Source organism: Tursiops truncatus, chromosome 1, assembly GCF_011762595.2.
Source record: "Tursiops truncatus isolate mTurTru1 chromosome 1, mTurTru1.mat.Y, whole genome shotgun sequence".
Classification (NCBI taxonomy): Eukaryota; Metazoa; Chordata; class Mammalia; order Artiodactyla; family Delphinidae; genus Tursiops; species Tursiops truncatus.
Window position 1 is genome coordinate 77,059,490 of NC_047034.1, and position 72,089 is coordinate 77,131,578.

Sequence of the window (72,089 nt, forward strand, 5' to 3'; positions counted from 1 at the left end):
AAATTATAATTAAAGGAAGTCAGATCAGAGTAAATCTGGGCAAACTGTTCCACTAGAGCAGGGCAAAATCTAAACCAAAGGATTTCTCGTCATCAAAGAGGCAATTCTCTGTTTTATTTTCTTGTGAAAATCTATTGCAGGTGGAAAATAAGCTGCCAGAATTCAAGCCTCCACCCCCAGGGTGTCCACCAGACCCCCACTGGAGGATTATGGTTTTAAGTAATGATTGAAATAACACCTTATGTTTGGGTAGCCCTTATCTATTTATAAATGATACATTTTAGCAAATCTTGTTTCAGTCCTCATAACAACCTGTGAACTATGCCAGTGGCCCTCAGACTTGGATTTCAGAGACTAGTACAATAACAACCACAAAATATGGTAACCAACATAGGGCTACTGACTCCTTAGTTTGCCAAACAAGGACCTAAAACTTATTTAATTGCTAACTATGACTGCAGTCTATTTTCACCATCATTTCATAAAAGGGGAATTTTAATACCATAAACCTAGGCAGGACATAATTTCAGAATAAAAGACAGGCCTTTAAATCAAACACATTTAACTTGGTGAAAAATTTACTACACTGTTTACTACGTTATTGTCACAGGCTGCCGAAAAATTCATCTCGGACCGGAACTGACAGGTCTACAGATGGATGTTTGAGAACCAGGGAACTAGGCGTTATCAGCCCCGGTTACCAGAATGGGAGACGGAGTGGGAGGTTAAGTAAGTCTCCCAAGAGGGGGCTCAGCCGGTGAGGGCAGAGCCGGGATGTGAGCCCTGGTCTTCAGCTTCAAGCCCAGGGTGATTTCCAGGATAGCATTGCCTTCTCCTGCCTTTTAAGAGGCAGAACAACACATGCACATTCGTGTCAACAAGTTCCACAGAAAGGATTAGAGGCCCCTCACCACTCTGGTGGGTAAGGGAGTGTAAATGCGCCTCCGTGTTTCTAGAGCAGCCCCTTTAACCTCCAGCTCTTGTAGGGACCACGGAACCTGCTCCCAGGAAGAGTTTAATGGTCCTTAGCAAACCCATCCCTGTGTTCTAGTAAACGCTCCAACATCAAGAATGCTGAGCGTGAAGCCTCTCCCACACCCACAGCACTCAACAATTATTACTATTACTCCTATCGCAGCGTTTAGGTGAAAAATTACAGAAATCTTTCATAAACCTCAAATACTTGGTTTGGGTCCTCAGGATAACCGGGGACATGTTAATTCATTCTGAAGAATGAAAGGCCTTAAAAAGTCAAGTTGTAGTTAGAATTTGGACATCTCTGCCACCACCCCACCCCTGTGACCCCAATTCCGACATTTCTTTCCCTTCCAAACCTCTGCCAACTCTTAGGGCGATTCCAAGAAGGTTTTCGGAATTGGACTCTAAGTCCAGACATCCCAGTCCAAGACCGAACTTTAGTGGCAAACCTTTTTCCTTGTGGAGAATTCCAGATATAGCCCTTAGATTAGGCTGGGAAAGGAGGGGGGCGTGGGAAGTCTGCAAACTAATATCACCCATGGAAAACTTGCCAATAGGAGTAGGGTCCCCCGGAGAAATAGGTACTCTCTTCTTCTCTTGGCGCTCAGCAGTAAAATGGCGAGCTTGGCCTCGAAATTTCCTTTGGTGCCTAAAAGCCCACCTCCCACTTCTCTACCCCGCCCCTACTGTGCTGCACGACTAAGCAGATATGACTGGATTGGCCCTGATGGGTAGGTTTTACTGTCCAGCAATATTTTAAGCTCCCAGCCAGACAGCTTTTATGAAGGGAGGGATGTTGGAAAACAATAGGAGAGAGAGAATGGGAGAGCTGCGTTGGGCACTGATGGGAGGAGGGGTGGGGAAAAGCTGATGTGGGAAAGCGTAGCTGGGGCTTCTGCAGTCTCCAAAAGTTTCTTTTAGCAGCAGACTGGCCTTCTACAACAGGAAATCTTTGGCTTCTCTCCAGAGGGCATGAGCCCTGGGGGTGGTTTCCTAGTGCCTTTTTATCAGCTTAGAGAATCTTAGGGATGTAGGGACAGTCAGAGGTCACCGAGTCAGCCTGGGCCAAAGTCACCCCAGCAAGAGGTCAGTTGGTCCCTTTAAAGGATGACATTTCATCTTCCATTGGTGGTTTGTCCTTGTGTCTCGTAACTTTCAGCAGGGCAGTCTCCCTCTTTGAAAAGGAGTCTTAATACTCCAAAGAATTCTGGCACCATTTGTCAAGGCAATGACATTTCCCACTTCGTTTCACCCATAATTACAAATACTTTTGAGAAACTGAAGAATCAAGGGGATCATGCAACGTCAGTGACAGTTTTAGACTTTAGTGCCTCCATCTGTGAAATGGGGGTATGATGATTTTGCTTACCAAGGGGCTCTTGGATGAAACACCAGTATGGCTTAATGAGGAACGATGCTTGGGAAGCTAGTGTGGAGGGGGCATGAGTGCATGTTCTCTGCCTCTCTGGGCCTGCTCCCTTTCCACTCTCTGGGACTGTCTATTGCACTGGTATAGAAAATGGTTGTTTTGACCACATTTTCCAAAACAAAAATTGGGGCATTTTATCCCACAAGCTTACTTGTGGAAACAATGGAGCAAAAATGGTTGAAACTGGGATCGTTTTAGGAAATCTGCAACGTATGATACTAAATTGAAGGCAACTTTGAGAATAAGCCAGGGGAAAAAGGGTGCTTGCTTCAGCCACACCTCTTATTTCCTGTCCTTTCTGGTGTCGTGGGCATATTGCATTTTGACGGGGGCAGTTTGAACGAGGATGGTACCAATGTTGTGTGTCTTAACTTCCATTTTTATTAAAACGTTCCTTAGCCCACAGCCTTATTTACTTTAGAATTCTGATTTCTTTCCAACTTCTAGGTTTGAGGGCCTGCACTGATTGAGACAATGCCTTCTAGGTAATCCCTCAGTTAAAAACAGACGGTCAAGATCGTTCCCAATATCAATAAGGCAAGAAGTCAGAGATGAGAGGGAAAGAAACCCAGTCATCCTTTCTTTTGAGAACATTCAGTAAATATTGATTCCTGAAGCTTGTGCTTTCCCTGAGACATTCCACAACCTTCCAAATGAACTTTACTCATCCAGGGCATCCCAGACCAATTTGGCTACTGTGGTGGGGTGGCCCCATCTCTTGACATCATTGCGTGAGAGATGATAGTAGAGCACGTACTTGCAACTGGAAAAACAGGGAACGTCCACATGGCCCTGAACCAGTTAGTTTCACAGGTTTGGATGAATCCAGCTTTCTAATTGAGCCCTTCCTTTGCTTTTTTATTCTGTTGACACTGAAGACATTCTACTAATAGTGCCCAATTGATTGAATTATTTTTGTTGTCAGCTGCAAAGTCGTTGGAAATATAAACACTTAATTCCACACCTCTTGAGGAATGTTTTGAAAGAGATGGGGAGAGAGACTCATCTTAGCTGTTGCTGAGAGTTGGGTTGTCTATTCTTACCAGGAATCAGAGTCAGCTTCTCAGGTCTTTCAGTGGGATGTCTTCTCATGATGGCCCTATTATTTTATTGGATGTAAATAAATCGTTAAAACATGAGACATAACCACATTCAAATTCTAATTTTATATTCGGTAATTACTTAGAATAGATTATTAACATTTTGGATAATATAATGGTGGCATTCTTTTACCAGGGTGCATTTTCGAAATAGCGAAGCAGTTATGTGTTTGCAAAGATTATGGGATTTGCAGTCAGGAGACCCGACTCTGGGTGTGGCTCTTTTGCTTCCTATTTGTGGGCAATTTGCTCAGCTTCTCTGAGGCTCAGTTTTCTCATCTGTGCAATAGAGATGCTAATAACTGCCTTTCTGTTTTGTAAGAAGGACTTTTTATGATGATGGTGGTTACCAATATAACCCACGCAATGCTGTGAATCCTCGTTCACTTGTTGGTTATGTTTGCTGTGATCTCCTCTTGCTCTGAGTACGGCTGTGTCCTGCACCCCGGGGTCATGGGTTGGTCTGCTTCTAAGTGAACCTTGACCACAGGGAGTGTCAGAACTGGCAAAGACCAGAAGAGATCACTGGCTCCAACCCCTTCATTTTACAGATGAGGAAAACCAGGCTCAGGGTGGAAATGACGCTCTAATGTTGTGGTATGTCTCCGAGGCCCAGGCACTTTCCATGGCTCCGGTGCCTCCATGTCGGGGGCACAGACTTATATAAGCAGCAGGGTTCTTTAGGGAGAACCAGGTGAGCCCTGGCACGAGTAGAAGGGCAGGCAGATACATGGGGCCTGAGGGGACTGTCCTCAGTCAATCCCAGTGACTGGAATTAGGGGACTCAGAATCTTTCTCTCCTAGCTGCTGAGGTGTGGAAGGGGAATGGGGTTCTGAGAAACCCAGGACCAGGGGCTGTGGGTGAATCGGGTCCCTTCCCTGAGTGTCTCAGGCCTGGCTCTGACTTAGTGGGCGATGTTCAGAGATTCATTCAACAAGTATTTGTTAACACCTTTTGAGATGTTTGGGACACATTGGTGAATAAAACAAAGAGCCCTGCCACAGCAGATCTTATATTTTGTGGGGGAGGTAGATAATATTCATTAAATACAATAACCCAGTGAATCATATAGTAGGTGAGAAGGTGATAAGTGCTACCAAATATGAAAAAATATGACAGGATGTGTGGGGGGATTGGGAGAGCCAGTGGAGGGGAGGTGGTGCTGACACAGACCTCGCAGAGAAGGTAAGGTTTGAGCAGATGTTGAAGAAGGTGAGGGACGGAGGCATGAGGGTGTTTGGGGAAGGCGCTCAGCAGCAGAAACAGACCTGAGGGGCTGAAACAGAGTGGGCGAGGACAGAAATTCTTGGGAAATGTAATTTTTGTCTCTTGTTTGTCCACGTATGGTTTGTTCACCCACATGTCTTTAAGACTCCAACACCACCGAGAAACGAGATGCCACCCAGCGTCCAACGTGCAACTTTGCCCTTCCTTTCCACTACATACTTTAAAAACTTTTTTTGTAATTTCAATTTTTTTTAAATTGAAGTATAGCTGGTTTACAATGTTGTGTTAGTTTCAGGTGTACAGCAAAGGGATTCAGTTATACATACATATATATATATTTTTTCAGATTCTTTCCCCTTATAGGTTATTTTTTCTCTTTTTAAAAAAATTTTGTTTTATATTGGAGTCTAGTTGATTTACAATGTTGTGTTAGTTTCAGGTGTACAGCAAAGGGATTCAGTTATACATACATATATATATATTTTTTTCAGATTCTTTTCCCTTATAGGTTATGTTTTCTCTTTTAAAAATATTTATTTTATATTGGAGTCTAGCTGGTTTACAATGTTGTGTCAGTTTCAGGTGTACAGCAAAGGGGTTCAGTTATACATAGACATATATCCACTGCACCCTTTTTGCTCAGCTGTCACGGTACCTGGCACTGTGCTGGGAACACAAAGATGGGTAAGGCACGGGCCCTGACAGGATGCCTACCACATATACGTCTGCTCAAGGAGAGGGGGACTGTGGGGATCTGGTCTCCCAGCCCCCAAACCCCAGATCTGGCCTTAGGGTGAGGCCTCCATCTTGTAGGAAACTGAACAGCGATGCTGTGATGCCAGGCTTTGGAATGAGACAGTCTCAGCATCGCCACTAGCCCGCTGCCTGATCTCGCGCCGGTGACTTTCCATGTCTCCGCCCCAGTTGTTTCTTCTGAAAAATGGGAACCAGTGTCCACCGCAAAGAGTTGTAGTGATTAAATAAAGCAACGCGTGAAAAACTGAGTTCAATATTTGGCATTTGGAAAGCACTTGATAAATAGTAACTGCTATTCCCACTATTAGGAAGAAGGTTCGGATCAAGGTTTCCTTGCTTCACCAGCACAGGGATCGATACTTCCTTTTTCTTGTTTGCGCTGCCTGGGAAGGTGAGCCATGGCCCTCTCTGTCCATCCTCCCTGGCCAGCTTGGTTGTGAGACAGATTCTTCTTCATCACAGCCATTTGGCCGAGGTTCAAGGGCTCCCGTGCCCTGAGGGGCAAGGGGTGGGGTGGAGGGCGGATCGTGGGGCACTTTCACTGGGGAGAGGATTTCCCGCACAGACGAGTTGTCAGGACAAGGCCCGGCTCTCTATTGAATGGAGCAGCTCATGCATGAGAGCAGATTGTGCCAGTTCTATAGAGCACGACCCCTCGGCCCAGGCTTCTCCTGCTAACAAAGTTATCTTTCTCAATCTGCTTAGGCAGAAGGGGGACACACTTCCCGTCCTTGTGCTGAGCACACGGAACAGGCAGGACCCAGGCCAGGGCTGGGACTGGCTCTGGCTCTCAGCATGGCCCCTCCACTCCTCCCCTCTCCCGGCTCAGAGTCTTGGGTTCTCCTCAGCAGCCCCATCACCTTGGCGAGAGGAGCACAGGCCGCAGAAGGTGGCCATCGGCTGGCTAGGGGCGAGACAAGGGAGTGTCCTGGCATTCTAGGTGCCTGTGGAAGGGTGCAGAGACAGCATCCAAGAAGAGGGGTAGGGGAAGAGGCTGCTGCAGCCTAAAATTCACTGGGGTGGGAGCAGTTATCGATGCTCCAGGTCGGTGGGTTCTCCAAACCAGCAGCATCAGTATTGCCTGGGAACTTGTTAGGAAAGCGAACTCTCAAGCCCTACCCTGGACTTCCTGAATCAGAAACTCTGGGGTTGGACACCAACAAACTGTTTTAACAAGTCCCGCAGGTGATTCCGATACTGCTCGAGGTAACCCCAGCTACTAGAATCGATCATCCTGGCCCTGGTGCCCAGAACTTTGGTACGACAGCCCTCTCCCACACCCACCGCAGCTCCTGACACGTTGCCGCCAAGACAAGGCCCTAGAAATATTTCTTTGGGTCTATCCAGAAAGCAAACAACTCTTGTTGAGTTCCCTGCTGTCTCTCAGCTGCCCTGTTAGCCCATCCGACATCTGTAATATCATAAATCAGAAGGGGAGAAAAAAAAATATTGTACTTTTATCTCCATTTTATCAAGCTCTAGTGAGGCTAAGTAATTTGCTCACGGTCACAGAAAGAAAGGGGCAGGGGCAGGACTGGAACCAGATCTGCTTGACTCCAGAGCCTGTGTTTGCTCTGGCTGCTCATCTTGTCTCCTTTAATTAGGAGATTCAAGTCTACAGTGCTGACCCTTCAGAGCATTTGGGATCTCCGGTCTTTGTGCTAACCAGTTAACATCTGGGTATTTAAAAATGTCTTTTCGTTTGTTTGTTTGTTCTGAGATACCAGCATCATTGCAAAGATTTTCTAAATAGATGGATTCACTAGGCGCATATCCATATTAAAACAAATTACAAAGGTATGGCTTGTGTACTTGCATGTCGGAAAAAAAGAAATCAAACAAGATAGGAGCCTATAGGATAAAAAGTAAAGATCTCTTTTTACCCCCTTCTTCCTATCCCAAGATCACTGTGTAACCATGCTTAACAGTTTGGTGTGTGTTCTTCCAGACCCTTTTTGCTTTTTTCACTTGATATATCTTGATATCTTTGAAGTACACATAGAGATCAAAGGCATCCTTTTAATGTCTGCAAGAGTATTCCGTAATAAGGACATCCTATAAATTTGTTCAGTCTGTTCTCTATTGAAGGACATTTAGGTTGCTTCTTTTTTTTTTTTTTTGGCTATTACAAATTTTAAAAATAAACATCCATATGTACATATTTTTGAGCACGTGTAGGAATATGTTTGCAGGATGTCTTCCTAGAGGTAGCATTTTTGGTCCAAAAGGTAGGTAAAATGGAAAAGTTGGCGGGTACTCCCAATTACTCTCCATACAGACTGCACCAGACTATGCTCTCAATATAGCTTGTGATAGGGCACTTCATGATATATTCTTACCATCCCTCGCTATTGTCTATCTTTACATTTACTTGGCGATCGGTTGGGCAGAAAATATTTTTTTATTTTAATTTGCATTTTTCTGATTACTGGACAGAAGGAGTGACACATTACATGTTTACTAGCCATTTGCATTTCTTTTCCTCTGAACTGCCTACTCATATCCTTTGTCCATTTTTGATGGGTTATTTGCCTTTTCCCTGTTGATTCATAAGCTCTTTTTATAGACTATGGTTATTATTTCTCTGTCATGTATGTTGTAACATTTTTTCAAAGTATCCCTTGTAACTTCGTTTTTAGTGTGTTTTGCTGTAACAGAGGAGATATATATATATTTTTCTTTTTTTTTTTTTTTTTGCGGTATGCGGGCCTCTCACTGTTGTGGCCTCCCCCGTTGTGGAGCACAGGCTCCAGACGCGCAGGCTCAGCGGCCATGGCTCACAGGCCCAGCTGCTCTGCAGCATGTGGGATCTTCGCGGACCGGGACACGAACCCGCGTCCCCTGCATCGGCAGGCGGACTCCCAACTACTGCGCCACCAGGGAAGCCCCTATAGACTATGGTTATTATTTCTCTGTCATGTATGTTGTAACATTTTTTCAAACTATCCCTTGTAACTTCGTTTTTAGTGTGTTTTGCTATAACAGAGGATTTATATTTTTATCTAATCAAATCTGTCATGAAAAAATTTATGGTTTCCTGACTTTGTGCCTGGCTTGGAAAGGCCTCTACCTGTCATTCAAATTCAGGAAACCAGTTAAAAAAAAAAATCTGCCAGAGTAGATTCTGTTTCAGTTCAGCGTTTAAGCCCGTATCCTTGAAAAAACTGAATTGTCAGAGCAATGTGAGTACTGCTGATTCTCCTCCTAGTTTTTAACCTCTTTTTTTTTCCTCCTGGCCCTTTTTCTTTATAATAAAGGAATTATACAATTTTTATTCATCAACTTTGTGTAATTGGCCACAGATTTCATCATCATCCCCATTTTCAGGGGCCTGTTCTGATTTGCAAATCAGAAAACCAAATCTGGGAATCATCTGTGTCCTTTTGCTTCCTGTAGGTGTTTTTGCTTCACCTCTTTATGATTCTGGATGCCTGAGTTTTACTTATATTCAGATATCATGTGTGGGTGGAGAGAGAGAGAGAGCAAGAGTGTTATTATTTTCTGTTTTACAGGCATATTTTCTACTCCTTTATGAGGAGGAAATTTTCTGTTTTACAGGCATATTTTCTACTCTTTTATGAGGAGGAACTTTTCTCTTTTTCTTTTTCCCTTTGCCCTTTTTTTTTTTTTTTTTTTGGTGGCAAATAAAATAGCTATAGTCTGGGCCAGTTACCCTGAATTCCTAAAACGCCTGACTCTTACCACTTGATTTCTTTTTTGACTTAAGTGATGGGTTTGTATCTGACCGGATTCATCAGGAAGAATATGGTTCTGGCAGCAGAAAAACTTCATTGTCTAGGGCTTAGCCTAGTTGCTCTCTCAATCACTAAGGACTTCAGTTTCTCCATCTTTGGAGTAGGGATAATGCCAATCTCATGTAAATCATCTAACATGGCTCCTAGTCCAAAGAAGACTCAAAACAAGTGGTATTTCCCAACAAGCCCTCAGTTTCCTGACCTGTAACATGGATGAACATTGAGACACACCCTGCTGAGTTGTTTTGAGTGTTAAACAGGAGAATACAGAATTTAACAAATAAATGGGACACAAAGGTTCTTCCGAAGCAATCTTGGTTCCTTTTAGAGTCATGCTGCACTTGTACCACTAGATGGCGTCATCAACACGGCCAGCTGGCTAAGATGGTTCTGCCTGAAGTCCGAGCGAAAGGGGATCCCTACTTCATTTTCTTCCCTCTGAATGCAATCAGTGTGGCAACGATTATCACGGTTTAGCTTTCATGTTTGCTGTAAATCATTTATTACTGTCAGACCTTTTCTTAGGCAATAGACTTGCCCTGAGGAATGGTTGGAAGTGGGACCCAGAAGCCAGAGAGGTCTTTCTGAAACACAAACTTGACCTGCCTATACTAAGAACCCTTCTGTAGCTTGCTATTACACACAGAGGTATTGTTCAACATTTTTACTTCAAATTAAACCTTACTCTGGAAAAGAGTATGTAAAATAAGTCACTCAGGTGGAGGGAGACGGGCCCCAGATCCTGCCTCTCAGGAGCTCCAGGAAACAAGGCTCATTAACCACTGCAGGATGAAGCTTGTGCCTTTTAACAAGGCATATAGGGCCCTCTGCCGTGTGGAGCCTGCCTATTACTCCAGCCCATCTCTTGCCACTCATAGCTTTGCACTTGACCCTCAGCATCCACGATCTACTGAGTTCCCTGTACATGTCACCTGCTTTTTCCCTCCATTCCTCTGCCCACGCAGTCCCCTCTACTTCAACCTCCCTTCCCCAACTGACTCATCTGTTAAGGCTCAGTTTGGGCTTTACCTTCTCGAGGAATTCTTCTCTGACCTTATCTAGTTTGTTTTCCAATAGTTCATTTATGTTTCTGTCTCCCCCACTAGTCTATGAGGTTTCTGAGTGCAGGAGATGTGTCTTCCCTGTGTCTACTGTAGGGATGTGTCTTCCCTGTGTCTATTGTAGGGAGGCTGGGCAAATGAAAGAACTCAATTTGTTTTCAGTAAACAAATAAATGAATGATTGTTGAGTAGAGGGAGAGCAGTTCAGGTGGATGAGATGGCAGGAGATGAAGACGTAGAAGTGGGAAAGGAAAAGGGTGCTTCAGGGAGTGGATGGCTTGAATCTGGGAGTAAGGGGAGCACTTCCCAGGCTCCAGGCTGAGCCTCCCCCGGGAGACCAGGGTGAGCTCTCTCCTCTCAAAGCCCCAGTGGTAGCCCTCATGAGGAGTCACCGAGGGTGGGGGATTGTAACTCCTTCAGCCATACGGAAGCTGTAAGAGAAGCTGCAGCAGTGGCCTCTTCTAAGAATCATCTTAAGGAGCCTTGGATTGAGGGTCTAGAGCCATATAGGTTGCACCTAAAAGCAAGGACCCTGCCAGGGATGACCCCTGCCAGAATTCTCTTTTCCCTTCCTCTTCTGTGATAGAAAGATACCTGAGGACGTCCACTGAGGGTACCTGAGAAGGATAGGAAAAAGTCCCTCCAGGTTAGTGAAGGTGACCTTTCTGTGATGGGCTGATATAGGGGAAGCAGCCAGTATAGTTCCGGGGGAAAATCCTGCAGGGAAAAAGGGGCAGAGAAGCAGGCAGGTGATTCTGGTTACTTGTGGTTTCAGGTATGGGCATCAGTCCTGAGCTAGCGCTGTGGGTGGGACCCAAAAGAGCTGACCACAAAGCTGTCACCCTTCGGTCTCTAGCCTTATAGGGCATGAAGCTTTCAAAGCACTGGGAGATTTGTTTCCCCCCTAAAAACAGCCATGGAATTGCCGTCCTCCCTTGGTTCCAGGTCGGCCTTTTGAGGTATTATGTCACCTTCCCGTTGCCTCGTCCTGAGCCTTCCCCATCCGGACAGCACCACAGTGTCCTGTCGTCTGGTCCCTGAACGTGGAGTCTTTACTTGTTCACGCCTGTGAGGTTATAAATCCCTGCAAAAGCTTAGTTTGAGGGTCTCTGGCCAACTCGTTCCCTACCCCACCCTCCAAGGTAACGCGGGGAAAGAGGCTGCCCAGTTCCTGAAAACTGGCTACCTCAGGGCTCTGTACTTCCTCAGATACTGTGGCTTCTGAGGGATTTCCCTCAACTTTTGTGCTTCTGACATGACTCGCCAAGGCCAGTCTCCCAGGTACCTGGCCCTTTTTCTCTAGGCTGTCCATCAAACTAGGTCAGAGCCAGGTTATACTCTCACAGGCATGAAGGGACTCTGGACACATAACAGGGAGGGTGTGGGAGCCCCAGAGGAGGGACCTCTAACCCCCCTGGCATTCCTACAGTCAGAGGGCTGCAGATGTGCCCCTGGGACCCACTGAGGCATGTTATTTTCTCCCCCAAACTGTGTAGGGGGACATCCTGGTAACAAGCCCTGTTTTACCTTATGTGTGAGAGCTGGCAAAGGATAGAGAAGAGTGTTGAGAAAGCAGAGATGGAACTGTAAATCCTCCAAAAGGAGGAATTCCGCTGGTGGGTAAGTGCAGCTCATGGCCGGCTTTGCTCACATTAACCCAGGGCTCCAGGGAGGCAAATGCCTTCCTCTCTCAATTTCAAACAAGAACCTCCCTGAAGGGCTGAGGGGGCTCTTGGCCTGAAACTGGGAGGGAAGCCACTTAGAATTTATTTTTTGTTGAATTTTTTCTTCCTTTTCCTTCTGAGAGGGTCCCCAGGCATCCAACACAACAATGCCTCTGCAGGCAGCCTGACACGGCTGTCATCAAATGCAACTGAAATCCGTATCTATGGAAACAGGCTGACTCCTTCTGCCTCCCTCACTCCCCGCTTCTGCGTTGGCCAGGATGGGTCTAGACTCTGATGTAAGGGCTGCTCCAGCCGGCGCCCTGACCATCCTCTGGGGTCCACCCACCTCTTACCTTCTCCTATCAGATACAGACGAGGTGCTGGGAGGAGGGTGACCTCAGTGTGGCGGCAAAGCCTCAGACAGTGCCAGAGAGACGGTGCAGAAGGAAGAGTGCTTGTGTGCAGGGATTCCAGGGAAGGCAAGCAGGGCAGCTCCGTGGAGACAGAGCAGACCTGGGTACTCAGAGCTCGATGCTCCTATCCTGGCTTCTGAGCTCTGGGCCCAGACATTTACGCGGTCAACAAAATGTATTCCCTGCCTCCTTCCACTCCCTCCCAGGCTTGGCTAGCATTCTCTGGGCCTTTCTTTCCTTTGCCTAAAAAGGTAATTCATTATTCCTTAGGGGTCATATGTGATGGTGTTTGGCTTGAGAGGTTTATTTATTTATTTGGATTTGAGACAAATGAAAAACAGTCTGCTTCAACTTGGCCGAATGGACCGAAATGGAAACAAAGACAGCAGAACTCTCTTTTCCTCCCCAGTCCTGATCTGCTGACTTACTAACCCACAAGTTTTCTTGCAGAGGCAGCATACCTAAGAATATGATACAAATGAATTTATTTACAAAACAGAAGTAGATTCACAGACATAGAAAATAAACTTATGGTCACCAAAGGGGAAACGGGGGAGGGGGAGATAACTTAGGAGTTTGGGATTAAAATATACACAGTGCTACATATAAAATAGATAACCAACAAGGACCTACTGTATAGCAAAGGGAACTATATTCAATATCTTGTAACAATCTATAATGGAAGAGAATGTAAAAAAAGAATATATATATTTATGTATGTATAACTGAATCACTTTGCTGTACATCCGAAACTAACACAACCATGTAAATCAACTACATTTTAATAAAAATTTTTAAAAAACCAGACACTGCAAACAGTTTTAGTTTGTGCGGGGAGTTGGCTGGGAGGCGGGGGGTGGGCAGGGTGATGATATTTGGAGACCTCGCCATTCAGGCAAAACATGTCATTTAACAGTCAGAGGTTCTAAGGAAATTATTTCGATTCCATCTGCGTGCCTCTGCCTGGGGAAGTCCAGGAAAGCTTCTAGAACTCCACAGGTATTGGCCTTGCGTCACTAGGGGGCGATGCTGTCTCTCTTTTGCTCCAGGCACAGTTTTTAGGACAACTTCAGACAGTGGGCCAAGAGAGAAGCCAATTCCAGGTCTGTGAGGAAGTTGAGTGAGCCTTAGTTATCACACCAGAATAGATGGGCATGGTCTCAGTGGGACAGGCTGAGATGATAGGAAATGCAAAGGGGCAAGACCTGGGCCTTCTCTGGGGTACTGTGTATTGTGTGACCACATTTCCTGGGCTAGTCTTCTGGTGCCCTCCCTGGTGGAGCTGGATGCCCCAGAGGACATCCTCCACCCACCCCCTGCCCTCCTTTTCTTCCTACTCACTAGCCCCTTTCATCACTGAAATATTCGTCCTGTCTCCCACAGTCCCCCAAACCCCAAACTACCAAACCTCAGAGTTTCTCTGCTACATCTCCCTTCCCTCTCCCAGGCTTGCCCCTGTTTCCTCTGGTCCTGCACAATTCTGCTATATCCCTGATTATACCACGGGCAATATTCGATCATAAAATGGCAAAAGTTGGGCTTCCTTGGTGGCGCAGTGGTTGAGAGTCCGCCTGCCGATGCAGGGGACACGGGTTCATGCCCCGGTCCGGAAAGATCCCACGTGCTGCAGAGCGGCTGGGCCCGTGAGCCATGGCCACTGAGCCTGTGCGTCCGGAGCCTGTGCTCCACGACGGGAAAGACCACAACAGTGAGAGGCCCACGTACCGCAAAAAAAAAAAAAAAAAAAAAATGGCAAAAGTAGATTGTATAGAGTGTTGGTTCATGTGATGGCAAAGCGAAGGATAAACTTGAGCAGATGGCAGACCCCGATCTCGGAGATTAGAGGCACAGGAGATAGAAACATTCTGGGGCCATTCTGGTTAGAGTAACAGAGAGTCCATTCTAAGAGTCAAGGCTGAGACTGTGTGAATTTAACTCATCCACCTGAACGCTACAGGAAGCCTCTGTTGCTGGGGGCAGAGTTGGTGGATCTGCTGGGGCTGTGGAATGTGGTCGGAGGGGACTTTCTCTGCTGTGAGCTACCTACTATTAGCCTTGTCCTCCAAAAGCCTGCTGGCTGATTACAAGCGATAGCTTGCATCAACAGAGACTCCAGGCACCTACTTGGGAGTTCATTCTCCCCTTGGCCTGTCTGCACACCCCTTAGGGTAAAGACTCCAGAGGAATTTCTCTCCTCACCAGATCCAGCAAGCACATTTGCACCACCTTCTGCAGGATGAGGGAATCTTGCATGGAAGACCCCGTAGTTAGAGTTCATCATTGGCTTTCTCAACATGGTCTAGTATTTTCTTTGTTCTCAGATGCTAAAACCAGACAGCCTGGCTCTGAGCCTCCCACTCACTAGCTATGTGATATTTGGCAGATTAACTCTTTGAAGTCTCAGTTTTATCATCTGTAGATGGGGATGATTGTTATGGGGATTTAATGAGATAATCTCTGTAAAGTACTTGGCCCGATGGCTGGCACAGAAATGGTCGTTATCATTATCTGGAAATGCAGTAGAGTGTGGTGGCTAAGCCAGCTGGCTCAAATCTGGACTCTACCACTTACTAGCTGTGTGATATCAAGCAAACCATTTAATCTCTCTGTGCCTCAGTTTCCTGGTATATAGAATGCAGTTTAATAATAGCACCTACGTCATAGAGTACTTGTTAGGATTGAAGAGCTAATGCACGTAAAGCACTGAAAACAGTTCCTGGCACATAGTAAGTACCCAAAGGAGGCTATAGCCCTCATTGCCTGTGGAGCGGTGGGTTAGATTATCCAAAAGTGATCTGCATCTGGCTCTGGAATGCTATGATGTGTGTTTTAGGAGAAGTATTTCAACTTACTTTGCACTAAGATGAATCTGTGCTTGTTGCTTATACAGCTAGTAAATGCTGGGGCCAGGGACTCAGTACACAGTTGAGGGAAGCTTGTTAGAGATACAAGATGTGACACAGAGGGTTCAGAAAACAGATCATTTTGAGGTGCTTGCATGGCACCTTTTCACCAGTGGTCCTGGATAGTTTATGTTTTACTATATATCCACGTGGAGAGACAGATTTTATTGTCATACCAGTTTTGCAGGTGGACAGATAGGTGAAAGAGACAGATTAGGTGCCCTGCTCCAAACTTGCAAAGGCAGGATCTGTACTCCACCCACACACCAACTGCATTTAAAAATAAAAATTAATCAAAGCCGCTTTTGGCATTGCCTGACAAGACAGGTCATCTACAGTGTGTATGACATGTCATTCAGCCCTGTTGGCAGCCTCAGGCACAGCTGCAGTGCACCTGGGGTAACGCCAGGAACGAAGCACGTCTCAGGGCTTCTATCACACATCCCTGATTATTTATTTATTTTCAGAGTCTCCAATAAGAAAATGTTAAGAAAAAAAGAAAAACTAAAAGAAAGAAAGAAAACCTATGGGTAGGAATCAGGAAAGCCCAATCTAGAGGAATCTAAGAATTTCTTAAAATTAAAAAAAAAAACGTAATGAATTTTAGGATGCTTTCTAGGTCCTGGACCACTTTGATAAGAAAATCTCTAAATTATATTGTTATCTTCTAGGAGGAAGATATTGAAGAATAGAAAGATCAGAGTGGGGGTGATGTGCCGTCAGTCGTTCTAAAAAAGTGAGCAGAATTAATCTGCAGAAACAACCTATTAGAGTCGACAACTGTTTAAGTAAAACTGATGAAGTGGAATTGGGAAGAAAATACTCTGCTCACTTCTTAAATGAGATGATGATTCATTAGCAGAGAGAGTTAAGGGGGTCTATAGTCCTTTTCTGATGATCTGTGGAGCAGTAGCCTGGATTATCCAAAAAGATACTTACTTTTGGCTTTGGGAAATGTCATGACATTTGTTTTGGCAGTAGATTAATTTTCCAGCTAAACTTGTTAGCTTGATTAAAAATATTTTATTGAAGATTGATGGGCAGGGCTTCCCTGGTGGCGCAGTGGTTGAGAGTCCGCCTGCCGATGCAGGGGACACGGGTTCGTGCCCCGGTCTGGGAAGATCCCACATGCTGCGGAGTGGCTGGGCCCGTGAGCCATGGCCGCTGAGCCTGCGCGTCCGGAGCCTGTGCTCCGCAACGGGAGAGGCCGCAACAGTGAGAGGCCCACGTACCGCAAAAAAAAAACAACAAAAAAACCCCACTTTGTGCCAGGCACCGGGTTAGGAGCGGAAATCAATGTTACACAAGTTAGACATGGTCCCTGTCCTCCTAGAGATAGACATGGACCAAATAATATGTATAAGTAATGGGTTAATTAATATTTTCTCAATGAAGAAGACATAGGGAGAGTTAAACATACATACAGTGAAGAACTGGCCTTCCCAGAAGGTTAGAAAGCCCTTTGAAAACTGTGAAGTGCTAACTGAAAGATGGAGCAATCCCCTGCTCTGTCTTTGTCTAGACTCATGGTTAGTCTCTGAATGGACACAAGGTTGCTCCTGCTTAAAGTCTGGGCTGGAACTTTCTCTCTTGAAGGAGGCCAACTTCCTTCTCCAAACTCTACATGGTGAATGTGAAAGACCCCAGGGTTGGGTGGGATTAGGTTAAGAAATTGTTCTGTCCATTACTGGAGCAGAAAGATCGGTTCAGCTGTATGAACTCATCACCCAGCTTGGCTGGAAATCTGACACACAAGAAGAAAGCACAACAACTTCTCCATCAAAATTATAAGTTGGAAGTTCTGCTACTGTCCATCACTCATGCTATCAGGGACTGACGCAATGTAGTTCTCATTCACCAATAATATTCTAAGAGTTAGACATAGTGGATGTGAATGTCAATGTTATTGTGAGAATGAAAACAGTACACGTCTAAAATTCAAGAGTCTTTTTTTCTAATAGTTAGCACTTACTAAATATACATTAAATGGCTTGCACTTTTACATTTAGCATTTCATTTAATCATGGAAGCCCTATAAAGTAGCTCTTTTATTCCCATTGTACAGATGGGGGAATGGAGGTTAAATACATTGATTCACTTGTCCAAGGTCACAGTGCTAAGAAGTGACAGAATCAGGATTTATACTCAGTTCCCCCTGAACTTTAAAGTCTGTGTTTTTTCCACCACGTGGTACTTGTCCTTTGGAGAATGTAGAGATAGAGATAACAGCTGGAGTTCAAGACCCTGGTAACATTATTTGCTTTCCCTTGATAAAGAGACAAGCAGGCGAGGGGAGGAAAGAGTCTACAACTGAGCTTTAAACCGGGGATTAGTGGAAGCAGATCCTACATCATTTTAAGTTCAGCATGTTTTATTGGGTGGACCCTGGAATGAAAGGCTAGGAAATAAGATGTCTGCTCTGAGATGGGGGTGGAAGATCCTGTACTCTCACATGCCCATTAAAGTGAGAGATAAAATATAATCAGTCAGGAGAGGGCTTGGATAAAAGAAACCGAGACACATAACTGGCAAATATAAAAGAGCATAAAAGGGACCAAGACGCAGAGGATCACAGAAAAAAGGGACACAGAGCTCATCGCCAAGCTCGAGTTATTTCTGTTTAGAGAGACACCAAAGTCCTCCCCTTCCCCTTGTCCCTTAGTCTTGGGAATGTGAAACTCTGGGGGTCATTCATGCCAACTCCATCTCCTTTATGGCTCCTTGTATAATTAGATCCAACCTTTTAAGGAAGAGGGCCCTGGCAGATATGTCTCATGGTTTATGCATAACCCAGTATCTTTCATGTTTCCTGCTGTAAATTTTTGCTTATAAACTGCATGTTTGAAACTCTATTGTAGCCATTCCTGGGGGTGGGGAATTCCTTTGTAAACAGACCAGTCAGCTGCTATTTGGCTGACTGCTAGAGTAGATTGGAAGAAGAGGCAGTAGAAGAACTGTGCAGGGAGAGCAAAGTAAGAACATTGAGAAGGTTAGTGTCCGGGGATTTTTCTTCTCCAATCTTCCTTCATTTTGTTCTGTCCATAAGAAATCAACCTTGGGGGACTTCCCTGGTGGTGCAGTGGTTAAGAATCCTCATGCCAATGCAGGGGACACAGGTTCGAGCCCTGGTCCAGGAAGATCCCATATGCCGCGGAGCAACTAAGCCTGTGCACCACAACTACTGAGCCTGCGCTCTAGAGCTGGCAAGCCACAACTACTGAGCCTGCATGCCACAACTACTGAAGCCCACGCGCCTAGAATCTGTGCTCTGCAACAAGGGAAGCCACTGCAGTGAGAAACCCACGCACTGCAACAAAGAGTAACCCCTGCTCGCCCCAACTAGAGAAAGCCTGCACACAGCAACAAAGACCCAACACAGCCAAAATAAATAAATAAATAAATTTACAAAAAAAAAAAAAAGAAATCGACCTTGGACTGCCTTCTCCTCTGAGTCCTCTCCATGTGCCTTATAAAATGTTAAACTTCCAACCGTAGGATTTTGCCTGTTGCCATTTCTTCTATTCTTAGAAATGAAAAAGCTTTTGCCCCAAAGGGATCTTTTTTCTCCCTCATGTTAGTTTTAAGTTTAATAATTTTTATAACCTCTTTAAACTGGCCTTTTTTCCACTAGCATAGTCAAATAGAGTTCGTGATTATACCTGCTTAGGAGTTAATTAGCTTAGCTTAAGAATGGACTTAATGTGGCTCTAACTTAAGAACCACTGAAATAATAACCATAATAGTGATAACACTGAATATAGTCAATGAAAGAAAATTGTACTGCAATAGGGGATAGTGGCTGATTCATTTGTAGTATTTGTTTCAACACACCCAGCTGTTGGTCTGACAAAGATCTAAAACCCATCATTCTTGACAATCTGTTCAAAGTCTGAAAGTGTTTACAATGAAGATGATCACCCTTGTCTCTTGAAAAACTTGAAAAAACAATTAGTTATCCCCTTGTTTTGTTGGGATAATCCCATCCTAGCCATACCTCTATTATGGAGTTTATTAAATTGCATTATAATTATTGGTTAACTTAGCTAGCACCTCCAATAAAATGCAAGTTCCTTGAGGGCATATTAATTAAAATTCATGTCAGTAAAATTTCACTGATCCTTAAAGAGTGTCCAAAAATTCCTTGAGGGCATATTAATTAAAATTCATATCAATAAAATTTCACCGATCCTTTAAGTAGTGTCCAAAAATTCACTAACAAAAAAAAGAAGGGTCAAATTAATTAGGTTAATGAAATAATTGGGGCTAGCCAGTGCAGTCAGCCAGCAGGGAGTTCCCATCCAAATTTATCACCACCTGGCTGAGTTTTGGCAACTCCTGGTGGCAGTTATCTTTTCTAGCTTAAATATTGATGGGGATGCTTCTGGGTCCTATTGTTGAAATTTCTAGGGCAAGAGCAATAATTCTAGCAATGTCCTGGTTAGTAGTGCCCATTTGTTGGCCCAATTCAGGTAGATACATCCAGAAGATACTGGGGATGCTGGAATTCATTCTCTACTTCTCTGCTTCCAAAGGCAAATTTATCTATTATTTCCCCAATTTTTCCCCATCCTGCCTTCACTTTCATTCCACATTCCTTCTCTTTTCCCCAAATTAAAAACAAAAAAAATTAGACTACCATATTTGAGAATGGGGGCTGGATGGAGGATAGGAGCCAACGTTCAATTGTCTTAATCTAGTTCATTGTCACTGCAGGAATTTTACTGTACTAGGTGCTCAAAAATTGTCAAGCAAATGAATAAATGTAGTTTGTCTCACTTAACATCGCCAAGCACTAACTTGAACTTCTTTGAAACTTAGACAAAAAAAGGTATAGATAACCAATAGAAGAAACCAACGTTTGGCCCCATTAAATCTTGGGTATCTAGAATACAGACTAACCAATAAGGTACAATGGCATACCAGCAAGTCTAGATTTAAAAACCTGAAAGAGCTACGTTGCATATACACCAGATTAGCCTAAATTCTATAGTCAAAACTGTGCCTAATTCTAGCCTAAAGGGAGGCTTGCATTTGGATGGAGCTGAAGGTGGCTGTGGTTGTGACTCTGGATTGGATAATTGGTGCCAAAATAGAGCAAAGTGTACTAAAGCTTCCAACATGGTTGATGGCAGGAGCAGAAAATAAATGGCAAAGAAAGAGAAAGTAGACATTTAATTTTTGAATATATATTATTAGATCCTGGGACCACAGCATTCATCAAATTATGTTGGCAAAGACTATGTACAACCATTTGTACATAGCGTGTTGGAAAAAGCATGTTCAGATATATTGGAACAGTGTCATCGTAACAGATCAACAAATCCTGGCCAAAGATGAACTAGTTTAACAAATGATGATGAGACTTAGTACTAATGGTTAGCAGGTAAATTGTCTGTGGTATAAGAAGAAAAGCAAGAACAAATGTGATGGCTGAGACATGTGGAAGTGTTTCCAATGATCACCTGGGTGACTACAGTGGTTTTGGCTCCACTAGGTAAGCAGCTTTGGGAACTGGGGTTTCTTTACATGATACTATCAATTTATACAATATTCCTTTAGAATCATCCACATATTTATCACTTCTGTTGCCTCTTTTCCTTTTTGCATCTCCAATCTACCATCTGGGATAATTTTCTTTCTCCTTAAAATACTAACTTTAGTTTTTCTCTCAGTGCTAGCCTACTTTTGATGAATTCTCTGTTTTTGTTTGAAATGGAAGAATTTAAAATTCATTTTTGGTGATGGATTTTTTTTTTTGATGGGTTATAGAATTCTAGACTAGCAGTTATTTTCCTTCAGCACCTTAAATATGTCATTGCCTTCCGGTTTCTATAGTTTCTGGTGGGAAGTCATCTGTCAGTCTTATTTTGCCTCTTTGTAGGTAATGTGATTCCAACTCCCCCTTCCCTTGCTCCCTGCCACAGATTCCTTTAGTTTTTTCTTGATCTCTGTTTTCAGCAGTTTTGCTATAATGTGCCTAGTTGCAGGTTTTTGTTTTTTCTTGGTTTCATTTTGTTTTTGTATTTATGTTGCTCGGATTCATAGAGATTCTCAATATGGGGTTTGATGCCTTTAATGAGTTTTGGAAAATTCTCAGCTATTATCTCTTTGAATATTGCTTCTTCCCCATTCACTCTCTCACTTCCTTAAGGACTTAAATATCATGTCCATTGGACCTTGCACCATGTCCATATGTCTCATGCTCTTTTTCATATTTCTCTCTCTCTCTCTCTCTCTCTCTCTCTCTCTGTGTGTGTCTGGAAATTTTCTATTGATTTTTTTCTAGTCTGTGAATCTACTTTTCAACTGTGTCTAATGTGTTGTCAAATCTGTCCATTGAATTCTTAATTTGAGTTATTGTATTTCTTTCAGTTTTAGAATTTCCATTTGATTCTTTTAAAAATAGATTCCAGTTCTCTGGAGAAAGCTTTCCATCTTATTTATTTTTTGAATATATTATTCATAGTTATTTTAATTTGATAATGTCAAGATCTGATTCTCTCATGGGTCTGGGTCTGGATCTCTCATGGGTCTCTCATTTTCTGGGTTTTTTCCCTCTTGTTTTTCACATATCTGGTCTTGTCTCCTGATGCACCCACACCTTTTGTTTAAATGTTAGGCATTGTGTATAAAATTGGGATAATTTGAGGCTCTTACTGACATTATTTTACTTCAGAGAATATATACATTTGCTTCTAGCAAAAGTCTAGAGGGAAATTATCGCAATCCAATTGATGATTGCGTTCATTGAGAACTGAGATTTATCCTTTTTGAGATTTATCATTTTTTGTCTATTTCTAGTTCACATTGACTCCTAAAATGTAGCCTTTCAGAGGTCCCAAGTGAAAGCCTAGGGTGTTATCCGAGCTTCTCCTCCTTGGTGGACTCTGACCCCAGTTTTTGTTTCCCCAATGTTTAAGGCTGCCAGTGGCTCTGCTCAGTCTCCCAGCCTCACAGACAGCACTTTTGAATCAACAAACGTGTCTAGGAGAAGAGTGAAGCTGAACGTTGTACTCATCTCTCCCTTGTCAAATTCTTTGTCCTCAAGTGTTTGATCCCTTGGTAGATCTCTGAACCTTCAAATTGATGTTTTTCTTTCAAATATTTTATCCAAATTTTCTATCTGGAAGGAGAATTGATCTGTACAGTTCCAGTCACAGCTGGAAATCTCAATTATGTCAATTTCAAATATGAATTTTCCAGATACCTCTGATGTGGTCAGTCTGTATTGAGCTCAGCAGTAAACCTGGCTTATAATGCTCATATTGCATTAAGAATAAACAACAACAACCCAACAACAATAACAACTTACTTTAGATTAGGTGCCCAGGGTAGCATGAGGATGGTTTTTCATGATCCAGTAATCAGTATGATCCCCCACCCCTGGTCCAAGGTAATACTGCAAGGAAAGAGAAATCCACCTCCCTTTCTGTACCTTCTTCTCAGAAAATCTACAATCTCTCCATCAGGGTAGAATCCCTGCTTGATTTATCCTTGTCACCACAGCACTTACAGTATCTTGCACAAGGCTTGTGCACGTGTTCGATGACTTACCCCTCCATTACTTTCTGTTACGTAGTAGCTGGAGCAAGATCTCATTATCCAGTGCAACAATAGCAGTCTGGTGGTTTGCAGACTTGTATTCTTGCCACTGTGTGACACAGGGAAAATAATTTCCTCTCTCTGGGACCCAGTTTCCTTATCCACAAAATGAGAGGTTTGGACTAGATGCTTTTAAAGAGACAGCTTAAATTGTAAATATTTATAAATATAACCATCCTAGCCATATTTCAATCTTTAAAGTAATTTTTAAAAATGAATTTCTAAGTGACAGGATATGTGCCGGATGATTTTGAAATAAGAATTCCTTCCCTTAGGAAGTTGTTCCCATTATCATTACCTCTACTACTTCTACCTGGAAGGAAGAACACTTACTGGGAGCTTGCTGTGTGTCAGACACTGTGCTAGTGATTCTCAGCCTTCATTCTCCACTAGAAACTACTGTGGAAATTTATACACTGTCCAGACCACATCCCCAGAGAATTTTTTAAATGACCTAGGTGGGGCCAGGGATTAGTACTTTTTGAAAGCTCCCACATTCTAATTCTAATGTATAATCAGGATTTAGAACCACTGTGCTTGGCACAATGATGCTTACTGCATCCTTACAACAACCTGATGAGGTAAGTGTTACCAACTCTATCTTATAAGTAAGGAAACTGAGCTCCATTAAAGAAAAGAGTCTGGCTCATGGCTACACAGCCACTAAGTCTGATCTTTTGATTGTAAGTCCAGAGCACTTTCCTCACTCAGCAAACACTGATCGAATATTTTGCAAGTTCAAGATGCTAAATTAGGTACTTGGAGGGATGCAAAGATGATAGGGATATGGTGTCTGCTCTCCAGGTGAAAGAACCCTGGGCCAAATGCCTATTAGTTAATTAGTTAGGTGTTTTTATACACATTGTCTCTTTTAGTTCTAAGAATTACTCTCTAATGGGGAATATCATCAACTCGAATTTAATACGAGGAAGCGGAGAGTCAGAGAAATTCAACAATTCAGTAACTTGCCTAACTCCAAATAGAAGTAATAAGTGATAGAGCCTGGATTTGAATCCAGATCTATCTGTCTCCAAAAGCTGCTTCACCAGGACTTGTACTTTAGTAAAGTAGGTGGGAAACATACACTAATGACTATATTATGAACTGGAATACAATTAAGTGTAATAACAGAGCACAACCTGGGTTAGGGAAGGTTTCTTGAGGGATGTAGCAGTGCTTTGGTAACTGACTTCTGAGGGATTTCCAGCTCTGCCTTCTCCTGTAGAATGTAACTACCAGGATATTTTGAAGAGTATGATAAATGTAATCGTGTCAATAGTTTCCTATAGAATTGGTAAGAAGGACAACCCTTTAATATCCAATTAGCAAGTGGAAAAACATCTTCTCCAGCAAACCACAGGGTGATCCTGGCATCAGAAAGCAAGTCAGTGTCACCCTGGTCAGGGGATTAATCTATACTGCCTCACAACCCTGGAAGGAGGCTGGACCCAGCCCGAATGGAGACTTTAATTGGCAGTAGTATCCATCTCCTCATCAGGAGCACTGCAGCTCAGTCATTTGAGACATGTTGCTTGGCTCTGAAGGCTCAGGGTTCTGCTATCCTCTTCTCTAACCTGGTAGTTAGGACGCTCCATGTTCTGGGCCAAGATGTGTCTTCACTGAGTGAGAGAGCATGCCATGGATGTCTCCTGGCCAGCAGAACCTAGAGAATTACAAACCCAGTCACTACATATACTTTGTGTATGATCATACTATAGTACAGTGGTTAAGAGAAGAGGCCTTAGAAACAGATCTGGGCTTGAATCCTGATCTTGCTGCTTACTAGCAAATTATATTTACTCTCTGGGCTTCAGTTTTCTCATTTTAAAGTGTTAATAACAACACCTAGCCATAAGGTTGTTGAAGGAATGAATAATATAATGTATTTAAGATACCTAGGTCGGTATATACATAGCACATAGTAGATATTCAGTAAATATCAATGATAATAAAGTATACTTTTCTAAGTTTGGCTTTTAGTTCTGGGAAAGCATTTCATCATGCTCAGTTTCCATTTTAAAAAGAGGGAGAAAGAGATCTGTCCATCTTGTAAACCTAGCTTGATTGAGATAATTGGTTCACAAGAATAGAGAAGATTTCAAGTGACTATATAGTTCATTGCTCTGTCTACAAGCATTGCCTGATTACATTTTAAAATGTCCCAGATAGATGAGAATCTATCCTATTTTAAAAGATTTACAGGAAAGGGATACAAATTACAAAGCTGCTGTGTTGAACAACTGAGCAAACCCTTTCTTAGAGCTATTCTAAATCCTTAGTGCTAAAGCCTAGATTTATTTCTTCTCATCACTTTGCTAGATAAGTAAATTCCAGACAGAAACCATGTCTATTTTACTCACTGTGTTATTCCTAGCACTTAGCACATAATAGGCATTTGGTATTTGTTAAATAAATGAATGGATGAAAGAGAACCCCAAAATTTTGAAATTGAATTATAGAATACTAGAGTTTGTTGAAAACATGGATGTTGACTAGCCCATCCCTAGGCCAAAGACAGAGCCATCTTCTCCAGATTCTTTGTAAGGACTCTTGCTGCTCGTATTTCGATACTTCAGTGACGGTTAACTCACTTCTCTGAGATAGCCTATTTCATTATTAAACAACTCTGATTATAAAAATTTTACTTAGGTAGAGCTAAAAACTTGATTTAATTATTGTTAGGTATCTGTGCATTTTCTCTTCATGAGTCCTTTCTGACTCCTTATCTTTCAGTATAATAATACTTTAACCTTTTCTCGTGGCTTTTTTTTTTCTTGCCTCCTTGTTCTGGGTATCTAATCCCAATATTCTCCAAGGTCTTCAATGCCTTCTTAACTGGGAAGCTGGGAAATAGGCTAAAGTATAAGAAGAAATGTTTCCAGAGATTTAATCTACAATCTGAACATGCTGGTCCAATTTCAGTGTTCATCAATTCAATTCCTGTTCAGGAAATTACATCCAACTGATGAAAATCCAAAATAAACAGAAAATCTTAAAGCATCCAGATGCAGGGAGTGGACAAATTAGATATAGGGGAACAAAGAAAAAATTAGAGTTGACTTCTCATAAGAAACAATGGAGGCTAGAAGAAAATGGAATGACATATGTAATAGGTGGGGAAAAAAACCCCTGTCAACCAGAATTCAATATTCTGTGATAATATCCCTAAAATCTGAGGTGGAATAAAGCCTTTTTAGATAAATAAAAGCTGAGAGAATTTGTTGCCTGCAGACCTGTATTACCAGAAATGCTGAAGGATACTTATTAGGCTAAAGGAAAATTATACCAGATGAAGATTCAGATCTACAGGAATGAATAAGGAACATAAATACGTAGGTAAATGTAGAATACTATCTTATTTTTTTCTCTTAATTTCTTTAAGAAAAAAGTGACCACTTAAGACAAAATGAAAAAATATATTGTGGGGTATATAATATAAGTAGAAGTATAGTATATGACAATAGTAGCACGGAGAATAAGGGAGCAAATGGAAACAGAATGTTGTAAGATTCTTATATTTCATGTGGAATAGTACAATATTAATTCTAAGTAGACTATGATAAGTTAAGGGCACTTATGATTATATCTAGAGCAACTACTAAGAGGAAAAAAACCCCAAAGAGATAAAGCTTAAAAGCCAATAGATGAAATAAATTAGAATACCCAAAATGTTCAATTAATCAAAAAAACTAAAAGGCTGGGAAGGAGCAATAGAGAGGGAAAAAATCCAGATGGGACAAATAGAAAAGAAATAGCAAGTGGTAGACATAAACCCAATGATCTTGATAATTACATTAAATGAATATGGACTAAATACTTTATTTAAAAGATAGAGAGATTTTTTCAGATGAGAAAAGAACCCAAGGCTCAATTATATATATCTAGAGGAGACACAGTTTAAATACAAAGAACACACATATAGATTCACAGTCAAAGGATGGAAAAAAAGATATACAATTAAACAGTAGTATAAGCAACTTAATGTGGTTATATTAATATCAGTAGACTCAAGTCAAGGAGTATTTCCAGAGATTAAGAGGGATGTTTCACAAATGATGAAAGGGTCAATTCATCAGGAAAACATAACAATCCTAAATATAAATGCATCTAATAACAGAAGCAAAATGTGGCAGAACTAAAAGGACAAATGGAAAAATATCCAATTATAGTGGGAGATTTTAATAATATTCTCTAAGTAATTTATAGAACAAGTAAATAAAAAAATCAATAAGGATAAAAAGCTTAGAATAACACAATCAACAACTTGCCTTAATTGACATTTATAGAACACTCCACCCTATTACAGCAGAATAAACATTCTTTTCAAGAGCCCAGGGAACATTGACCAAGTTGGACCATAAGCTAAGCCATAAAATAGATCTCAGTACTTTGAAAAGATTATTATCTTACAGAATATATTCTCTGACTATAATAAAATCAAATTAGAAATCAGTAACAAAAATGTAACAAGAAAAATTCTCAAATATTTGAAAATTAAACAACACATTTATAAATAATCCGTGTCTCAAAGAAGAAATCACAGGAGATACTGGAAAATAGTTTTCACTGAACGAAACAAAATGTTGGCATATATCTAAAGAAATGTTTGAAGAGAAAGTAAAAGCTTTAAATACTTTTGAAGAAATGTTTAAAATCAATGGTGTACATTTCCACCTTAAGAAGCTAGAAAAAGAAGAACAAATTAAACACAAAGAAAATAGAAGGCAGGAAATAATAAAGAGCTGAAGTCAATTAAATAGAAAAAAAGGCGAATAATGGAGAAAGTAATAAAGCTAAAAGTTGGTTCTTTGATAAGATTAATAAAATTCACAAATCCTTAATAAGGCTGATCAATGAAGAAAACTCCAAAATTAGGAAAGAAAGAACATAATTATAGATACTACAGATATTAAAAGGACAATAAGAACAATTTTATAAATAATTTATGCCAATAAATATGACAATTTAGATTAAAATAGATAAACTCATTGAAAAACACAACAAATGGACCCAGGAAAAACAAAAAAAATTGGAAAAAAAGAAAAAAGTTCTAATTATAAGCCTTTTCATGAAGAAAACGTCACGTCCTTATGGTTTGATGGTGAATTTTATCAATCATCTAAGCAGGAAAAATACTATTCCTACATAAACTCTTTCTGAAAACAGAGGAGAGAACACTTCCCAAATTATTTTATGAAGTCGGCATTTCACTGATTCCAAAATCAGAAAAAAAGACTTCACAAGAAAGGAAAACTGAAGACTGTTATCTTTCAAGAACATAGATTAAAAAAAAAATCCTCAACAAAGTACTGGCATACTAAATCCAACAATGTATGAAAGGATAATTTTAAAAAAAAATTTAAGGTTAATTTATTAAGACCAAGTGGAGTTTATCACCAAAAATACAAGGATAGTTTAATGTTTGAAAATCAATCAGTATAATTCACCACATTTAGAGAATAGAGAAGAAAAGTGATATGATCAACTCAATAAATACAGAAAAAAATGGGAAAAAATCCAACACTCATTCACGATTAAAATGCTCACCAGAGAAGGAACAGAACCTCTTCAATCTGATAATAGGCATCAATGAAAAATTCTACAGCTAACATCATATTTAATAGTAAAATATTGAATGCTTTTCTCCTCAGATCAGAAAAATGCTCCCTCTACTTCTACTCACTATTATATTGAAGACCCTAGCCAGTACAATATGACAAGCAAAAGAAATAAAAAGCATATAGTTTGAAAAAGAAGAAAAGAAGCTATCTTTATTCTCCAATGGCATTATTGTTGTGTATTCTAAGGAATCTAAAAAAAACCCCCAAAACCACAAAACCCTACTGGAACTAAGAAGTGTACTTAGAAAGTCATAGAATACAAAGTCAATATGAAAAGATCCGTTATGTGTGTATATACTAGTGGCAAAATATTGGACAATAAAATTTTAAAATATTGTTACAATAGTGTCAAAAACATCAGTTACTTAGGAATAAATTTAATAAAAGTGCAAAATATCTACCCTGAGAAGTACAAAACATCACTGAAAGAAATTAAAGAAGACCTAAACAAATAGAGAATGATATCATGTCCATGGACTAGAAGAATCAGTATTGCTAAGGTGCCCATTCTCTGCAAATTGATCTATAGATTTAATATAATCCTAATCCAAATTCTAGTGGGTTTAAAAAAAAAGTAAATTGACATGTTGATTCTAAAATTTACATAAAAATCCGAAAGACTTAAATAGTCAAGATAATATGAACAAAAAACATCCAAATTTGGGAGTTCCCATTATCGGATTAAATAAATATTTTAAAACTATAGTATTTAACACAGTGTGGCATTGATATAAACATAGAAAAATAGATCAATGAAAGAGAATATAGAGTCCAGAAAGAGACCCATACATATATGGTCAATAGATTTTTGACAAATTATCAAGTCAATTCAGTAGAGGAAAGGAAAATCTGGGGACTTCCCTGGTGGTGCAGTGGTTACGAATCCGCCTGCCAATGCAGGGGACATGGGTTTGAGCCCTGGTCCAGGAAGATCCCATATGCCACAGAACAACTAAGCCCAAGTGCCACAATTACTGAAGCCCGTACACCTAGAGCCCATGCTCCCAGCAAGAGAAGCCACCGCAGTGAGAAGCCCGCACACTGCAACGAAGAGTAGCCCCCACTTGCCACAACTAGAAAAAAGCCCACATGCAGCAACAAAGACCCAACGCAGCCATAAATAAATAAAAAGGAAAATCTTTTCCCAAATGGTGCTGGAAAAGCTGGGTAAATGTATGAAAAAAAAAAGAACATTTACTCTTCCCTCACATTACATGCAAAATTAATCTGAGATGGATCATAGACCTAAACATAAAAGTTAAAACCATAAAAATCCCAGAAGAAAACATGGGAGAATATTTTTGTGACCTTGGAGTGGAAAATATTTCTTAGAGAGGTCACAAAAAGTGTTAACCAAATAGAAACAAAATGTCGATAAATCAGATTCATCAAAATTCAAAACTTCTCATCAAAAGGCACCATTAAAATGAAAAGGCCAGCTACAATCTAGGAAAAAAAAATTGAAAAATATATCTGACAAAGAATTTCTTTCCAATATATGTAAAGAATTCCTACAAATCAATCATAAAAAGATAACCTAACAAATAGAATGGGCAAAAGACTTGACACTTCAGAAACGAAGATGTATAAATGGCTAATATGCACATGAAAATGTGTTCAACATCATTAGTCATTAGGAAAATGCAAGTTAAAACTGCAATGAAATATCACTACATACCCACCCGGATGGCTAAAATTATAAAGACTGACAACACCACATGTTGACAAGGATGTGGAGCAACTGGAACCCACATACATTGGTGGGGGGAGTGTTAAGTGGTACAACCAATTTGCAACAGTGTTTGGAAGTTTCTTAAGAAATTAAACATACACCTACTCTATAAGCCAGCAATTTAACACTTAGGTATTAACCCAAGAGAGGTAAAATCATGTCAGCAAAAAGACTTTTGCAAGAATGTTCATATCCGCTATATTCATGAAAGCCAAAACCCATAAACAACCCAAGTGTCCATCAACAGGAGAATGATTAAACAAATGGTGGTATTTCCATACAGTGGAATTTTATTCAGCAATAAAAGGAACAAACTACAGATATACAAAACATAAATGAATTTCAAAAGCATTATCCTAAGTTAAAGAAGCCAGGCACAAAGGACTATGATTTTATGATTCTGCTTATATGAAAAACTAGAACAGGCAAAATTATAGTGAAGGAAATCAGATCCATGATTGCCAGGGGACAGGGAATGGGGCAGGGGGAGGGGGTTGACTGTAAAGAGGCTGGGGGAATTTTCTGGAGTGATAGAATTGTTCTGTATCTTGATTGTAGTGGCGAATATATGACAGTATACCCTTGTGGAAACTTAGCGAATTGTATGCTTTAGTGGGTGAACTTTATTGTGTGTAAATTATATCTCACTAAAGATGATTTAAAAACACAATCTTGTGAGGATAGGCACTATTATCCCTATTTTACAGATGGGAAAACTGAGATCAGAGAGGTGATATTAACTTGATTAAGTTCATACACCAAGTAAGTGGCAAAGCCAGAGTTTAAACTTCCATATGTCTTTTATGCCAAAGGCCAAGATCTTTCTGTCACATAAAGAAATTAAAAATGATTTGTGTGTGTGTGTTGGGGGGGTTTATACATGCAGGCATCTTCTATTTCTTTAACTAGCATGGAAGCTCTTCAAAGGCAGGGGCTTTCATATATTCCTCTTTTCTGGGTCTAGTTTGCATAATGCTCTGTAACAGAGTTAGAAAGTCTGTAGACATGAGCTTGCCCATCACTCCTGTGGGCAGTGACTTTGAATAGATCACAGGTGTGTCTCAGGTATTGATACCCTTTTCCTACGGGCATCTGGGGTCCCTGGGCTAGTTGCCCTGGCTGAGATCAGCTCCGTGTGTTTAACCCTGGGTGCTATACAAATATTTTTTTCTATTCCATGAAAAAGATAAAGAAACACCGACTTAGGAAGTGCTGCTGGGATTTAAAAGTGAGAAAGGATAACTCTGGCTGAGATGCTCTGAGTCAAGGACCCATGGGGAAAAACTTGCTAATCAGAGAGGAAGGGAAGGGAGTAGGTAGAAGGGGAAGAGAAGGTTGGACTGGAGCAAGACTGGGCTTGACACATGTTTCGGGACAGTGAGCAGAGCCACTGGGTTGGAGCTGGGCTTATGGAGATGTATTAAGTGAGAGAGATGGATGCTTTTCTGGTGAGGGTCTGTCATCAGGTCTAAGGAGCTGGAATGTGCTTTGCAGTACAGAGCTCCCTGTTCAGATTTCACACAGGATTTAACGTGTGAGGCTGGGGGTAGGGAAGGAAAAGTGTGCGTTTTTAAGAATAACATGCTGTTCCTGTACTTTGTGGCTAAGGGTCCTGCTGGATGCTGGGAAGGGCCAGTCCCTCAACCTAGAGCCTCTGGTGTAGTCCAGCTTTCCTTTCACACAGCATTTGTTCCCAGCCCCCGGCTGCCTCCCCAAGGGAGGACATCCGTGGGGACAGTTCCTGTTTCCCTGCCTTTGCAGCCCTTGCCTTCCTGAATGTGATACGATTGTTTCTCTGGGCACGGTGAAAAGATGCCAGTGGAGAACGGAAGTATCTCATGCCTCAGCAATTTTTTTAAGGCAAAATAGAAAAGGCTATTGAACTTGGGAACCCTGGACCTGGAGTCCTCTCTTCCTGGTGTGGGAGCGGGGACATTGTACGGAGTCTATCTATCAGCCCTGTGGGCCAGATATCCAACATGGGAACGATTTGACTCCCATCCATCAGCTAAACGGTGACAATAGTACTACATTCTTTCTTGCTCTCAAACTGCTATATTTATGCTTTTCCCCTTGGGAATCTTGGGACATGGAAATGGAGGACTTTATCCTCTGACCCCTCCCCCTCCTCTCTTTCCACATCCTCATCCTCTTTAAATATTCTTTCATTCACTCATTTATTCACTTGTTCAACTAATATTTCTTGAGCATCTATTACGTGTGAGATACTGTGCTAAATACTGAAAAAAAAGCATTGCTTAAGAGAGACCACCATTCTTGACCTCATGCACTTATAGTCCAATGGAAAAGATCCTCCACTGTGTGAAGGTATAGTTATCCCAGGCATGGAAAGACAGAAAATACAGAAAAAGAGAAATGACAACATAAAGGAGTATATCTCAAAGCTCTTTGAAGGCCAGGTTTTTGTCTAATTGATCTTTAACCCTCTTATAATACATACATGCATTGCACATATTAGGTACACTATGATTGTTTGCTGAATTAGTAATGACAAAGTGGGTGAGAAATCACATAATATAAAAAGAACATAGGCTCTGGGGTTCCACAGACCTGATTTGGATGTTCAACTCTACCACTGCTGTGACCTTGAAGAAGTTGCATAACCTCTCTGGGTCTCAATTTCCTCATTCGAAAAATGAGGATGACAATACTATAGCTAATATAATATACTATTACACAGTAATAATAATATTACTATGGGAATTTGGTAAGAATCAATGAGTATGTAAAGTATGTAAGTATGGAAACTACCTGGCACGCAATGATCAGTAAATAGCTTACATAATTCTTTGGTGTCATCAACAGTGAAGAATAAAGGTGAAATGAAGAGTAGAGAAAAAACGTTAAACGTTATAGAAATACGGAGAAAGCCCTCTGTGGTTACAGAGGGCTGAGGCTCACATAGAGATGGAGAGGCACTGAGCTGTGCCTGGAAGTTCACCCCCAGGTGGATAAATGGAGAGGAAGAACGAGGTAGTGCAAAGGGCATAAGCAGCAGTGAGGTGCTGGACATGATCATGGCAAGCCTCTGGGACATGGCAGAGGAGGGGGTGGACTAGCTTGGAGGGCTCCTTCAGGACTTGGCTCCAAACCAGTGGAGTCTTAAAGGTGGAGCTGGCATGTGCTAAGAGGTGTTTGGAATAATCAGCCTGGAGCAGCATCTAGGGTACCTAGAGAGGAAGGTGGGGAGAAGTTAGGAGATTATACAATAATCCAAGTGGCATGGGGGCCTAGATTCAGGGGACAACAGAATAAAAAGGAAAGTGTGGATGTGACAGAACTTGTGGTAGAACAATGAGCAGGACCAGCTTTAGAGAAGCTTGTGTTGGGTCACAGAGTCAGGAGGTAAAAAAAACTCCTCCTCCCAAAGAAATGGAGTTCACCAGGATCCTTCAGAGGTCTTTTCCAAAATCTCTGCCGTATTGAGTCTTGTTCTGATACATTTTTTTAAAATTTAATCTCTTCAGACTATGTTTTTCTACCTCTAAGTATGCCTTGTAATTTTTTTTAAAAGGTTATATCATATAGACTATATTTTCTGTTCAAAATGCAGTTAAACTAGAAATCAATAACAAATTACAATATATATTTGGAAATTATGAAACATAATTCTAAGTAACTCATAAGTCAAAGAAGAAGAAATAATGGAAATTAGAAAATATTTAAATCTTAATGATAATGAAAAATACTGCCTATCCAGATTTGTGGGATTTAGTTAAAACAATATGTAGAGGGAAATTTATAGCATTTAAATGCTTATGTCAGGGTAGAAGGGCTGGTGACTAATGAATATATTATAATAGTTTCTACTGTTGCAAGACGAATTCCACCAAAAGCTAACGGTGTAGAACAACAATAAATATCTATCCTCATAATTTTTGTGGCTCAGGATTTCAAAAGCATGGCTACGTGGTTCTGGCTTGAGGTGTCTTGTGAGGTTGCAGTCACATCATCTGATGCCTTGTAATTTTTTGTTGAAAGCCATACGTGATAAATCTGAGGAAAAGGAACCAAGGTAGATTGGTCTTTGGTGTGAGGCTTTATGTTTATCTAGTGAGGAGTTAGGCTGTGTTGACTATTTGCTGTAGCTTCAGTGTCAGAGGATAAAATGTTCTCTAGTGTCCTTGTTTTTGTCTCCCCTGTTGTCTCTGGGTTTCCTTAGAGATTCTTCCCAAATAAGGTCATGGAAGTTTCGAGGGGGCAGGAGTTGAGCATTTTCCTTCCCCAGGTCAGTTAGGCTCTGGTAAAATAGCTTTCCTTGAGGGAAGGCCCTATTAAGGAGAACAGAGAGCTCTGGGCATATCTGAAAATGGTTACTTTCTCCACCCTCCACCCCCTTGCTGGAAGAATGACGAGATTTTTCTCTAATTTTCCCAGTGAGAATCCAGTGAAACTCAGGAAAGTGTGGGGGACCCCTTAAGACTGCCATCCCTTCAGGTTTTAACTCTCGAGCTATTCCTCACTACACGTCCAGCAGTTCATCAATTGTAATTTAAGTATTGGCTCCATCTATGGACTTCTGCTCCTAGTAAGTGGTGATTCTCTGTATCTGCCTAGTAGCCTCTCCAGTTTTCAGGGCAGTACTTTGCTCTATGACCTCATTCTCTGATGGATCTGAGAAGAGTGATTGATTTTCAGTTTGTGCACATTTTTTTCTTGTTGTGAGGAGGGGAGTGATGACTTCCAAACTCTTTACACATTGGACGAGAAACTGGAAGTCCCAGGGGTCTTTCCCATTTGAAATAAACTTACTTTTGACTGGCTGGTCGGAAAGCCAGAGAAAAACAGTTACCGAAGTTTCTAGAGGCAAAGGGGAGGAATCGTTTTGTTTTGTTTTTTTTAATAATGATTATTCATCATTCACTTATTCAAAAACATTTCTTGAAGGCCTCAGAGTGCATTGCATTGTGCTGGGAGTAATAAAAAACAGTAAGATGTGGTTCCTGATCTAAAACTCATGATATCCTCCCAATTTCATTCTCCCCATCTAAAGTTGTCTTCCACAACTGAAACTTGTTTTTCCTCTCCATTTCAACCAGTGTAGCATAGGAACTAGCACATTATTGGAATCAGAGGGATCTCAGCCCAAATACTGGCTCTGCTACTCATCAGCTATGTATCTTGTTTACATTTCTTAGCCTCTCTCAGGATAATAGTCCATATCAATGGATTTTCATAAGGATTACTTTATAACCACATGGCATGGAGGAGGTAGTTAGTAAATAGTAGCTATTTTAATTATTTTCTCTGATAGTACCAGAATGCTATCACGTAAAACACACACAACATAAAATTCACCATCTCAACAATTTTTAAGTGTATTGTTCAGTACTGTTAAGTATATTCACATTGTTGTGCAACCAATCTTGAGAACTTTTTCATCCTGTGAAACTGAAACACTATAGCCATTAAACAATTCTTCATTTTCCCCTGCCCTCAGCCCCTGAAACCATTGTTATGCTTTCTGTATTTATGAGATAGCCTCTTTTCTGAAAAAAACATGAATATGAGTATTCATCTTGAATGGGCCTCTGGAATGAGACCTGAAGACATTACATCATTCCCTGGGCTGGCCTTTGGTATATTCATGCAAGAAAACTACACTTTTCCCAGCTGAATCATGGGCTGAGCACTGGGTTCTCCCAGCAAAATGCCAGGCTCCCTGGAATCATCAGGAATAAGCCAGTGATCCCTCACATTGTGATCTCCATGATTTCAAGATGAAAAGGGTGGGGACACGATCCCTGAGCAGCTCACCTTCTCATGCTGTGTGTTAAGATCGTTGCTGGGCCGCTTGAGCTCTGATCTGCAACCCTTGTCCCCATTAGGAGCAGATTCTGACCTTCATGTAGGTGACTCCAAACTTCTGGCTTCAACTTTAGTCTTTTTTTAAAAACATTAATTTATTTATTTGGCTGTGTCAGGTCTTACTTGCAGCTCATGGGATCTTCATTGCAGCGTGCAGGCTTCTCTCTAGTTGCAGCATGCAGGCTCTAGAGCACGTGGGCTCAGTAGTTGTGATGTGCGGCTTAGTTGCCCCGTGGCATGTGGGATCTTAGTTCCCCAACCAGGGATGGAACCTGCATCTCCTGCATTGGGAGGCGAGTTCTTAACCACTAGACCACCAGGGAAGTCAGTCTTGAGTATCAAACTCTTTAAATATTTCACTGGCACTTTAAACTTAACAGGTCCAAAGCTGAACCCGTTATCTTTCCCTCAAAATTTTCTGTGCTTTTCTGTCTGTGCTCTTAATCTCTATAAATGATATTTCCATATTTCCAGCTTCCTATTCCTTATTCTTTGGAATCTTCTTTTAATTCCCTCCCTCTTCTTCATCCCTACATGCCATCAACAGCCAAGACCAGGCAAGTCTACTTCACATCTTCCCTGTCTTCCCTCTCCTCTCAATGGCACTATTCAAGTCTTCTTTGCTTCTCACCAGGGAATCATGTGTTCATCAAGAGTTTTGTATAATTTCTTAACTTGGGAGTCTTCATTTTCCAGCTCCTCTTGTGTATCACTGCGAGATCAGTGTTTGAAAACCTGTTTCTGTTCACAGCATTACTTACAATCTTTAATATTTCACAGTTGCCTATCAGATATTGGCAAGATATATCAGTCATAGGTCAGACATATCAGTCTGCTATTGAATGTCCTCCGAATCTTACCTCTAATCCTTTCTATGTATATTAACTATCTGCGACTGCATAACAAATTATTCCAAACTTAGTTGCTTAGAACAGTGCATATTTACTATCTAACAGTTCTTATGGGCCTGGAATCTGGGTATGGCCTAGATGGGTTCTCCAGCTCAGGGTATCTCAGAGACTGCCATCAAGGCATCAGCTGGGGTGACATTTATCTCCAGGTTTGACTGGGGAGGATCTGCTTCCAAGCTCACCTGGTGGTGGTTGGCAGGACTCAGTTCCTTGTGGGCTTTTGAACTGAGAGCCTCAGTTCCTCATTGGCTGTAGGCCAGAGGCTGCCCTCAGTTCCTTGTAAATTGGGCTGTTCCATAGGGCAGCTCATAACATGGAAGCTGGTTTCTTCAAGTTGAATGAGAGAGAGAGGAGAGAGAGAGATGATGAACAAGATGGAAATCAGCCCAGTCTTTTATAGTCTATTGCATGGTGGGGGCAGGGAGGGATTACACAGGGAGGGAGTGGATATCAGGAGGCCATCACTGGGAACCATTTCAGAAGCTGCCTATTCTACCAGCCTTCTTGACTGCTCCTCCACGGTTGATGCCCTGGGTTCTGGCCCAAATCTTGTGCTGGCTGAGACTTGAATACCTCCCACTCTTTCACACCTCTATGCCTTTACTTAGGCCATTCCTTCCACCTAAATGCCCTCTCTACCTCCATAGCTATCTATTAATCCTTACGAGCACAATTCAAATGCCACTACTCCTGCAGAGCCTTTTCTGACCAGATCTAGAGTAGATCTTCCACTTTGGAGTCCACTTTAGGAGCGCCCAGGGACACATCTCTTTCTTGGCTATTATCACGTTCTGCTCTGTGGGAGACTGGTTTGTTTAAGTGTACTCCTCAACCCTCAGTAAGCTGAGTTCTTTGAGGGTAGAATTATGTCTTAGTCAACTTGTAAATCTCTTTTGGCCCTAGCACAGTTCCTGAAACACAGTAAATAGTCAAACATTTGTTGAATTGCGTACAATTCTGAGGCCTGAGAGCCCAGGTTCTATGCTGTTAAGAGCAGTGGCAGGAGAAAGAAACCCCATGCTTCTCAGAAAAGCAAGTCCTGCTGTGATTCCAGGGATTAGTCAGGGACTGTTCTAGTCCCCCACAGCCCATGGTTCCTGCAGATGGATCTGCTGGGGACTAGAAGTCACTGATATCTGATCCTGTATAGGAACTCATGAAGAATAGAGTCAGGTTCCATTTAAAGAAACTCTCCTCATGACCTCAGCAAAGCCAGTGAACCTAAATACAGGACTTTACATTTATCTTGATTATATTTCATCTTGTTATATTGGGGAGGTCATTTTGGATCCTGACTCTTGTCAATCTTTGTGTTTTCTATTCTCAGCTTCATTTGTGCTATACGTTGATAAACATATCCCTGTGTTTCCATCCAATTTATTGTTTTGAGTGGGACAGGGCTGAGGCCAGTGGGCCGAGGCAGACAGCAGTGGGTCTATAATGTCTGGGTACAGCCCTCTCCTACAGCAGCTGGTAGGGCTTGGCAGGGACACCTCTGGTAGGCACAGTGACACACTTGGCCCCCTCCACCCAGAGTGGTCAGAGCAAATGAAAACAACCACTTTCAAGTGTTGTATAAGACTCTGCAACAATAAAAACTCACATGTCTGCATTTTCTAATTGCTTTCACATTGATTATCTTGTTTGGGCTTCACAAAAACCTCATGAAAGAGGGTGTAAAAATATTGCTAAACTGAGTTTCAGAGAATTTTGATGAAATTAAGGCTGTCAGAAGTGACTTCCTGAGGCTCATGTAACATTAAGCAGGAGAGCTGGGTCTCAAATCCTCTTCTGACTCCCAAACCTGTGATTTTTTTTTTTTTACTTGTCTAATAATAATAGCCATTTTCATTGAAAGTTAAAACTTCTTTTTTCTCTCTTATTGTCGCTCACCTCACGTGTAAGGACTGGCTAGTTGTGTCTCCCCACTAGACTCTATACCGCATGAGGGCAGGGACCATGCTGTCCTGTTTACAGCTGCGTCCTTTGTGCCTAGACGGTGGTCAGCACAGTGTATGTGCTCAATGAATATGTGTTAACAAATAAATGATTAAACACAAACTATTATCTATAATGTAATTGTTAATAATACCCATCTTTATTTTATTTAGAAAGGCTAGGGTTTAAAATTGCTCCCTTCCACTAAGCACTGAATAAATACAGCAATAGGGCTACACCCTGTTCTCTTAATAAAGAACTCAAGACACTTTCTAAATACACTCTGTGTATCCTCACGTGCACCTTGACAATAGGTGTGGGGTAGAGGTGTTATCATCATATCATCCACAAGAATAGAGAGATCCTTTATCTCACCGAAGACTGCACAGACATTTTCAGAGCAGCTGTTAATAGATTTTATGTTTCTTTATCTTCAGTCCATTGCTGAGGCCGCTAAAGCCTACTAAAGCTATCAGGCACCAGAGCCTTAGGCAGCTTTTCAATTCTACAATTCTCCCAAGTTCATTCACGGAAATGGCTGCAGGATTGTGCAAAAACAGCTGGTTACCTCCCAGCAGAATTAGCTGTAACCAGTTTAGTCACTTGCTGAGAGAAAGCAGGAAATCTCATGCAAAAGTCAGCAACATTCCTCAGCATATAATAGCAAGTAAATCTATTTCTGAGGAGACCCAGGTGCCTGGCTGGTTGAGGAATATTCAAGGGCAGACAGAGATCTGTAATCTAAAGAATGGGAGAGATTTTAGAGCCAGAACTGGGTCTTTGATTTGGTGACCCTGGTATAGATGGGCCAAATATTTTGAGAATGGTGAGAATGATTTGTCAGTGAAATTACAGCAGAAATGTGGACAGATGGAAAACCTTGAGCCCCACTCAGGCAGCGGCTGCTGTGCTGACAATAGCAGCTCCTTTCCCCAAACTGAGATGGGCAGCAAACTATTGCTCTCCATTCCCACAGGTCGGTGATGGCTTGCAAGGCAGAGATGGAGGACAGTTGCCCAGGGGGAGTCAGACCACAGCCTATTTTTCAATTATATATATACGTATATGTTTTGTTTTGATCTTGGTTTATAATTCCTAAAAGAGTTTGTTTTTTAATTAATTTATTTATTTATTTTGGGCTGTGTTGGGTCTTCGTTTCTGTGCGAGGGCTTTCTCTAGTTGCGGCAAGCGGGGGCCACTCTTCATCACGGTGCGCGGGCCTCTCACTACCGTGGCCTCTCCTGTTGCGGAGCACAGGCTCCAGACGCACAGGCTCAGTAGTTGTGGCTCATGGGCCCAGTTGTTCCGCGGCATGTGGGATCTTCCCAGACCAGGGCTCGAACCTGTGTCCCCTGCATTAGCAGGCAGATTCTCAACCACTGCACCACCAGGGAAGCCCCCCTAAAAGGGTTTTTTAAAAAATCCTTATTGAACTATAGTGATTTGCAGTGTTGTGTTAATTTCTGCTGTACAGCGAAGTGACTCAGTTATACACACATTCTTTTTCATATTCTTTTCCATTATGGTTTATAACAGGATATTGAATATAGTTCCCTGTGCTATACAGCAGGACCTTGCTGTTTATCCATCCTACATATACTAGTTTGCATCTGCTAATCCCAAACTCCCAATCCTTCCCTCCCCCCATCCCTCAGTAGCATCATGTATTTTTTAATTAAATTTTTTGGAAAGAATTATGAAGTTCCAGAAAAGCTACAAGTACGGTAGAGGTAACTATTTTTTCTTAACTGTTTGAGAATTGGTTACCAACCTGATTCCCTATTACTCTGAAAACTTTGGTGTGTATTTCCTACAAATAAAGACATTCTTCTATATACCAACAATACAATGAACAAAATCAGAAAATTAACCTCAAAGCATAACTGTCATCATACCCCATTTAAAATTTGTCAAGTGTTGCAGCAATATTCTTTATAGCAAAAGTATCCAGTTCAAAATCATGTGTTGCATGTGTCAAATCTCTTTAGTTAACTTCAATTTGGAAGGATTCTCTGATCTTCCTTGACTGTCATATCCTTGACACTTTTGAAGCATTATAGGTCAGTTATTTTATAGAGTGTCTCTTCATTTAGGCTCTTTCCTCAGATTAGATTCAGGTTATGCATCTTTGGAAGGAATAACACAGAAGTGATTCTATGTTCTTCTTAGTGTATCATACCAGGTGATACAAAATTTCACTTTTTCTGGTTACTGATGATGTTAACTTTGGTTGCTTTATTAAGATGATGTTCCCCAGGCTCTCTAGTCTTAAGTTACTTATTTCCTCTTTGTAACTAATAAATATTTTGTGTGAAAAAAAGTAAAACTATGTAACTATCCTATTCCTCAACAAACTTCCAATTTATTCATTTACTATTTTACTTCTGTAAGGATTCACTGTTTCTCTCCTAATTTATTCAATGAATTATAATTTTTACTATCATTATTTTGACATTCAAATTGTCCTCAATTTGACCACCGGAAGCCTCTTTAAGCTGGCATTTGTGTGGTTTTTACATATCTTTATCATTCTTTGAGTACTCTGTTGTCTCTGGCCAAAAAAAAAAAATGTTATAGGCTCATCTTATATTCCCTGCCCCAGTCTTCAACTCAGACATTTCTCTAAAGAGCCCTAGTTCCTTTAAGTGGAGAATGATACTTAGAAGCCAGGATCTGGGCAATAGGTGTGCTTATTACTATGGGGTGTTGCTGCTCCCAAGACCCCTCAATGGAAAGAGCTAAGGAATATGTGTGTATATATATGTGCACACACTCAATTCTGTATTTATATGTATAACTATATATATATTGCAAATTATACCTCTACTTCCAATCCAACATCACGGAGTTTATTCTAATTTTCTTCTTTTCTATATTTGTAACTTTGTTTTGTGATGATGAGAAACCTGGCTCCCACTGTCTATAACATATATATATATATTTTTATTTTTAATAAATTTACTTATTTATTTTTGGCTGCACTGGGTCTTCGTTGCTGCACACTGGCTTTCTCTAGTTGTGGTGCACAGGTTTCTCATTGCAGTGGCTTCTCTTGTTGCGGAGCACGGGCTCTAGGTGCGTGGGCTGCAGTAGTTGCGGCACGTGGGCTCAGTAGTTGTGGCTTGTGGGCTCTAGAGTGCAGGCTCAGTAGTTGTGGCACATGGGCTTAGTTGCTCTGAGGCATGTGGGATTTTCCTGGACCAGGGCTAGAACCCATGTCCCCTGTATTGGCAGGCGGATTCTTAACCACTGTGCCACCAGGGAAGCCCCTATAACATATTTAATTACTTGATCAATACCACTGTGTGAAGCCAATCTCCCATCTCCATGGCCATCCCCTCACCTGCAAAGATGCTCTCCTCACTCTACTCTAGCTCTTCACACAGGCTAGGAAGATGGTCCTGAGCCTGGAAGGAGACTCATAAAACTACTCAACTGCAAATGTGTGCTACCTTGGGTGAAAAAGGAAATACGACTCAGAGTCCAGAGAGTGAAAGGCTATAGAGGATTTATTCCCATGCCTTGAAATCTAATCAAGGAAGTCTAACATTTGCCTAGCTTAATGTCAGAACTGTCATGGACCAGGGACTTAATTTTTACCTTCTATTTTCCTCATATTTGAACCAGAATGTCTATAGATATCATCCTATGATGGTTCCACTATTGCATGTTGGGAGTTGATAATTGGTCTCTTTAGTTTCACAGGTCCTTAAATGGAGAGTAATTGTGTCCAGGAGTGGTACTTAATAGGTTACACCCAGGATCCTCATCAGCACCTGATTTAAATGATTAGATTTTGGACTTTGAGATGATGAGATTTAGATTTGGATGGTGAGATTTTGTTGATGATGTGATGGGATAAGGATCATGGGATGGTGTATTAATCAGCCAGGGCTGCCATAACAAAGTACCACAGACTGGGTGGCTTAAAAAATGGAAATTAATTTTCTCACAATTCTGGAGGCTAGAAGTCTAAGATCACAGTTCAGCAGGGTTAGTTTCTTCTGAGGACCTCTTCTCTTGGCTTGTAGAAGGCTGTTTTCTCTGTCTTTACATGGTCTTCCCCTGTATACCTCTGTGCCCAGATTTCCTCTTCTAATAAAGGCACCAGTCATATTGCATTGGGACCTACCCTAATGACCTCATTTTAACTCAGTTACTTCTTTAAAGACCTTATCTTCTAATACAGTCATAATTCTGAGGTACTGGGTGTTAGGACTTCAACATATGAATATTGGAGGGGTACAGTTCAGCCCATAGCAGATGGACTATTTTGTATGTGGGAGGGACATGAATCACTGGGGACTCGAGGGGTTGACTGTGGTAGGCAGAATTCTAGGATGGTTCCCAAGATTCCTGCCCTGCCTCCCTGGGGTGTATACCCTGTATAATCCTTTCCCCTTGAGCATGAGTGGGACCTATGAATATGATTGGATAGTCACTCCTGTGATTACCTTGTGTTGTATAAGATTCCACTCTAACTGACTGGAGAGAATGAGATTTTCCTTCCATCCTTGAAGAAATAAGTGGCTAGGTTGTGAGAGAGCCACATGTCAGGGAACTGCGAGGACCTCTAGGAGCTGAGATTAGCTCCCACTGACACCCAGCAAGAAAGCAGGGACCTCAGTCTTACAGCCACAGGAATTGAGCTCTGACAACAGCTCTATGAGCTTGGAAGAAAAGGCAGAGCTCCATAACAAAATGCAGCCCAGCTGACACTTCAACCGCAGCCTTGTAAGACCCTGAGTAGAGGACCCCACTAAGCCATACCTCAACCCCTGGCCCACGGGAACTGGGTGATAATAAATGTATGTTGTTTTAAGCTAAGTTTCTGGTAATTTGTTACATGGCAGTAGAAAACATTACACCATCCATAGTTTCTAGCCCTTGTCTGCTATTAGCTGTCATTCTCTGCACTTGCTACACTCCCAAGATCTAACCAACTTTGGACTTCCTACCAACAAACAAACATACAAACAGTTTTTGTAATAAGTATTGGGATTCATTAAGCTCATTTTTGCTTCTTGGGAATCTCTAGGGTTGGGTTTCATGGAAGGAGCCAACAGCTGGTACCAGTTTGTTATCCTGTCTCCATAGTACCCAGATATGCATTTGAAGAAGACTGCCCTTGATTCTATGTGGTGAGTGAATTGGCAAGACCAGCTGCAGAGGGCAATTAGGAGGCTGCTGTAGAAAGCCAGGTGAAAGAGGATAGTGACTTGGTGATGGCAAGGAATATGGGGAGAAGGGGTTGGATTTGAGGAAAGGCAGTAGAAGTCACACTCAACCTCAGTTCCCAGAGATAACCAGTGTTAATATTAATATCAACCCTGTTAATATTTTGGTGTATTTTCTTTCTGTCTTCCTTTTCTAAATATCAATATGTATATATGTAATACCCTATTTTTACAATGATGGGATGACGTTGTGCTTATAATTTTGTATATTGACAATTACCCTTATCTTGTTGTGATCCATTATCTGAAGCATTAGATATTGTTTTAAAATATTATATTTAATAAGTGATTGTCTTTTTCATGGTCCCTGGGGCCACACTAAAACATATTAATGGAAAATACCTAGAAGAATTTAGGAGGGGGAGAATGGAGTGAATGATGCTGAGAGCTAGGGGGAATATACACCCATAGATGCCACTGATTATATTACTGTGAGAGAGGGTAAGAGCGGATGCCATCTGTATTGACCGTAAAGCTGGGGGGTGTGGTTTGGGGAGCAGCCTGTGACAACGGTACATCCCACCCACTGCATCAATCATAGCTCACTGTCCCCAGCTGCCAGATGCTGGTTATAACCTACAACATCCCATACCAGTCAATGTTTGTCATATTGTAACTACTCACTGGGTGCTTAATGTGATCTGGAGTGGATAAGGGTAAATTTTCAAATGGCCTTTTAGAAGGGAAGCAGGAACAAGTTGGATATTAGGAGAGCAACTAACTGTTAAATTAAAAAAAAAAATCCATTGAACGACAAATCAACTATCCCTCGAGAACCCATATCTTCTACTCAGGTCCCACCAACTTCCCTGCAATCTTCTTCTCAGAACTTGCTTTCTGCTTTCCAAGAGTCCTTACATAGGTAACACAACACACACACACACACACACACACACACACACACACACACACACACACACACGACCTTCTGCCTCTCCCCTGACCCTCTCCCACGAGTACGTAGGAGTGCAGGGCAAGCAGAGCAAGTGGTCAAGTTAGTGAAGACTTATCTTTAGTCTCGTCTAACAATTCTCCCTTCCCGCTTTTCATTCTCCCAACCTATCTCCACTCTTCGCCTTCCCTTACCAGGGACAAAGCAGGGTCTCTTTCCCACACACACTTGGAAAGTTGTCAAATAATTTAAGCCAAGGTGTTTGCTGATAACAAAGGTGCTGTGGCTGATAAGGAAAGTGTTAGCTGATAGGCTTAACATCCCAGAAATATTTGCATTTTCATAGGGGCCTTCTGAAGGGAGAAGCTGTCTGGGGCCTCAAAGAAAGAAAACACGTTGGGATGGCTGTGGGGGCCTGAGATTTGGGGGCACAGTTCCCTGGCATAGTCTCAGACCATGCTAGTCTTTGTTGAAGTGTTCCCCACCCACCTGCAGCATCCCTTTCAAATAAATGCCTAACTGCTCCTAGATGGATAGGCAGAGCAGCTAGCTGGACTCCTGCCCTGCCCTCCAGTTCTGCTTTCCTCCTGGTCTCTCTGGGAGGTTGGGGAGTGCTTGTTTCACCCAAAATTGGGAGATGTGATATTAAAAGATTATTTCCTTTGTTGGCTGCATAGGTATATGGGAAACAAGTTTCTATAAAGACTGAGATTTGAAATGAGCTACTTAAACAAGCTGGACTATCAAACTCCACTTCTTATTGCGCTGTTGAATATAAATCTCCAAGCGGGCAAACAATCACATACAACTTAGTATCATAAAATAACAATTGATCTTGTACTTCTCCTGTGTTTTGTTGGTATAGGTTCTCAATAATCTTTCATGGGAAGAACTTAATTTTATTCTGAGATTCTCTCCTATTCTTCTTTTTTAAAATTATGCTACTATTTTTTAAAAAATAAAGTTATTTATTTATTTACTTTTGGCTGTGTTGGGTCTTCATTGCTGCCCGTGGGCTTTCTCTAGTTGCGTTGAGCGGGGGCTACTCTTTGTTGCGGTGCGCGGGCTTCTCAATGTGGTGGCTTCTCTTGTTGTGGAGCACAGGCTCTAGGCGCACAGGCTTCAGTAGTTGTGGCACGCAGGCTCAGTAGTTGTGGCTCGCGGGCTCTAGAACACAGGCTCAGTAGTTGCGGTGCTCCGCGGCATGTCAGATCTTCCTGGACCAGGGCTTGAACCTGTGTCCCCTGATTGGCAGGCGTATTCTTAACCACTGCACCACCAGGGAAGTCCTCTCCTATTCTTTAAAACATCCTTCTTTCCTGTGTTTGCTATTTTTCCTATGTTTGGTACTATTATTTCCAACCCTTTCTCTTGTGTTTTATATTATTATTATTTCTATGTTCAGAAGTATTATCTATGTATGGTATTACTATTTCCCATGTGTTTATACTAACATATCTTTTAAACATCTTTTTGGTATTAAAACATCCTTGGTATTAAACATGATAAGCGATAATGACACGAGGCAGAGGCTTGGCTTTTTTCACTGCTGTGCCCCCGGCCCCTAAGACAGTGCCTGGAACATAGTAGACACCAGTGAATATTAATTGAATAAATGCCTATATGAATGATATATCTTAGAAATTATTTTCTTATCTGTCACAAGATTGGCGACTTGATATCACTTCCTAAATTTTTAAAAAGTTATTGATTCATAAAATCCATGGATTTAGAACCCAGAAGTGGGAGTCAGACTAACCTGGTTCCACTTTGACTTGATCTTGTGCAAGTTGTTCACTCTCTACAGGCCTCAGTTTCCTCATCTGCGAAAAGGGAGTAATGCCAATAGTTACTTCACAGGGTCATTTGAGGGTGGCAGGAGACGGCATGCAGGTGCTGGGGGGTGGGGGTGGGGCCTCCGGTCGGGATTATCAGATTCCATCCCGGGATGGGACTGGGTGCTCCTCACCCCGGGCAGTGAGGTGTGACTTTGCATCCCTGTTTATGCTTGGCTAGCCCTTTGGAGGCAGCTTATCCCCCAGCTCTAGTAGCTCTGCTCCTTACACCTGAAGACCTTAGTGGTATCTTGATGGTAGAATTACCGGACACTAGGCTTTCCTTAGCGGTAGATAACGAGAGTAAACTGAGCATGCTCTTCAGTGAATTATGATTTTCTTTCTTAAAAATTTAAAATTTAATTTTTAAATAATTCCTATTTTTATTACTCAAAAAACTAAAAACTTAATATTAGCAATGTTATTACCTAATTATTGTTTTTTAAACTCAAAATAACTAGGAAGTATTATTACTCAGAGAGATTAGAACTCAGAGAGATTAAAGAGCTTGTTCAAGGTCTCTAGTTAGTAGGTCAAAGAGTTAAGGTTGGACCCTAGGTCTGCTTGACTTCCACAACTGTGCTGTAACTACATGTGCTGCTGCATGGTAGAGAGAAAACATCTATTGTTTATTTTAGTGGAAATTTTGGAGATAGGACTCTCTATATTACCTCCCTTGGTGAGATGAAAGTAAAATAATCCATTCAGCCTTTTAACTAAATCCCTTTGTGCGGCGAGCCGCCTCCGACCAGCAGAATGACGAGTCGCCACACGCAAGATTCTTCTCGTATCACACTTTATTGGAGCACAGCTTGGTTAAAGAAAAGATGGAAGGAAGACGCCGCAATCCTATAGCAGTCTGCTTATATAGGGATTAAGAACATGTGTCGCTCTGTGATTGGCCTTCGCCGATGGTGCGACTTGTGAGCCAGCATCGGATAGGTCGCTACTTTAAAACCTCATTAGTATACTTAGCGCAAGCGCAGTGGCCACAGGAAGGATGACTCAGCTTACTTCAGCTTCCTGCTGCGTGGCAGTTAGCTGACCGCGCCCTACACCTTTGCACTCTCAGCGCTAAAGAACAAGCCTTGCTACTTACTAGATGTGTGACTTTGAATAAATTACATACCCTCTCTGAACTTCAGCTTTCCCCCCTGTGAAGTAGGAATAGTACTCTTGCTTCTCTCTCTAGGTTGTTGTATGTGAAGATACCTTGTAAAGTGCTATATACACCTGAGGTCTTTTTGCTGTTGGTGGGTCCCCATGATTTCCTAGCTGACTTCCTCTCTTTCACAGAACTATTTTATTGATTAGAGTCCCTTGTAAGGCTATTCCTTATATATTTTTAATTAACTGGTTTCTACTTTACCCCTAATTGTCCACTTTCTTCAACTTTCCCTTTCTTTTCCCCCCTTGGACTGTCTTTCCATTACACTCTGCTGATTAGTCAGGGAGCAGAAGTTTTTCAAGTGCCTGGTATTTTGGTCTGTTTCATACTCCCCCACTATTCCCCCACTAGCTCCCAATCTGCCGCTGCGCTTGGCTTTCAGTTAGTTGTGCTTAAGTAGTCTCCAGAGGCTTCCGATGCATTACTGCATTTTAAATTCTGCCTTCCAGTATTTTCCTTTTTTTTTTTTTTTTTTTTGCGATATGCGGGCCTCTCACTGTTGTGGCCTCTCCCGTTGCGGAGCACAGGCTCCGGACGCGCAGGCTCAGCGGCCATGGCTCACGGGCCCAGCCGCTCCGCGGCACGTGGGATCTTCCCGGACCGGGGCATGAACCCATGTCCCCTGCATCGGCAGGCGGACTCTCAACCACTGCGCCACCAGGGAAGCCCTATTTTCCTTCTTAATACTCCCTGTTTTGCTACAATTCCTTTTTCCAGGCGAGACAGCTGATTGCACTGCATAAACGGTGGGGAACAGTGGCTCCTGACCTTGGACGGTGGCGTGGCTAAAATAGGTGATGTTGATACAGAAATGTCTCAACGTTAGGTGGGATTCAGTCCTGCTTCTAAATGGGTTTCAGCGGTCTGAGTCTGCATTTAGGATCGAAAACGTAGAGACATGCTCCCTTCAAAATGATCCTTATTGTAAGTGTTAAAGAAATTCTCGAGCCACCACCCTCCTTTCATCAGAGAGCAACTGCGCCGGCTGCCAGGCTCTGTGTGTGTGTCAGGAAGGAGGCACAGTCCCTGACCAGCAGGGCGACTGGGGGCCACACCCACAGACAGCAGAGACAGGAGCCACAGCTAAGGGGAGGCATTCATCCCCGCTGGGGCTTCTTCCCATGCCCCAAAAGGGGTCAGTGTCAACCTGAACTCTCCCAGCCTGTACAAACCCCAGGCTTCTGGAGACCTCACCAAAATAAAAATGAATTCCTCCTTTTCCTCCTCAAACAAATGAAAGTCAATCTCATCACAGTACTTCCAGGGGTTCATATGTAACCTCCAGTATCTACTCGGAGCAATCCTGTCTAAGGACGACCTCCCGAGTGGAGCCTGGTCTCAGAGCCCCGATCACAGCTGTGAGTTCGCCCCAGAGAGAGGCCTGGCCCGTGTGGGCCTTATGTGTGTCGGCCTCACGCTCCTGCACCCTGTCCCCACAGTGCCCCGGGGAGTCAGGCTGGATGAGGAAAGCAGGTGTTCCCTGGATGGGGAAGGGAGGAAGACTTTTCCCATTTGATTTCTCCTAAGCTCTGGCCCAAGCGCCGCCCTTACTGCATTATCTCCCTGGACTTAGCTGGAAGCCTCTCTCCAGAGGCTGTGTGGCATGAGGAACACGTCTTCTATTTCCTGATAGGCCCAGGCCACTGTGTTAGTTTGCCAGAGCTGCCATAACAAAGTATCGCAAACTGCCTGGCTTAAACAACAAAAGTTTATGCTCACAGTTTTGGAGGCTAGAAGTCCGAGATCGAGATATTGGCAGAGTCGGTTCCTTCTGAGGGCATGAGGGAGAAACTGCTCCATGCCTCTCTTCCAGCTCTGACAGTATTTGGTGATCCTTGGCTTCTAGACCTATGACCCCAATCTCCGCCTTCATCTTCACGTGGCGTTCTCTCTGTGTCTATCTCTGTGTCCAAATTTCCCCACTTTATAAGGACACAGTCACACTGGATTAGGGCCCATCCTGCTGACCTCATCTTAACTTGATCATCTACAAAGATTCTACTTCCGAATAAGGTCACATTCACAGGTACCAGAGGTTACGACTTCAACATCTTTTGGGGGAGACACAATTCAACACATAACAGCCACCCATCTCAGATTACTCAGCTTCTCCTCAAAATTCCTTGGTATTTCCACACTCTTGCCCCTCTCTGTTCCTGGCCCAGGCTAACTCCTTCCCTGGGCCTCCTAATTCCATCCTTTGTAACTTCCTCCTGAATCCTCCTATGTCAGTTAGCCTGTCTTGGGCCCCTCTTTAGGATCTCCCAGACTTATACATTTATTAGGCTTTATGTCTGCTTCCCTTGGCCCTGCCATTGCTGTTTTATGTTCTCTTGTTTGTTTTTTCTCCTTCACTACCTTTTGTGTCCACTTCCCCATAACTCACTCCCCGCCCCCGCCTCCACCCCCCAAACTTGCTCTATTGAAACAACACTTGTAGACGCAGTAGAGCCTGGTGGCCAAGACTTCAGGCTTTGGAGTCAGACTTCTTGGGTCCAAGTCCTTGTTCACTCGATCTCTTTAACCTGCAGTTTGGTTCCTCTGTAAATGTGGATAATGACAGCGTCCACCATAAGGGGTATTGAGAGGATTAAATGAGATAATGCGTGTATTACCTTAACACAGCTCCTGGTACACAGTGAAGTCTCAGCTATGTGCTAGCATTTCAATTTTTGGTGATTTCAACTACTCCTATTGCTATGAAGATGATAATTATGTCTATATATTCAGTTGCAATTTATTTACTTTCTATATTTTAACTACCTGCTAGACAGTTTATTTAGATACATTACTAACATTTCAATACATCCCCAAACTAAGCCCTCTCCTTGCATACTGTCTCCTACCATACACAGTCCCGAACTTCTATCTGATTTTTCTATTTCTGTTAATGACACTGTTACACTTTTATCAGTTCTGAACACAAAGACTTGGAGTCACTACTCCCTTTTCTGTACTAAATGTATCCAATCAATAGCTACATTCTGTAAGTTTTATCAATGAAATGTTAAAAATTTCTGTATCTATATCTATCCCCTCCTTCCATTTCATTACCCCAAGCCTAGTTCAGACTATTGCTCCCCCTAGACTATTCCAGTAGCCTTCTAACTGGACTCCTAGTCTCCAGTCCCTTCCCATCAGGATTTCTTACACACACTGCTTCCAGACTACTCCTTTTAAAATGCAACTTGATCATAAATCTCTCCTTCAGGAAAACATTCAATGGCTCCCTACTGTCTGCCAAATAAAGCCCAAACTCCGGCTTTCAAATGCCTTTATTATATGGCTTTTCTTCCTTCTAGCCTCATCTCCCTGAAGCCCCCTAAGAGCTGACTACACAAAACAAATTGCAATTGTTTCAAACATGCCCAGTGCTTTCCCACTTGTGGGTCTTAGTTTAAGATATTTCTTTTTAATTGGAGTACTTTATCCCACACCTTATCTCTCAATGGTTTTCTTAAATATACTTTCCTTTGGTAGGCTTCCCTGAGCCACTTTTACAGGTGAGTTTTCTCCTTTTGCTGGCCCTCAATATCTTATTTAACATCTACCCCTCCTCTACCCCCCTTAACACAATCTGTCCTGTATTCCCTAGTAGGTGAGAGGACAGAGACACTCCTGTCTCATTTTCATATCTCCCGTACCTTCTAAATCAGCGCCTCATACCCATAAATGCACAGAATTGTTAGGACTCCTGAGCTGACTTGAAGAGTACTCAACTTTCCACATCAGGTTTCTTTTTCAAAAGGACTTCAATGGGCTAAGAGTGACAGAGCAAATGTGAATGAATACTGCAATGAAGTGTAAAGGCAGATCGTTACCCTACCCATCACCTTCCAGTGGTATAAATGAGGAGAGTCTGGGGCTGGGCTGGGAATGAGAACAGGGAGAATCAGGCATTGGCTGGGGAAAGGCTGGCCCACTGGGCTGGGTCATGGCCCCTCAGGCTTCCTCTTTGTCATCTCAGTGCCTTCCTCACTAACTCAGGACCCTCAGACAAGCAGCAACTTCTCTTTGTCCTGTTGGCCTGAGTTAATCAAGAACAGAGAGGCTTTCAAAGCCATGGCTTTATTCACAGAGACCTGTGGAATGCAAAGTACTTTCTTCTTCCATTTTCAGAACAAACAGCTGAGGGTCAGGAATTCTGCTCCCCACCCCCCAAGCCCCGCTAGCCATCCCTTTCCTCCCCCTAGTATCTCACCTCCAGATCCCTCTACCCAACAAGTGCACTATCATATGACTGTGGGCACCCCCAGGGAGGTGCAATTTAATCTTCAACCTGTTTCTCCAAGGAGATGACTTTTCTGGAGCACATTTTTGGGAGACCATAAATGTTTTAGGTCTGATCGTCCAGCATTCCTTTTCCTGCCCATGACCAGCCACTCTATTAATGCATGTCCTTGCTTCCATCAGCAGTCTCTTTGTAAACTTGTTTTGTTATCTCTAGCTGCACTAGTAACCCTTCCCTTTCTATCACGATTCCTCAAGCCTAGTTTACCCCAAATCACTTATGTGTTTAGAGACCACTGCACTGGGCATGGGATGGCTCACTAGGGCATGCCCAGGTGCACAGTCATCCTTGGTCTGTCATGGAAACAATCCCAACACACCGTGCACTTCAAATACTCTCAAATCAACCAAGTCTTTTTAACCATTTGTGAAGTTGAATTCTGCTTCTGGTGAAGTTGAATTCTGCTTCTGGGGCAAACATTTTCAGAAACTAAGAGGACACTTTGTAAAGTATTTAAGCTCACCAGAAACATTTGTAAATAAATCTAAGGTATTCTTTATATCCTTGTCACTACTATTATCACTCAGATGAATCTGGTTTTAGTACATTATAACAGAAAGGCAGTATTCCTCAAGGGCACTAGAACTAACCACGGTTCGATCCAAAGTTCTTGTAAATGTAGCAAATGTCAAGAGATTTTTGCTTTCTGAGCTGACCTCAGTAATATGATGTCAGTAAGTCCCGGGGCCCTTGGGGACAGCCAGCTGGTGCAATAGCCATCTTTTGAAAGGGGTTGGTCAACTACAACCATACCCAACAATATGGATGAATTTCACGGAAAAAATATTGAGAAAAAGAGGCCAGCCCTAAAAGATAAAATACTATATGATTCCATGTTTTAAAGTTCAAAAGCAGGGAAAACAAAACTGTTGTGCTAGGTGTCAGAAGTCATTACCTTGGGGAGGTAGTGACTGACACAAGATGTGGCAGGTGCCATGGATGTTGGTAATATTTCTCGAACAGGTATGTTCACTTTGTGAAATTCCATAGCGCTCTACATTTGTAATTTGTGTATTTTTCTGCATATGTGTTATATGCAAAATACAAAAGTAAAAAAAAGTGGGGGGAGGGGGTGGTGGTTTGTTAAGGTTCTGGCTGCTATGCTGGGGATCAGGGTGAGGTGAGAGCATCATGTTACTACAGCACTAAATTAGCTACTTTAATGACTCTTGAAGGTGGCAACTTCCTTACAATTCCCACACATGGCCATAGAAGGGCAAGTAAGAGCATATGGTAAAAACTTAAGGAATTCTAGGAATTGTACTGGGCATTCCTCGTGTTCTTGGATACTCTGCTTTTGAATCCCAAAATAAGGAGGCAGGCTGAGAAAGACAATTCTCCCACTAGGAAAGCCGAAGAGAGGAAAGCAGTCTTCTTCCTGCTCTCTGGACTGGGGCACGGCTATGTGGCCCAGGCTTGGCCAATGGAGGCTTTGGGCCTGACCTTTGAATCTTTGGGGCAGCTGAAAATGTTTAAGGCAGCAGAGGCAGAGATTCAGGTACCTAGGGATTCAGTGTTGAGTTTCCAGTAGAAGCAAGAGTCTCTCAGCAGTGGAGCTTACCACAGCTTTCTAGATAACCTGTTTCTGTTGCTTGATCTAAATGAGTTCTCAGGTACCTAGCCTTTCTTGGGTTCTGTCTGACTTTCAAGCCTCCTCATCAGTTGAAGATAATACCTAATATCCTTTCTAAATACCTTTTCTGATTAAGGCAACCAGAGTAACTTTCTGTTATTTGCATTCAAGGACCTTGACTAGCACAAAAGCCCCCCCAGTAAAAGAGATGTCCAATTCTGTTTGCATTTCTTTACCCCAACTTTACATGGCTTCTAATTCACTAACCAGAGATTATTTGGGGTTAACTATGCTCCTGTTTCAAAAATACCAACATTTTTGCAGGGCAATTAATTATTCATACTTCATTTCAAATCTAGTTGCTTTATCCCTTATACCTATATAAGATCAGTACTTTAAGAAAATAGGATGGAGGAGGGAGGGGGAGTTCATTTTGGAACCTGGGGCATTGCAGGGAGGACAGGAATGTGATAAGATTTCGAGGTGGGGAGCCTTGGGAAGTCAGAGGGTCTCATGAGGTCACAGGATTCGTATGGGGTGAGGAAAAGAGGACACCGTGAAATAGGAAAGGGCTCAGAGCTATGTATCAGGGAACCCGAGATAAATTCTACAATTTAACTTTAGGCTGGGCTTTTGCATTTAAGTAGTTTTTGTTTGTGTTAGGATAAGTAATTGGGAGCTCTGGCCTGTTAGAGTTCTGGGAGTGATTCTAAGTGATTTATCATGTTATTGCAACTCCCAGTTTATGTACAGACACCATCAGGAGAAGCTGTGTGGGTTCAGGATCCACCCTGCCAGACTTTGATCTTTGTGAAACAACAGGAGCTCACTCAGAACAAGTTATGCCAGGCTAAGCTCATTTCCTTTGTTGACGGGGTTACCAGGCTGGTGAGTTTCAGCAGGCTATAGACCTGGGAGCCCAGTACAGTTAAGTGGATTTGTAATTGGTTGAACAATCACACACAAAGACTGATGATTAACGAATCTGTGTCAACTTTAAGGGAGGTCTCTAGTCATTTGCTGCAGGGTCTCCGTCAACGTTTTTATTAATGACTTGGATGGTTTCAGAGAACATACTGATCAAATTTGCCGAGAGGGTAAGCGGCTATGTTGGATGATAAGATCAGGATTTAGAAAGCTCTCAGCAGACTAAAGGATGTCCCAGATATAACAAGATGGGATTTAATAAATGGGAAGTCTTACACTTAGTCCTAAAAAGCCAGTCCTAAAAAGCGTGTATGTGGACAGGCTGGAGATGACTTAGCATAATAGGAACACAGCTGAGGGAGACTTACCCTGAAGCGGGGGGCACCATGTGCCCTAGTGGGTAACGCTGCTCAGGCCACACCTGGAGAGTACGGCTTGTTCATGGTGCTGCCTTGGAGAGCAACCGGGACAAAGTGAAACACGTTCCGAGGTGGGGGTTAGAAGCCATTTTGTAGATGTCTCCTGAAGGATCTGTAGCCTGGAGACGAGAGGGCTTGGACTCAGGCCACCTGTTTTTAATTATTTGTAGGCTGGTAAAGTGGAAGGTGAATTAGGTACGTATTGGTGGTCTCAAAGGGTAAAACGCACAACTGTGGGTGGGAGTTGCGGCTTCCACCTAAACTATAAAACTTAGGGAAACCTTCCCACAATTAAGGAAGCAGGAAGGCCTAGTGGTAAGACCACAGGCTTAGGAGTTAGACCTTGGCTCGAGTATCTCAAATACGTCACTTATTAGCTGTGCCTTTGGGCAAGTTTGTTTTACTTTTAAATTTTCATGAGAATTAACTGAGATACTATGGCACCTACATGTGGTGTGCTACACATAGGAACTCAATAAATGAGAGATCTTTTTCTTTTTTTTTTTTGCGGTACACGGGCCTCTCACTGTTGTGGCCTCTCCCGTTGCGGAGCACAGGCTCTAGACACGCAGGCTCAGCGGCCATGGCTCACGAGCCCAGCCGCTCCGCAGCATGTGGGATCCTCCCGAACTGGGGCACGAACCCGTGTCCCCTGCATCGGCAGGCAGACTCCCAACCACTGCGCCACCTGGGAAGCCTGAGATATCTTTTTAAGATAGCAGTTATAGTTGCTTAAAAGTCGAATGAGTGGCCTCAGGTGGAAGTGAGTTTGAGCACAACTGGAATGATGGAGAGGGGATTTTATGTATCTTATGTGGTGGTAGTGCAGAGGTTAGTTAGTAGGGCCCCTTTAATTCTGAGATGTGATATCTTTTGTATAAAGTGACATGGGTGTCCCAGCAGATGAGGGAGAAAGTGGTATGCCTCATAGCTGTAATTTCTTTCATTTCTTTCCAGAACTGCTAGGTTTGTGATTTACAATGCCCAAGAAGTTGTTTTCTTCCCCTCAAACTGTGTACACGTAAAACTTGACCTAAGGGTTAGATATAAAGTGTAATTCATAATCTTAATAATAGCTTCTCTTTATGGAGGCTAGATTTTAGGATAGTCAGTGTGTAAATCATCTTCCACATACCTTTATGATAACATTTTAGTCTAATGACATAAGAATATTGTATAATAAATATTATATAACATTTTAATATAATCCCATGAGAATATGCTACAATAAATGTCACAGGAACATTGGGAAGGAAGCAATTAATTCTAACTGGAGGATTAGAAAAGGCTTCTTGGAGAAAGTGGCATTTGAGCTGGGTCTTAAAGAATAAGTAAAACTTTAATTGATGGGTGTCATGGGGCAAAGGCCTTCCAGGCTGGGAAATGGCTTAAACCAAAGTACAGAAGTAATTAGTGGAGATAACAAGCCATCTTCCCAGGGCAGACTCTGCCTTTTTTCTTATGGATGCCATCATCCTTGCCATCACTGACGGTAGTATGTTAATATGAAAATATAGGAAAGGTTTTGTAGTCAGTGACGTTATCATTGCCCCCATACTGACATTACTTTTTTTGTTTTATTATTAAAATAGATGGAATGCCTATAATACATATGCAGAGCCCTGAGGTCTGAGGCAGATGACCTGGGGCAACGCAGGGAAGGAGATTCAGACAGTGAGATCTGCACAGCAGGAAAGGAAATGTCTGATCTCACGCTGAAGTGGGTCTTCTCCGCCTGCCTGGGAGAGGCTTTTGTGACTTTAAGAAGGCCATTTCCGGTGAGATTAAGTCCACCACCTGGAAGGGGCTCTGTGGATGGGAATCCATCAACACTCAGGCTTGGAGGCCCTTCACTGTTTTTTCATACATTGCTTTATCCACTAGACAAGGCCTGGAAGATGAAAGTGACTAGGGGTCAATGTCAGGTCACAGGGAAGCAAGACCCAAGGCCAGGGTGGTTTTCCTATAAATGGAAGGAAAAAGACACCCTCTCTGCCCACCCTGATCTGTTTGCTCCCAGCAAACTAGACCTTCTGGGAGACACTATACCTAGCTCTAGACCAGCCTTAGGATGGGACCACAGCTGGTCTATCAGTGAGCAAGGGACATGGTTAGTGATGACTCCAGAATTTCCATATTGGTGGCACTTAGGGACAGAAATTAGGTTGGAGGGGATGTTACGATGCATGTCTTAAAGCTATTTTTGCATAGAAAGCACTGTTTTTACTTAGATTGTATAGTATAAATCAATAATGATGTGTCAATGTAGGTTCATCAATTATAACATTGTAACAAATTTTACATAAGATTAAGAAAATGACCATTGTCCACATCAATGGGAGAGGTGTCCATGGAAGTGAAAAGGATTGGGCTTTAAGTCACCCCTTAGCTGATGGGCCATGTAGAACCTGGGGCAGGGCACTGATTCCTGGGATTATTCCTGGGCTTGAGCCCCAGCCTAAAATGGGATTCAGGGGTAGGACTCCAGTGTCTTTGGTAGAGAAAATGTTTAGTCCTCTCTGGAGAACTGGGAAACTAGAAAGGAGCTCAGTCAGAAGCCCAGTTGAAGAGGAGCTGTAACTTAGGGAATAATTCAGGAGCCCAGGAGTCAGCCCCACTACACCTTATCTAAGAGTATTGGTCCCATTCCATCACCCAGCATTTGTTTATTATTATTATTATTTTAATTGGCTGCACTGTGCGGCTTGTGGGATCTTAGTTCCCTGACCAGGGATTGAACCCAGGCCCTCAGCAGTGAAAGTGTGGAGTCCTAACCACTGGACTGCCAGGGAATTTCCCCATCACTCAGCATTTATTGAGCATACACTTTTTGTTAGATGTGGGGAACTGAATAGGGTGCCACAGATGGACATATTAAGATCCTGACCTCAAAGTACTGCAGGTTCAGGGAGAGAGTGATCAAAACTAAGTATATGATTGAGGTGGAAGTCAAGAACTGGGGAGGTGAGCATAAGAAGGTGGGATTGCTTAGATCAAGGGTAATAACAGACACCTTTTATCAGGCACTTACCATGTTTCACGTCCAGTACTAAACCCTTTGTTCATATTATCTCACTCACTCTCACAATAACCCCAAGAGGTAGGTATTCATTGTACCCATTTTACTGAAAGGCTACCTGACTTTTTCAAGGTCACACAGCTAGACTCCAAAGCCTGTGCTTGTCACCATCACACTAACAGCCTTGCAGTGGGTCTGAGAAATTGGGGAGGGCTAAGACTGGAGGGAGGTGCCACTAATTAAGGGGCTGGAGAAGAGTAGGCAGAGGCAGGAGCTGACCTACCCCTTCAGACTAACAGATGCTAACTGATGTATATTTATCCAACATAATTTATCTCCCCAAGGATTCGTCCTGATAAGAAGAAGTAAGATCTTGGGCACTGTAGCCACGATGGAAGTGGGAGAGGAGGCAGCAGTATGGTGAGAAGATATAGGGGAAAAAAGAGTTTCAGACACATTTTGCTAAACTCATAATTTTTGTCAAGGGATGGCCCTGGCTATAGATAAGACTTGTCCAGCAATTGGGGTGAATTTGAGAATTGAGCCAGCTGAGAGGGACATCACTGTGCTTCTCAGTCCAGTCAAGCTGGAGCCATTCCATCTGAGGAAGAGAAAGCAGCTGTAGAATTCTCTGCGGACTTGGGGATTAGCTCCATGAAGAACGGTGCCGGCCAAAGAGAAATAACTAGTACAGGTCACCCAGCCGGGACTTTGACGTCAAATTCATTAGTTAAGTAATTAATTAGGACTTTCATTCATCTTTGAGTTCAATTTTTTATTGGAAGGCACAGTCCTTGCCCTCAAGCAGTTTTTCTCTGAGATGGTAGGGAGGGTGGGGGACAGGAGGATGGGAGTAACCAGTCTTTTTACCTCAGCGAAAAGTTGTAAGAAGTGAGACACAAATGAGCCATAGCATTAAACCACTAAAAGCAACAAAATAATACAGTGATTTGACTTATTTCTCAACCTTCCATCTGTTTATATTTTATTTTTGGAGGATTTTTCCCTTCCTTCCCATCACTTAAACACTGACCTCTTTCCAGGCATCTCAGCTCAGTCACACTCACAGCGTGTGCCACCAGATCCATGGTTCTGAGGAAACGGCAGCACACAGCCAGAGACCAAAATGTCCCAGGCTTCTGGGCAGAGAAAGGTCAACCTACAGCTGGCGACAGGGACATAGCATTGTTGGCAACCAGCTCCAGCCATCCTCTGTGATCAGCAACTGAAAAGGTGTGTCTGTGATGACTGTGCTGTCTCACACAGTCCTGATGTCAAATAATCCAGGATTTTTTTTTTTTTTTTGCTGAATTTGCTTTCTTTTGATGTAATTTCATTCTTCGAAAAGATAATTCTTTACGTATATAATAGAATGTACCTCAATTATTTTGCTTTTAAGAGACTTTTCACATAAATAAGTTAACATATCTGAAGTAGGAAAAAAACCCAATCGTCCATATGGGGAAGCCCTGCATTTTAATCTTTGGTTTTGGAAAATACGGTCATGGGACAGTGAGGAAATCAAGAATGAGATTTAGGAGTTTGGGCATGGTAGCTCCCCAGAGTGAGTTCTGGCTTACAGTCTGTTGAGAGAAATTGGAAAGGAGCTAATATCCATGGTCACCTCCCTTGTGCATGGCTGTGGCCAAGTGCTTCACACACCACCTCATTTAATCTTCCTCTGAGGTGGGCACTATTAACCCCATTTGTAGATAGAGACACTGAGGTCCACCATTAGTGCCCCTTGAAAAGACTGAACAGTGGATTCCTTAAGTTCAAATTTTCTTTTTCCAAGGTGCACCTATAAAGAAACTATATTTTTCCCAGCAGAAGAAAAAAACAAAAGCGAGGGAAAGTTTAGTTTGCTTAGAAGGCATGAGACGTCCTTCCCTGCTCTGCTGGTGTCACAGCCCCTACTCTTCCTCCAGTAAATCTACAGGTGATATGTCATTTGGCTCGATGACAGCTTTGGAGATGATCTTACATTTGCACCTTCTTCACACCAGAAGGGGAGCTTTGAATCTCCCCCCAGGACTCCGATATCTTGCATGTGAGTTATTTGAGATAACTCCCTGGACGTAGCATGATAAATCTGTCCTGGAACCTTCTGCTTTGACTCAAGAGAAACTAAATAAAAGCTTTCAGAGTGCCATTGTGTATTATCCACACTGTTTCAAAGGGATCCCAAGTGGAGGATACAATATATTGTTTTAATTACAAGGGGATAATAGCCTAAAGTAAAGGAGTTTTACCAAGAAGAACTGACTCTCACAAAAGGAGCAATAAAAGCTAGTGTGATTGTTATTATTGGTTTTATTCAGGGACAGACCTCAGTAAGATTGGGACAGAGGCCAACTTGTACTTGAACGCCATTCTTCCTTGCCCCATACATTCCATTCTTCTCTGGGCACCGTTTCTTTCCTCCTCTTTCCTAATTCTCAATCCCCAGAGGAGCCCAGTTCTTTCTATTAAGAGGAAAACCTGGGTTAAATGCATTTATACAAAAGTAATAGGGATGTAATGTGTTACTTCTCCCAGCGGTATTTACATTTTAAAACTTTGGCCCAGGGAGGGCAATACTTAATTCAAAGGAGCAAGTCTCCAGTGGTGGAATTGCAGGCCTTATGGAAGCAAGAATTTCAAGAGATCTTTTGAGAGGAGGATACCAAGGGGATAAGAGGACGAACAATAGTATCTTCTTATTTTTCATGCAATAGGATAATGGCCTAACATAAGGCATTTGAGTAGGATGAAATTAGTTTCCTCATTTCCCCATACCAAATTTATGAAGGTGTTTGTTGGCCTTGCCTCTGCATAGGTATAGCCCTGGTTTCACTGACTGCTTTCTAAATCCAAATGACTCATTTGAGAAGTGGCATAGCTCAGCTCAAGTCAATTCAACTGGTGAGGATATAAATTCACCATCGAGTGGTGACACAAAGGAGTAAAATGTGGTCCTTACCTTCAGTGAGATTATAGTTCCCCTGGGAGAGGGTGATGATTCTCCTCAATCTGAGATAGTGCATTATTGAGGGCTGTTAGCTTTAAAACATGAAACTCAAAAACAGTCTTCCATCTTTTCCCTCTGCTCCCTTGCAGCAAGATTGCCATTTCTAACACACTATATAGAAGATTTGAGCCTCTACTTGGTGTTACCAATTTGCTGGGACACAAAGGCATTGACTAAGAAGTTTATAGTGTCCCTTTCTCTGCAACAAATCAGCTTGATGCCATCAACAGTTCTTCCATTTCTATGGTGTGATATTGTGGTTCATAATAAGAAATATATATTTGGTCTTCTCCATTTTTGGCACAGATCTCCTAAAACCCTTGGGATTTTCTAAGAGATAAGAATGATAAAGGGATCTTTTGTTATTAATAACAAGCTCCTTTCAACAACACCTGAGTTTATGTTAATAAAGCCCCCGTCCATATCTGTCTTAACCTCCCATTCACTCTCTGTCCCATTGATTTGGGTTGCAGCCCTTTAGCCTCATCTTTCTTTCTGGACCATTGTGGAATGAACACTTTAGTTGGACTATCTCTGGGTCTCAGGCCCTCTTTCACCCCTCAGTGCTGATTTCTTTTCCCCGTTTTCTCAGTAATCCCGCTGCAGTTGCCTCTGGTCCCTTGTCCAGTTCAAGCTCTAGGAGACCAGCGCAGGTCAGAACCCTAGGCCTGTGTTTACTTACGAGGGGAAGTTAGGCACCATGACCTTGCTTAGCAAGAGTGGCAGCAGTAGCCACTGTTCTTTGAGGTTATTTAGATCAACTGACAGGGACTGAGTGATTGGGTAAGCCCCTGGAGAGTCCTGAGATCCTAAAATAAATTTTGTACCATGCAGTTTCTCCATGAGGTATTGTGGAAGTCAGGAAATCCTCCTACATCACCCTGGAGGGATAGAGTGAGGAATATATATGTATTAAGTGTAGAGGATGTATTAAGCTTTGTACAAAGGTAGTACTGATGGTCAAAACTAAAAAGAACTATGCATCTGAGGCATCTACCTGAGTCAATCGAGGTCATCCAGCTCATGAAAACGTGTTTTTTGCCATACAGATGGGATGTCTGCCATCATTTTAGAGCCGAGTTTCTCAAAATATGATTCCTAGACCACCTGTATCAGAATCATCTAGGGGGCTAGTTAAAAATGTAGACTCCTAGGATGGGGCCAAGTTAGGATGCTCTCAGCTGCAAATAAGAGAAAAACTCAACCCAGAGGGACTCTAGGAACTCGTTAATTCAGAGGTTCAATAACCTCTTCAAAGACATCCTTTCTATCATTCTTCCCTTGTGTCAGCTTGGTCCTCAGGTTTGTTCCCGTCATGCTTGGAAAATGGCTGCCACATCTCCCAAAGGCAGCCACAGTGATGTCCAGCAGAGGAAAAGACTCCTTTAATGAGCGATGAACACTTTTCCAGGAGTCTCCCCGCTAGGGCTGGCTTTACGGGCATGAAACCTGTGCAGTCACATAGGGCCCTGTGCTCAGAAGGGCCTTCCTTGTACTTGGTTTAATGCTTGCTTAAGACTCTCACCGTCTTGAAATTCCTGGTAATTTTATCTTTGAACTTGTGTTTTGTAAGCGAAGTCTGACGGGACAATGGAGCGTGTACATGAGCAGAACAGTTATGTGTCTCTGCCCTTCTTTGCTACTCCATTCGCGTGTAACATTTGCAGTGTCCCGTGAGCACAGAATGTGTGGGCGTTCAGCAAGACTCAAAGCTTGTACAAAGTAATCATGTTATGGAAGCTGTTGGCTTCAATGGAGTGTTCATAGAATGTGTGTACATCAAGAAGTAAAATAAAACAGTTGAGTTTTGTACAGACTTTTCACTGTTCTGGTAAGAACAAAGTATGTCTATGAGCTATATAATACAAACTGTGTGATTTCAGCGATTCTGCAAACAAGTTAAATGTTCTTATATTTGTATTTAAAATTGCTGTTACACAATATAAAGATAAACACATGATAATAAAGAAATACCATGACAAGATTAGAGAGAGATTACAGAAGAAAGGAAAAATACAAAATCTCCCTCCATTTTCCTCAAAAGTCAACAAAGGCCTTGTAAGATTTGTGGGGTGTGTCAAGGAAAGGGACTGAGTTTCACTTCTGGGTTAGAAGAGGGACCACATGCACAGGAAGGTGAGAGCTGATGAAGTGAACTAATTCCAGAACCAGAGACCACAAAAATGTAAGTGTTCTGAGAAAGTGCAGACATCTTGGGGAGGGCACTGAACTTTCCACAGGATGTGGACTGGCGATTCAAGCCAATCTTATCTGGATCTCAAGTGGCAGAGTGCCTGCAGCTGACATTTGGGTTATGTTTGATTTTTATTTTATTTATGACATCAAATTCATTTCCTTGGCCTTCCATAATCTTGCCTCACCCTATGAAGCCAGCCTCAACACAGAATCCCTCTGCTCCAGCTAAGGTAATGCTGGAGTCATCTTGAGAACAGGCTTCGCTAACTTCGCACCCAGCCTTGCCTCCATTTTCCCCGGTTCTCTAATGCTCTTCCTTCCCTAGTATGCAAACTCTATGTCCCTCTGTGCTTTGCCTAAGCCTCCTCGTAAAGGTTTGACTGCTTCCTGTCTACACACTCTCTCTGTTTCTGGCTGCTTTTTGCTCCTATGAATCGTACCCATGAGGTCTCTCTCTCTCTCTTCTTTTATCTTCCAATAGACTGTTTTTTAGCGCTGTTTTAGGTTCACAGCAAAATTGAGTGGAAGATACAGAGATTTCCCATATACTTCCTGCTCCCACACATGTATAACCTCCCCCATTAACATCCCACACCAGAGTGGCACATCTGCTAGAACTGATGAACCTATATTGACACATCATAATCGCCCAAAGTCCATAGTTTACTTTAGGATTCACTCTTGGTGTTGTATACTCTTGGTGTTGGACAAATGAATAATGACATGTATTCATCATTATTATATCATACAGAGTATTTTCACTGCTCTAAAAATTCTGTGTTCCACCTGTTCATCTTTGTCGCCCTCGACCAACCACTGATCCTTTTACTGTCTCCATAGTTTTGCCTCTTCCAGAATGTCATATTGTTGGAATCATATGGTAGGCATACCTTACAGATTGGCTTCTTTCACTTAGTAATATACATTTAAATTTCCTCAGTGTCTTTCCATAGCTTAATAACTCGTTTCTCTTTAAGTGCTAAATAATATTCCATTGTCTGGGTGTATCACAGTTTATTTATCCATTCGCCTACTGAAGGACATCTTGGTTGTTGGGTCTACTGTTAATCAACATACTGTTTTGCATATGTCTCCAATTACTGTTCAGATTTGCTTGGCTCTCAACACTGCCATACTGTGGGCTCATTACAGCCAGAGCCCTTCTTGTCCCTTGGATGCCCCACAGTGCTTAGCAAGGTGCTTCGTATTTACACAAGATGCTGACAGCCTGACTTACACCTTTACCTTTGGGGCAGTCCATGCACCAGACCCTCTGCTTGTTCTGCTGCCTTGAGCCTCGCAGTTTTGTTCCTACACTCAGCGAGGACCCTCCTCTTCTGGAACTGTTGAAGCCCCTGCTCAGCTCACTTTCAAATCAAATTTCTCTGCAGATGCACTGATACCCCTGAACCGAGGAGGTGGATATTCCCCGGCAGAGTCCACAGCCCTCAGTTCACGAGCGCCCAGTTTGCCCTTAATGCGTTGGTAGGATCAACCCCAGCTTTGGAAGACCCTCTGCCACAGTCTGTAATAGGTACTGCTCTTTGACGGGCAGACTTTATCATAAGCACAGTACCTCAAAGGGTGGCCACTGGGGAGAGGTGCTGGTTCTGGGTGATCCCTCCCCTTGCAGCCTCCTGCAGCCTTGCAAATTCAATGAAGGTAAAGAATTAGCACGAGAGACATCTGAGTCCCCTCACTAGTCTCTGGGCCAGGTGGGCAGCTTCCTGTAGAGTGACATCCGAGAATGGGTTGGGGGTTCTCCAGTGGGGGCTGAATACTCCATGCCTTGTTGTACTGTGAGCTCTGTGGACACTCAGGACAGTATCATGGTGGTGTTCAGTAAATGCTTATTGAATGGATAATTGAAGCGTGATGACCTCCTGTTTCCATAGTTCTTTTTTGGTGGCTACCGACAAGGGAAAGGCTCTGGGGAGAGGGACGATGGGGAGGAGGGAGGGACGAACACAAATTCTCACCACCAGTGACACGTCTGGGTGGTGAAGCATCCAGGTGTCAGCCTTGCAAAAGGCAGACACTGGCCGGGGCGTCCCCTGGGCTCCCTCTTCAACCAGAAGTGAACCTTCTCAGTGAGGGTCAAGGACAAATGCAGCCTTTTCACGGCCTTTGCCCGTGGACAGCATTCTTGGGGCTGAGCGGAGGAGAGACCGTGGGGCAGGAAGAGGGAGGGAGGTCCTGAGGAGATAACACCGGCTGTGGCATTTTATCAGGGATGCTGCTCACAAAAGAAGAGGTGATGAGGAAACGTTAAAAGTCAATAAGGTGCTACTGATGTGCTCTGGGCCAACCTCTTCCTGCCGGTCATGGTCACACAGAGTTGACAGTGGCCCCGTTCAGCCCTCTCCCCAGGGCCAACCTCCTCACCTCCCAACTCAGTGCCCTCTCTGGGCCAGGACACAAAGCTCTGCAGGCCCGTAGGGTGCAGGGATCCTCTCCACGCTGCTGCCCTGATCCTGGGAAGCAGAAGAGGCAACTGCTGTGTCTCCATGGCAACCTGGAGGGCCTGTCTCTCCTTGTGTGGGAGTGTGGGCCACCCTGAGCTGGGTGACCTTGGGCAAGTTATCGAGTTATTTTAATTCTATTTAAGTGTCCTCATCGATTAAATGGGGCTTGACAATACAATATAGTTTCTGTGAAGATTAAAATGAGGTTAACTTATATAAAGTCCATAGCACATAATTAATTAATTAATTCAACAAATATTTAATGACTAGCTGTTATGTATCACTTTCTATTCTAAGTGCTGGGGATACAGGAGTGAACAAACCCTGCTCTCATAGAGCTTATATTCTAAAAGGGGGAGTGAGATAATAATTAGTAACAAAAATAAGTAAATATATAAAACATCAGATTGTGAGAAGTGCTTTGGAGAAAAGTAAATCAGGGTAAGGGCCACAGAGGATGATTGGGGAGGAGGTTGTTATTTTATACAGACTGATCAGGGAAGGTGTTACGGACTAAATGTTTGTGTCCCCCCAAAATTCATATGGTGAAGCCCTAATCCTCAATGTGATGGTATTTGGAGATGGGCTGTTTGGTAGGCAATTTGGTCATGAGGCAGGGACCTGATGGGATTAGTGCCTTTATAAGGTGAGATGCCAGAGAGCTTGCTTTCTCCTTCTCTTTCATGTGTGGACACAGCAAGAAGGTAGGCTTTGTAAGTCAGGGAGAGAGCTCTCACCAGAAGCCTGGCTGGCTGGCACTCTGATCTTGGACTCCAGCCTCCAGAACGCTGAGAAAATACATTTCTGGGGCTTCAGCCATCCCATCTGTCTGACATTTTGTTATGGCAGCCTGACTAGACTAACACAGAAGGCCTCTCTGACAAGAAGACATTTGAGCAGAGACTTGAAGAAGTAAGAGAGCAGGTCATGCAGATGTTTGGGCAGAATATTCTAGGAAAATGGAAGGGTAAGAGCAAAGGCCCTGAGGTGCCAACATGTTTAGTGGATTCAAAGACTATCAAGGTGGGGTTTCCCTGGTGGCGCAGTGGTTGAGGGTCTGCCTGCCGATGCAGGGGACATGGGTTCATGCCCTGGTCCGGAAGGATCCCACATACCACGGAGCGGCTGGGCCTGTGAGCACGGCCGCTGAGCCTGTGCGTCCGGAGCCTGTGCTCCACAACGGGAGAGGCCACAACAGTGAGAGGCCCGCATACCGCAAAAAAAAAAAAAAAAAAAAAAAAAAAAGACTATCAAGGTGGCCAGATTGCCTGGTGAGGAGTGAGAGGAAGAGAAATAAGAGATGAGGGAGCAAGAGATCTTAATAAATAAGAGGTTATCGTGAACCCCTTTAAATAATCAATTTTTTTCACCTGCTCTTTTCCTGAGCTTTGCATTTGGAACAACAGAACAGGCTTGTGGGGAGAGGGATGGACTGGGGGTGGGTGGGAATAGGAATAGGGTTTGACAGAGCCCTGCCTTTCCTTCTGTCTCCATCCTTCTCTAAGTCCACCTGGACCTCTCAGTTACCTGTGAGTCTATTTACTGACTCAAGAGCAGTGGCCAACAGAAGGCCATGTGTGAAAGACTGCTTTACTTGTTGACAAATATCTCCCCTGCGTTTGCCTCGCTGCTCTGTAGGTGACAACCCATCCATTGGCTTCGGGCTGGGCCATGGGACTTACCTCTGGCAAGTGGAGCACGGGCAGATGCATCAGAGCTGAAGATTTAAGTGTGCTGGGGTGGTTTGGCTCTGTCCCCTTTGGAGCCTCTTCTCCTCCGGGAGTGGCTGCCCCTTCATCATGGGTCACTGAATGAGAAGACAGGCGGGAAACCAGTGGAGTCCCACCAGAGCCACAGCCAATCCACAGCCCTCAAGAAAGAATTGTCTGTGCTTGTAAACCACTGAGATTTGGGTTTTGGGGTTGTCACTGCAGCAAAAATCTGACCAATAGAATCAGATTCTGAGCTGGGCACTTTCAAATGTTACTTCATTTAATCCTCACACCAGCACTTGCCTGGACATTCTCGTCCCAATTTTGTAGATGAGGAAGCAGAGGCCCAGCAAAGTCAAGCAACTTACCATGATTGTACAACCCACAAGAGGCAACGTTCACACATAGGTCTGGCCGACTTCCCATTCCATGTGCCACTTCTGCTCTTTCACACACGATCCAGTGGAAGATTAATAGACAAAGCTGTCCCCATGACAACCCCCAATCCCCTCCGAGTAAGGTTGGACCTCTTTCCCCCGCAAGCCCAATGGACCCCTTTCCTCTCTTCGGGCCTTCCCTCCCCTAACCCCCACCCCTTCCACCTCCACTGCTGAAAGTGTTCTTTGCCTCTCACTTTCTTCCAAATGGCTCTTCAAAACTACCTTTTGGGGGGAAATCTTTACCAAATGACAAAAGAGAAAGTTTGGTCTCTCTTGCACTTATTATTTCCAAAAATATGTGAAAAATCTCTTGGCAGTTTCCTCCCCATTCTTGATCCCCAAATGCACTAATTTTTTTCTTTATACCATAAATGTGTAAATGACCACATTTAGTGAGCACCTACTAGGTGCCAGCCACTGTACCGGGACTGGGGAGTGAGAGGTGAGTGAGATACTTTGTTGGAAGACTTTAAAACCTAGCGGGAGCCAGCATGTAAACAGATCGTGTTATTAAAAGTGCTGTAAAATAAGTAAGAACAGGGTTATGGTTGCACAGAGGAGGGGTCAGTGCTCAGCTGGAGAGCGACAAATAAGAAGGTTCTCTGGGGAAGATGGTACTGAGGTGAGTCTTGAAGGAAAAGTGGGAGCCAGCCAGATGAAGAGGCAGGGAAGGGGACAGCATGAGAAAAGGCTGCCAGGGATTCTTGGAGAACCTCGAGAAGTTGGGTTTAGCTGAGGTATAAATTGCAAGTGAGGTCTGCAGCGGTGGGGGGAAGGTCTAGAGGGACAGAGCAGATGTGACACCTGAGAGCCTGGTACACATAACTCAATGGGTTAAAATGCCAAATGAAGGTAAGAGAGTCAGCCCACACCCTGGGGTGTAGCATTGCTTGAGTCAGAACAGCACTGCTGTGCAGGCCTTAAGGACAGTTTTCGTTTTCTTGAGCAGGATTTTTATTTATTAAAAAATTTTTATTTTATATTTGCAGGATAGCTGGTTTACAATGTGTTAGTTTCAGGTGTATGGCAAAGTGATTCAATTATACATACACACGTATCTATTCTTTTTCAGATTCTTTTCAAATGTTACTTCATTACAGAGTATTGAGTAGAGTTATTGTAGGTTATTACATATAGGTTATTACAGAGTATAGGTTGTTACAGAGTATTGGTAGAGTTATTACATAGTATTGAGTAGAGGTTATTACAGAGTATTGAGTAGAGTTCCCTGTGCTATACAGCAGGTCCTTGTTTATGTCTTTTTTATATAGTAGTGTGTATATGTTAATCCCAACCTCCTAACTTATCTCTTCCCAACCTTTCCCGTCTGGTAACCATAAATTTGTTTTCTAAGTCTGTGAGTCTGTTTCCATTTAGTAAATAAGTCCTTTTGGGTCATTCTTTTAGATTCCACATGTAAGTGGTATCATATGATATTTCTCTTTCTCTGTCTGACTTACTTCACTCAGTATGATCATCTCTAGGTTCGGTTTGTTCTCGAAGTTTCCAGTCCCCTCGCACCCTTTCCCCCGTTGCATCCTGTGTGTTCCTCCCCTGACCCCATAGCTTATCAAAACCTTTTCTGATAGCCTTCCTTCACCCTAGAGTGCAAGGGTGAAGCACCCCTCTTTCCAGGCACGTCTACATTCTCACAAGGGGTCAACGGCATCCACAGCAACAAACATCTGCTGACGCTCCATGAACCAGGCTCCGTACTAAGCGCCACATGGGCACACATTACATCATTTGATCCTTAAGATTACCCTGCAAGGAAGGCACTATAATTATCCCTGCTTTAGAAATGATAAGCTTTAGGGAAGACCCTAGGAGAAAAGCAGCCAACAGGTGGGAGAATTTTGGGGGGAGACTCAGAGGGTGAGCAGGATTCAGGGGGTGGGGAGCAACTTCCAGCTCCCACATCCCATCACACAGACTGACTATTGACATGTATTCCTGAGCTCATCGTCCTTTTTTTTTTTTTTTAAATATTTATTTATTTATTTGGTTGCATTGGGTCTTAGTTGCAGCATGCGGGATCTTCGCTGTGGCGTGTGGGATCTTTCGTTGCAGAGCCCCAGCCCCTAACTTGACTTACTCAGATTCCTCCTTCTGGTTCTCTGGGTTCCCTTGGTTCCAGTGCTCACTGGATCTGGCTCTACTCATGCAAAGCCAGCTTCTTACCCTCAGAGGCAGGCAGACTGGATGCTGAGCAGGGATGCTGATACAGTTGGGTGCTCAATAAAGCATACTGATGAAGGAAATATGGTAGCTGACATTACTGAGAACACCTCTGACCAAGTCTCATGGGTTATGTCAGTTAATCAACAAAATCCCCATGTTGCTAAATCCCACGGTTAGTTCTCAGTCCTCATCTTACTTAAAATGACCTATAGGCTACACTGACTTTCTGTATTTGCTCTCCAAGACACCACACTCTCTGCAGTGGTGCTCTAGTTCTCTCAGTGTAAAAGCCAAAGTGCTCACGGCGGCCTATGACACCATCTGGTCCCGTTACCTTTCCCACCTTATCTTCTACCTTTCTCCTACTCAGCTCCAATCACACTGCCTTACTAATGAAGGGAATCAGAATATGCCACCCAAAAATATGCTACTTTGGTGTATGGATTATTCTGAGCAGAAGACAATTGAGAAACAGCAGATGTAGGCTGAGCTCTCTGTCCTCTCCCTGTTGACCTAAAAGCAGGGTATAAATTTTCCCTTGGGAAGGCATCCCCTTGATCCTCTTCCCATATCAGGAAAAGGAGACAACTCTTACTGGAGATGGCACGGACTTGAATCTGCATAAGTAAATGTTACCGAAAGAACTCTTATCTTCCATTAGCTTCTCTCCATGTGTTTACCTTCCCACAATTTACTTCCCCAAGAAGCTCTAAAGTTTTCCTTTGTCTTGTCACTTCTCCACAAATTTATTGCTTTTTTTAAAAATGGTATATAAGATGTCAGTCCTAACTACTTCTTTGGGTTTTCACTTCTTTCTCTGTGAGACCCCTGTGTACATGCAAACAAAATTAAAATGTTAACATCAAATAAAATTTGTTTGCCTTTCCTCCTGTTAATTTGTTTTTTGTCAGTTTAATTTGCAGGTCACCAGGTATAGAACGTAAGAGGATAGAGGAAAGTTTTTCCTCCTCTACACTCACTATTCCTCAAGCATGCTAGGTGCACACCCCCACCTTAGGGCTCTCGTACCAGCTGATCTCTCTGCTATCATATATAGGTTTGACCCACTCCCTTTACCCTCAAGTCTTTGCTCAAATGTCACCTTGTCTACCTAAGAGGCCTACCTTAACCACCATGTTAAAGACTGTGACCCACCCCAGGCATTCTCAATCTGGCTTTCCCTGCTCTATTTCCCCCATTAGCACTTGTCGTCTACTAACATATTGAAATAGTTTCCTTGTTTATGACTTTTTGCCCCTACCTCTCATTAGAATGTAAATTTCAACCAAGAATGCTGTACCTAGAAAGATAGCTAATAGTTATGTACTACTGTGTTCCAGGCCCTCTTCCAAGCCCTTTACATATGTTAAGTAATTTAATCTTATATCAGCTCTATGAGGTAGCTACTCTTATCTCTATTTTATGGCTGAGAAAACCAAGGTATGGAGAGACTAAATGACTTACCTAAGGTCACATAACTAGTAAGTGGTGAATCATGGACCCAGATATTATGACTCCAGAGTTCATGCTTTGAACCCCAAAGTATACTGCCTTTTGTTGCATAGCACACAGTAGGTGCTCAATAAAGGTAAATAGTGTTATTGTTACCTTAGAGATGCGGGCACTGAGGGACAAAGCTCATGATTTAATAAGTAACTTGCTCACACGGGGAGTGGCTGAGCTGGGCTCTGAACCCAAAGTGCTGCTTCTATTTCCAGCTCTTAACATCATGGATGGGGGATGAATATAAACTGCTGATAAACATCACTTTTCATAGTTTCTCACTGCATGAGAAACTATG

General features: G+C 42.6%; 1 non-coding gene across 2 annotated transcripts; it reads right to left on the reverse strand.

Moving 5' to 3' along the window:
• Positions 1-3,274: 3,274 nt before the first annotated feature.
• On the reverse strand, positions 3,275-47,941 carry LOC101332070 (uncharacterized). Of its 2 annotated transcripts, none has more exons than XR_012334077.1 (3): positions 47,559-47,941; positions 46,812-46,875; positions 3,275-3,506 (listed from the first exon to the last, which is right to left on the reverse strand). It is a non-coding gene; the product is annotated as an uncharacterized protein (transcript). The 2 variants fall into 2 exon arrangements; XR_012334070.1 differs by lacking the exon at positions 3,275-3,506 and adding an exon at positions 21,781-24,555.
• Positions 47,942-72,089: the final 24,148 nt, after the last annotated feature.